The sequence below is a fragment of the Apostichopus japonicus genome, chromosome 9 (assembly GCF_037975245.1).
Source record: "Apostichopus japonicus isolate 1M-3 chromosome 9, ASM3797524v1, whole genome shotgun sequence".
Lineage (NCBI taxonomy): Eukaryota > Metazoa > Echinodermata > Holothuroidea > Aspidochirotida > Stichopodidae > Apostichopus > Apostichopus japonicus.
Window position 1 is genome coordinate 16,281,482 of NC_092569.1, and position 59,584 is coordinate 16,341,065.

At 33.9% G+C, this 59,584-nt stretch overlaps 4 protein-coding genes across 4 annotated transcripts in view; all 4 read right to left on the reverse strand.

Annotated features, from left to right (window-relative positions):
* Positions 1-588: 588 nt before the first annotated feature.
* Positions 589-8,797, reverse strand: LOC139973902 (fibrinogen-like protein A). Its single transcript, XM_071980788.1, has 5 exons — positions 8,710-8,797; positions 4,908-4,953; positions 3,370-3,542; positions 2,529-2,799; positions 589-1,015 (listed from the first exon to the last, which is right to left on the reverse strand). Exons 1-5 carry the CDS (start codon positions 8,776-8,778, stop codon positions 765-767), a joined length of 810 nt encoding a protein of 269 aa, XP_071836889.1. The 5' UTR covers positions 8,779-8,797; the 3' UTR covers positions 589-764.
* A 6,942-nt stretch (positions 8,798-15,739) lies between these two features.
* Positions 15,740-31,091, reverse strand: LOC139973904 (uncharacterized). Its single transcript, XM_071980789.1, has 9 exons — positions 31,080-31,091; positions 30,936-30,981; positions 29,882-30,054; positions 28,965-29,235; positions 27,680-27,853; positions 19,403-19,564; positions 17,953-18,125; positions 17,112-17,382; positions 15,740-15,783 (listed from the first exon to the last, which is right to left on the reverse strand). Exons 1-9 carry the CDS (start codon positions 31,089-31,091, stop codon positions 15,740-15,742), a joined length of 1,326 nt encoding a protein of 441 aa, XP_071836890.1.
* An 8,138-nt stretch (positions 31,092-39,229) lies between these two features.
* LOC139973905 (fibrinogen-like protein A) lies at positions 39,230-42,450 on the reverse strand. The gene is made up of 4 exons (XM_071980790.1): positions 42,420-42,450; positions 41,720-41,892; positions 40,893-41,163; positions 39,230-39,643 (listed from the first exon to the last, which is right to left on the reverse strand). The coding sequence occupies exons 1-4, from the start codon at positions 42,448-42,450 to the stop codon at positions 39,384-39,386; spliced, it is 735 nt and encodes a 244-aa protein (XP_071836891.1). The 3' UTR covers positions 39,230-39,383.
* Positions 42,451-52,997: 10,547 nt separating this feature from the next.
* The window catches only part of LOC139972991 (fibrinogen-like protein A), an 8,270-nt gene continuing 1,683 nt past the window's right edge, over positions 52,998-59,584 (reverse strand). The window contains exons 2-5 of the mRNA XM_071979334.1: positions 57,503-57,548; positions 56,016-56,188; positions 54,883-55,153; positions 52,998-53,529 (exon numbers count right to left, since the gene is read on the reverse strand). Of these exons, the coding sequence (XP_071835435.1) occupies positions 53,270-53,529; positions 54,883-55,153; positions 56,016-56,188; positions 57,503-57,548 (750 nt within the window). The 3' untranslated portion in view covers positions 52,998-53,269. The remainder of the gene's footprint in view (positions 53,530-54,882; positions 55,154-56,015; positions 56,189-57,502; positions 57,549-59,584) is intronic.

Below are 59,584 nucleotides of genomic sequence, written 5' to 3' on the forward strand. Positions count from 1 at the left end.
TACTTACACTTTGGTAAGTTGTATGGTAATTTAACAGTTACATTCACTATAACCTTTAAGGGTGTGAAGACTCGCGCAAAAAGAAACGTCTAATGCCGGTAATCTGACCTAGGTTCGAATGAGGTGTAACAGAAGTGTTAGACACCACCATCGATCCCCCAAAACACACACACAGCTTGCTACCATGGGTAATTAGAGACTAGTCTACAGTCAGTACATACAGCTGCGGTCAATACCCACAGCACAGTGTACAAACTATACAGCGATGGACATCTCAGGTCCAGCTAAAGATAACAAGGTATCATGTTTCATTACTGTACTGTCTGCATTTTGTAGCGACACGAACAAAACGTCACTTGCAAGCAACGGGGAGTTAACTTTTTCAGATGGCCGCACGCGGTTTGGGGCGAGTCTTCAATGCCTTTAAAGATATCATGAATGTTTATCAGAGTAACTATTTTCTACAGGGGGGGGGGGGAGGGGGCAAACTGCTTTCAATTAAAGGTGCTAACATTATTATCTTCGTCATCAGCTTACTGCTGTTTAAATATTCAACACACACAGGACAAAGGATTTACACTCAGGGTGGATAATTACCTGACATTTATTCAAAACATATTATCAAGAAGCAGTTATCGGTTTTGACAGAGAGATATATTTAAAGTTGTTCGTCAAGTTAAATTTTCGTTCATTGTATTCGAAAGTTGTAAGTTCATTTTTCTAGAAGCACTCATTGATTGATGTTGCTGTCTGCGGCTGATGTATCACACTGGACGTATCTTCATTTCTGCGTATTTTATGTTGTAATTACTTCCTGGAAGACTATACCAGTGGATGCTTTTGTAATTAGTACTTCCGGATGAGTAAAGTCCGTTGAGATTGACATTATAGTTATAAGTCTTGTACCACCACGCTCCATGATAATTCTGGGCCAGGTTATAACTACTATGTAGGTCGTTGTCACTGTCGAATGTAGTAAATGACATGTTCCTGTAGTAAGCCATTCTATCATTCACTGTGAAAATGAAAACACGAGATGGAGATAAAATGCATGATCATATTTAAAATAGTTTTCAGTTATTTCCACACGGCATAAATTAAGAGACGGTTCATAGTATAATTTATGTAGAATTATTGATGAATGAAACACTGTCAAATTAAACAAACAGTTTTTTTTTTAAATTTGTATTAATTCCCAAATAAATGTTGTATACACCGCTTGAAGGAATTGTTAGTGCCTTTAGATGAAACCCAAATTAATATTGATTTGCTTTATTATACTTTTGTGCTTTTTTCCCAACATTATAAGAACACAATGATATATTTTCATTGCAAACTGACAATTTCTTTACGATTATACTGGAACCCTTTCCAACGTCAATTAATACAAACAATAAAAACGGGACAAAATGGCTAAATTTAAACCAGTTTGTTGTCAGTATCCAATTTTCACATCACACGTTATGGATTCATTTTTACTTTATGATACACATTATGTCTATGTCAAGTATTATATCGTTGCTACGACAATGGTACCGGTATGTGGGAACCGTATATAAAATTAAATTAACCAATTATGAAGAACATTATTTTTTCATCAATGGTTTTATTTACCAAATTATTGTATTATTGTTTGAGAAGTCTTTAAAGATTTTTACTCTGTTATTATTCTATTTTCGTTACGATTCCATTGGAACGGATATGAGGTCTTTTTAATTATTAGAGAGGGTAAAAACAATTATGGGATGATGGGCAGATGACAAGGAAGTTGGAATAGGTTTGTTGTTATCAATTACAATGCCTTATGTCACTGTAGGTATAAGTGTTTCAACCTGAGTTCATTTAAGGTATATCTTTCAACCTGAGTTCATTTAAGGTGCGCATTGATCATGGATTCCAACCACAATTTCACCTGACCAGCTCTCTTCCGATTTGATAACAAACAGTGTTCTAATTGAATAAAAATAGTCAGTAATTGTCTATGACCGCCGGCTGTCTACGCTTTAGCTCCCAATTTATCGTTTATCACATGTAAGTATACTTTATTAAATCTCACATTCGAACATAATAAATAAACCAAATATAATTCATATTTATGGATATATTAAAACAGTATGTTCAGACTGACAGCGTTGACGTGTTGGATTCTTCCGGTGTTTTTTTTTATAACAACAGAAGTATAGTATAACGACCATTGCCCGGGAGGTTTGCAGTGTATCGTTGCAGATTTATGCAATGTTATTATAGACATGTAAATGAGTTCATCATCATAGATATCGTTTTTGAGATGATCATTTCTAAAAGTCTGCGCATATGCTACATATTTGATGAATGATTACAATCACTAATGAACTGACAAATTTAAATACACGGGTTATTTTGACGACAAATGTTACAAAGGGAGGTAACGTATCAAGGTAGTAAAGCATAATTTGGTAGAGGCGTTCATAATTTCCTTGCTAATATTTAGTCCTTTGTAAGGTATTGATGGTGACAAGCAAACTCCACGAGGTTTTATATTTACGTACCTGTAGTGCTGGAGCTATCGTAGTCTCCGAGGCCAACTAAACGATACTTAGTCTCTTCATCGCTGATCCTAAACAGGTCGTACTTCGCAAAATAGGGATCTCCGTTCACGTTGTTTAAATCAATGCGAAGCATGTAATCCTTTTGGTTAGTTAAGAGCGATATTTTATCGTTGCCAAGCCAAAATTCCTTATTTAGGAAACCAAAGCCATCTCGGTACTCATCCCAGTCTCTGTAAAATTCTACGGAACCATCGACCCGGCGTTGGAAGACCTGGTTTAGTTTTAAAACAAAAACATGTCATATTTGGGTTGAAAATAAAGAACAATGTGAACGATTTACGTTTGAGGGGTATGATGTATTAGCCTTAGTGTAGTTAGTGTTTAATGGTGCGTCTAACGTTGAACAGATACGGTAACCCTTGCACCATTTAGATTCTTCTTTTCAAATGGAATACATTGGTATCATATCATTTTTGCCCATATTGCGAACAGTAATATGGCTATAGAAACATTTTGAGGCACCAAAAAACTTTACACTATAAGAGAAAACAATCATACTTAGGATTATTAAGGTTACTCGTGAAGTTATTTTAAGCGTTATTAGAAACAATATCTAATACAGTAAATTTGACACTAAGTAACGTTTTCCTGAGAATTAAATCAAATTGAAAGGTATGAATAAAGAATGCAGCCCTTGTCGAACGAATAAGCACCTGTAACACAGAAAATCTGTATAATGGAATCGCTTTTTACTGACCCAATGAAGTATAAAATATCAAAACACTGCAGCAGGCACGCTAAGGAGATATGAATTAAGGCTAATATTATTTTATGTTCTTACCGTCCAGCCTCCTCCGTCAATTGAGTTATTACAGTAAACTTGAAAAGGTTCATTGGCTCCATCTGGCTTAATCAGATAAATTCCAGATTCAGAGGAACTCCCTTCACATTGGTCGTAAACTTCTTTACAATCTCGAGGATATTCTGGCACTTGGTAGAAAAAGTAGGAAGAGTCTGTAGAAATGAAAGAAAAACTTTTAAGTGAACTACCGAACTCGATGTCCCGTTTACCTAACTCTCGATTAAGGTGAAAATCACCGTTTGAAAAACAAATGTTTGTCAAATATTATAAATAAATCTTACATACATTTTTTTGCTTGAAAGAACACCATTGAAGTACACATTGTAAAATCGCAAAAAGAAACAACAAATAAACAGAATAATAATTAATGAAGTAACAGAATAACAAGCAAGTCCTGATAAGTTCTGGTAACTATTTTGTTAATTATAAAGGACAAATGTTGGCCCCCTTTTCACCGCCGCGACAAACATTAAAACAATTTCATTAATATTTTGTACTTTTCAGCCAGTGTTAAAAGCGTGCTGCTTTTCGATTTTTCGATATTTTTTATAATTTTTATTTGACCAAATTACAAAATCCAGAGTACGCCTTTCTGTGAAGTAAGAATTATGAATAATGGTGGTAGGTCTTAGTTTATATAAAATACCGCATCAAGAAACGAGAGTATAAATGCATATTAACCATATTATGTGAAGACTACAAAAGCAGAAATCACCATTTTTGTCAATTCAGATCATTAATATGACTGATTAATTACGTTCCCGTATTACTGTTTTTGATGATAGCAATTTTTTTTACAAACGGAATTGAATATTAATTGAGATAAATACAATAAATGTATTTATTCACCAATGGGTATCTCCATAATAACAGTTTCCTAAAGGCATGAAATCCAAATTAATAATGTAAATTAAGTTTCATTCAAACAGAAATTTTAAATGAAGTAAACTAAATTAAAAAATCAATTCTAGTAGCTATGTTTGTTTAAGATTAATCGACAAATGTTGGCCTTCTTTAGACCACCGCGAAAAACGTTAAAAGGCTCTCAGTTTTGCTTACTATAAGTTGTTTTCAGACAGCTTTAAAAGCTGGTTAGTTTTCGTTTTACAGTAGTGTTTGTAACCAAATTAAACAATCCACAATACGTCTTTATGTAAAGAAAGTATTTAATAAATATTAACAACTCCATGATGATATAAGGTAGTAGGTATTGGTACATATTTAATAACCACATCACGAATCGGAAGTATAACCGCATATTAAACTAATGTATGTAAAACAAAGATGAAATCACAATAATTATCTATCAAAATCAATGATATAAATAACTTATTTAGCTAGATGAATCCTTTATATCGATGGGTACCTCTAAATTAAAAAAAAAAAAAAAATGAAAATTACATTCATACTTGCAATGTCCATTTTAGAACGTGTAGATTTTTTCTTTGTTAAAGATTCATGTAAAAGTTCATTGAAATAGTAAACACAAAATGAATAAGAATGACACATTTTCTTACCTCCAGTGCTTCTTTTGTTCCTGCCAGAATTTTCCCGTCCAACATTCTAAAATGGAGATATGAAAATTGAAACATCAAAGTCAACAAATTCACTAAAAGGACATTCCGATAGGCAGGAGGGACTCGTTTGTAAAGGGTACTTACCGCCGAATTCAATTAAGTTCCAAAGCATTTTTAAGTTGCTGTTAATCTTTGGTTAAAGTTTAATGTAGTGAAATCAAGGATCATTAACTATGTCACCATTGGGTCATCTTAATCATTTCACTGATAGAGAAGCAGTTACTTTGACCTATCGTGTGACAAGGTTTCGGTAATATTCGTATAAAATATCTTTCTCTTTTACTCAGATATTTAGCTTCTTTGTAGGAAACATTACGGGAAATCAAGAGACACTATTCCAACACTCTATCCCAACACAGTTTAACTATTCAGTTCATAACGTATATAGAACTTTCGTTAAGCCGTGACATATTTTAATGAACACAAAATGTGTTTCTATTTGATAGTGTATTGTCGTTCTGTTTACTTCTTGGCATACATGTTTGAAGAAACTTTTCAAATTATTTTTGAACCTATTAAGATGACAGAATGACTGAAGAAACAAGTTACACACTCATTGCTATTGTTGTCCTGTTTCCCGCCCTTATATTGAATAACCTAGATAAAACAATAATATGTGGCGATGAATTTTCGCGACATGAAGTGAGAAAGTAATATGATTCGTTCTGGACGTTCACAATTTTCATAAATATATCTCATATTAATGGTCATGTTGTGTTTGTGTAGTAAAGGGAAATACGACTATAGTAGTGCTTACTTGAATTTATTATCGTTTAATTAGAAATTAAGGATTGATGAAAATATTGCGAATTGACTTTCATGTACATACAAATGCGTCTCGAATTATCCTGGTTAAATAAGTCGCTTTCGTATCTCTGAGCCATTTCTTCATTTTGTCATGTCACCTTGTTCTTTTATTATTATTTTTTTCAGAATAAGCTGAATGAATAGCCCAGCTTCAGCTTGAAACATAATTTACATTGATAAGAAAGTTTAGAGATTTATCTAAAATAGTACTAAGTACGGAAGGTACTCTCACCGTTTCTTCCCTTCAAGGTTATGTTTGCTTAGTAAGTTCTACCAGTTTGGCCTTATGACACATATGATGTATTTGTTAGTTATGATCTAGAATACTTTTAAAAAATTCCTTCATAAACTTACACAACAGATTTAATTTGCTACAATTAAAGCTATATGGAATGCATCGTATTAAGCAATGTTGTGTTTAAGAACTTGGAAAACTTCAACGCACTGATATTGACAACATTTTATCATCAACTGTAATATTCGCTTTCTGTGTTGTTCAAAAATTGAAATGGATTCCTTATTGCCTTCTCCATTTTTTTCAAATGTTTCCAAAGATAAATCCTTTTTGAATGTTTTATATAAAAAATTATTCGTTAACATAAACTAGCAGCGTTTCTCCATTAGAATCACTAATACAAATCCTAATCTAATCTAATAAATCTGGAAAGACATATTTATTTGAGAGATATTTTACAGGCCTTTATTAATACATACGATTCAACAATGTTATTAAGCCTATAAACCCTAATATGCTATTTTAACCAGTCTCAGTCATAACGACTTGTTCAGTTTTCCTTTGTAGTAATACGGCGTACTTTTGACGTTTATATTCAACACTACAACACAGTTTAAGGCAATGATTGATTCTTGTCATTTGTTTAAACTGTTATTAAAATATTTGGATATTCCATCGCTATGTCGTCGATGTCAAGCCAAGGAAAACATGTTCTAAGAACACGGAAGAGAACAATTTATTTTTTATTTTTAATAAAAAAAATTGAGTCTCTCGGTAGAATATATAACTTTCAGTAGTGCGTGTCCCGATTAGATACTTAAAAGTTTGGTAAATGTTGTTCTTTGGTTAACTTACAGAGTTAAACAAGCCGAAGCAACGTTATTCTCTCCTTGGTATATTGGGTTGTGTTTATGGTAAGTTTAATTAATGAAATATATAACGAAAGTAATATAAAGTTATTGTTTAATATATATGTCCTCTTACTTGGTAGATTCACATCGAATATTATCTATTCAATATTTACATCAAGTGTTTGTGATTTATGAGTATAACTTATGATTCTAAGGCATCATTCCACAAGATTTAATATGAATATAGAGACGTTTTAAGTTTGATCGATTGCTCTGAGTTTCTGAGATTCGGCAGCAAAGTGTCAAGAGCGTTAACATTTGTTAAAAGTAATAATTTATTGGTTTCCTAAGTAATTCACAGTAAGTAATAGACTGACATTTGAGTATCAAGTTTTTAACTATTTTGATTTCTTCATTGATTCCTTAATGAAGTTACTTGCTATTTGGAAAGGTATCAGTGAAAACACATTTGTCAAATTTATATATTTCTTGGCGCAAAAAAGAGAATGCCTATCCAAGAATATCATCAATTACAGGTTAAGGACTGATTACTGGTAAAAGCGACATTTATCATAACATGTAAATAATTTTCGCTACCAAATTACATCCAACAGAATATATAATACATATTCAATGAATGGGAAATACATATTTATTTGAGAGAAATTTTAGAGGCCATAATGATTAAACACGATACAACGGTGACATGAAACATAGACTGAAATATGATATTTTACTCAGTCCCCTAAAAAAGATTGTTTGATATTCATTTGCACTGATATGCGGGACTTTGGCCAGACATATCCGAAGTTCCTGTTGTAAACTTGATGAAATAAAGTCGATATGTATTCTTTTCAACTTTTCAACTGCTATGAAAAGAAATCCTATCAAGAATTCCTTGGTGAGATGTCAAGGAAAGAACGCGCTCAAAACACAGGAGAAAACAAACTACAATGTCGATTGATATAAACAATGAGTCTTGCGGTAGAATAAATACATTTCTATAATAGTGGGTATCGTGAGTAGATATTCACAATTGCCAAAATCGTTGCTTTGTTTATTTTTTACATAATTAAACAAGTCAAGACAACTTTATTCTTTTTTGTCTACTTTTAATCTGCTTTAGTCTTAAATGTAATAAACGGAATATAAATTTGACATTTGAAATTATTGGATCTCATTTTCTTGATATATAAAAGATAATCGCTTGAATCATTCCCGTAACTTAAGTTTTTATGATTTATGAGTATTTTTATTTTATTTAAGACATCATTTAACCGTTTAATCTTACTAACCTAATCCATTAATAAGAAAATATTAAGTTTTATCAATGGTTCAAATAGTTCCTACTATTGTTTCAATGCATTAAGTTATTGGTATTGCACTGTATCATGTATCTAGCAAGTTACCTTCCGTCATGTATTTTTTAAATATATATTTCAATTGCTAAAAATGGATATTGGAACTATGTTTGTACTATAGGATTGATGTACTAAGTTGGAAGCCAGTTAACGATGGATCAAGGAAAAACGTGATCGTTTCGACGAAATATGGGCAAGTCATTGTCAATTTTAAATTGCTTATTGTATTCGTTAACAAAAGGAATTATTATCGTTGTTTCGAGAAAATAACTGATATTTAGACCCCCTTTCAAACCTATCCATATTAATGATATGGTGTAATTAAACTTATTATATTTTATTGTGCACACCGACAATAATGTCAAACAGCATGGTAAAGAGAAACTGAAAATCATATGTAGTTTAAAAATGATTGAGTTAGAAAATAATTTATCACAATTAAATATTCAACTTCAACTTGAATTTGTTAAAAGATAAAGGAAACTTACGGTTTCTGCCTGAAAAGCTGGAAGTTGAGAGAAGAGTCCCAAAACACAAAATGTTAGGATGAACTGCATCTTGACGATTTTTTCTGGTCTTGACGATCACAAATCTCAAGAAGGAATGAAGTAAACTTTCTGGCAGTGTACCAGTTCAACCACTTTATGTGCATACCCTACGTTCTATGACGTGGTTGTTGACACGTGTCACCGAAGAGCTGATTAACCATTTACATTTATACTAATTGTTACAACCCGGATGATCACGTAAATAAAAACATAAGCTAACAGTTTTTCTATTGTCCCTTAAAGAGTAACATTTATGATAATTACTATTAGTCCATTTTTATAGCTTTAATTGTATAGACGTAATGCGATGTCACTTTAATGGTCATATTAGTTATATTGCATTCATATACAATCTTAAACCAATTCAGAATATCTCTTTCGATAACACAAATTTTATCGCATATATATTACATTTTGCTTTTTAACCTTTCGCCTATAAGTAAGTTTGAATCCTAACGTACTACTTTCAATTAACCGAGTTTCGTCTCCTGCAGCTTACCATCAACACTTTAATGATGTTAAGGAAACTCCTGTAAAGCCCATTAAGCAGTGCCAAAATTGAACTATATATCTACAACCAAGCCTTAGGATACCATTCAACAGTATCAAACCTCAATATCTATTTATTTTTTTAAAATAAAATCCAACCAACGCTCTCTACAAGTTGCCATGTGTTTGTGATATTACCCAGGATGCAACGTTTGCATGACGTCACACATGCACCTCGGCAGAGTTAGACTTGCCGCTATGCAGATTCTCTCGTAGTACCGCTGCACACAAAACAACGCTGGCGTACGGTATATGCTGAAACTGCTAAACTATCAATAATTTTCAAATTATTACAACGGTTGAACTGGACTTTATTATCCAGAAATTTAAAGAAAAATAACTTAAGTTACCTTGTAGCCATCTTGCGTTCGATTTTGAGTAATGTATACAGACGAGATGTAGCCTAGGCCTAAATAGTGTATCGTCCAAATATCCACAATCGTAGTTCAGGTAACAAGTATAGTTACTATATAACTTAGTCATAGTAACACTACTCAACATACTGTACTCGATCATCACTTCGTCGATGAAAAGTATCGTTTATTCGAGCAATTCAACATGACTGAGGCCCACATTATCCCAGATGACCATTGCGTAGAACTGACTCCATCACCCTGACATAAGGTGCCACAAAGTATTAGTAATTTCAGAAGAAAGTGATCGAGCCATAGTTTAAAATTCGGAAGCAAACAATCTGCGTCTGTGTTAACAGTCATCTTGCAAAATACCAATTTATTTATAAACGACATTAAGCGTACGTATGTATCTATCCTTCAAAATTGGTTAAATATTCTACATTTACTTGAAGTATGAAGATGTTTAGTTATTACACCACTGGCAAGTTACTACCAATTTCAGCTTTCAATGTATCGATAACCGTCATAGTTGCTGGCAAGTTTTATTAAAATGCTTAGAATCTTTTTTTCTTTCATCAGTAATCTCATTTACCCCTTGATTATCCTAGGAGTTTGCCAAGTCTATCTACATTTCAAATCAGTAAAGAAGCTCTCCTTTAAGCTTGTAATATACTTTTTTTCATCTATAAGAAACTCATCCGTACCAAGTTTCTTTTCGCCAGCCTGATGGCAAAAAAATGAAATTTATATGCTCCCTTGTTCACTCTTTCCCACGTCTACTAGCTCCCTTGTCCATAATTGTCTTTTTGGATTATTGTATATACATGTTATATATGTATACTACGTATGTTAAGTGGTATGAAAAAAGCGGGCGCACTTTCTAATTCAAAATATAGGAAACCAAATTATTCAAGAACGACACATTTATCGTCGGTGTGTTAAACTTTGTTTTATTACTTTTATCACGGACATGCTGAGTAACCATCTTAATATGAACTATAACATTATACTGTTAATAGAATCACCCACTTCGAACATTGTCTTTTGCTTATTGTTTTGGTATGAGAAAGAGCCCTTTCAATCAACTAGGTTTATAAATTAAAATGTCTCTACATGCAGACCATTATTTCAGTTGCTTAGATGCAACCCAAAACACAATAGAAAAACTAACCGTTACAATTTTAAGGGATCCCATATATAACTAGTTTACAGTGTATCTTGTTTTTGTTTTGTTTTTGTGTGTCCGACAAGTCATGTTGTATATCATTTACGGATACGTTGCTTTTTATATGAGGTTTTAAAGAATTTATGTTAGTTTAGTAATTATAACTATATAAAAAGATGCTGTAATAGTTACAATTTACCATTAAAAGGCGCATTCCAAACAATCTACTATTTTAAGGCGAATATTTTGAAATCCGGACTAGCTATGGAATCATCGTGAGCACTCTTTTCTCCTGGTGTATAAGGCATTGCGAATTAGATTCTGCCTAAAGCGAACCTTTTACGATAATAATGAGATTTACACGAAGTATTGTTTTTGCCTCGATTCTGATTGTTTTATCGGTTAAAACTGGTAAAGATGAGTACCCGTTACTTAGTTAAAACGGATGTGTGTTATGATTTCTTAACATCTGTTACATTTATGACTAGTTGCTACTGCAGTACACTTACAAACAGAAAATACTAAACACTCTCATCCTATGCATAATGATTAACTGGATAACCAGACTACTTTAAAGGTTTCGCCAATAATTTCGTCTACATTTATTGGAAGACACTTAACTGCAAAACGCTTAAAATCTGCATGTTGAACCATCTTTACAACGTCAGTTAGTAAGTTTTACACAGTAGCATCTGCTGACAAGTCTAACATGTGTTACGGTGTTATAATATACTTCAGTTTATACTGAGTAATGGTTGCCTCTTATGAACAGTACAAAATAATCAAGGGTCCGTTGCCAAATTAAGACTACACTAGATCATCTGACTGTTTTGACCAAATGAAAGTTATAAGTTAATATTAGAGATTCCACTCTTATAAGTTGGTAATTTAGCCGCCAATCCATTTTTTTAAAGTGTACATTAATCACATGAAATGATCTACCGTAATGTCTACTGTAAAATTCGTCCACTGTGGGAAAACCTCTGCATAAGCTACAGTGTAGCACCACATGTGAAAGTTCCATTACCTTTATCTTCTCCAATTCTATCGTAACTATGTAAATCCAGACTTTTACAAATCTTTACGACCTTTTGTTATTGGTTATTAGTAACCCCATGGTTGTACTGAAAAGAGCATATCTTATAGATCAAGATCGGATTTTGAGTTCAAATCATTGTATAAAGTATCGGAATCAGTTCCATGCATTTTAAACTCTTCAGAGTCAAATAGGTTACTTAGCGTGTTCGTTATTGCATAATAATCTCCCGCGAGATAGATCAAGGCACCATTGTACATATATATGAATGGAACGCAATCGTTGGCGATGGCATCAATGGAATATGTTAATAAGTTCACACGGTGACAGAACAATGTCTTACTTTAAAAGATATTTCGTGTATACGTTGAAAATTGGCAAGTAAAGGAAAAAATGTTGGACTGCGTTATCGAGTCGATTGAGTTTTAATGATAATTCGATGTCATATACAGGACTACATGAGAAAGTAAAAAATATTCCTGGCATGTACGGAAATGTATTGTTTGTGAGTAATTGTGCACTTCATTGTAATTAGATCTAACGTTCTATCGCTGACTCAAAACAAATAACTCACATTCTTGCATGGTTAAAGCACGGACCCCACACTTTTCTTATTGTACTGGGTCGTGGTGGCTGGGGCGAAGGGGTTGGGGGATGGGGCCAATAAGTGAAGTCGTGCAGGGCTGCGGTAAGGTAAAATATTATTGTTCTTGAACGGTAGATAGGGGTGGAGGAGTGGAAGATTGCTTCGAGGCAAAACCTGTAAACTGGAGTCATTGTGGATAACGGGTTTTTCTGTGGCTTATATATTGGGCATTATCCTCGATTATTGTCGATCTCATTTTAGTAATGAAAACAATATAATTTGCATAAAAAACGCTCGATGAAAGCCACAATGGTTTCACAATGAAAAAAAAAATCAAGATAGACGAGTCTGGAAATGTTTGTATTCATCTTCCTTTAATATTCATCATTCAATGTTACAAAAATCATAAGGAGCTGTTGTTAAGTTAATAGTCGGATATTTCACAAGTCTAGAGTAGATGACGATAACACAATGTTTGGTGATCATTCTAGTTGCTGTGAACGTTCGATGTATTAAACTGGACGTATCTTCATTTCAACGTATTTAATGTTGTTACTACTCCCTGGAAGATTATACCAATAGATGCTCTTGCAATAAGTACTGCCGGCTGTGTACAGTCCGTTCAGGTTAGAATTATGATAAGAACAACAACAACAATTATCGTGCCACCACGCTCCGTGGCAATACTGGGCCAAGTTGTAAGTAGAATCACGATCATTGTCGCGATTGAACGTCGTAAATGTCTGGTTCCTGTGATTCGCCATGCTAGCATATGCTGCGAAAGGAAAGCACAAATACGAGATGAAGTAGACAGGAATCTTCATTTTATTATTTGTTTACACGTTTGACTTAAATACTGGATGCATTATTAGGACTTTTTTGGATATATTTGTTGGAGATAATGAACAAGCTATATAATATAATATGTAAAAATCCTTCTAAAATGTTATCTTGATAGTTACATTGTTGTGCTTGTGGCCTTGTGGTAATCAGATGTGATATCATAGCTGTCATTGAAATGTGTGATTTTTAATTCCCAATTGGGATCAATTTGTATTGACTTTGCATTCCTCCAAGGTAAGGTAGAAACTATTGGGTGGAAATGCAATGGTTTTTGATATGTTTTTTTTATTTAGTGTACAGTAAAACTATGACATCACTCACAATTGTTTCCATCAAATTCATTTATTAAACCAAGTTCCTTGCAATTTCAGCTATTAATATATGGATATTTTTTACAATTACTGGGAAATTAATGACAAAGCCTACAAACATGTGCTTCAGTTGTCATAGGTAGTTTCATATATATATATATATATATATACCAAAATGGCACCGTCTTTTGCCAACATCTTCATGGGAAACCTCGAGAAAGAATTTTTATCTCGACAAAACTTGAAACCACACACGTGGTTACGTTACATTGACGATATCTTTATGATATGGACCCATGGTGAGGCTAATCTAAAACTCTTCATTGATGACATAAACTCGTTTCATCACACTATCAAATTCACTGCTGATTTTTCTGGACATGGCGTTCACTTTCTGGATACCACCGTGACCCTACAAAATGGTTCACTCAAAACAGACTTGTTCAATAAACCCACGAACAAGCACAACTACCTCTTACCAAGCAGTTGCCATCCACGTCACTGTACCAGAAATATTCCGTACAGTCAAGCGTTGCGCATTCGATGCATTTGCTCCTCTGAAGTCGATTTTGATTCACGCACTAAAGAACTGTCACAACACCTCCTAAACAGACAGTATTTTCGGGGTACTATTGAAAATGCCATCAAAAAGGCTAAAAGCAAACCCCGTACCGAAACATTGACGTACAAAACTCGTCAAACCAGTTCCAAAAGGGTACCATTGGTTACTGAATTCCACCCTGGTCTCCCACCACTGGCTAATATCATTCAGAAGAATTTTCACCTTCTTCAAGGCACCGAACGCCTGAAATCAGTATTCCCAGAATTACCTGTCATCGCTTTTAAAAGACCCAGCAACCTACGGGATATCTTAGTTCGGGCATCCTTTCGGGATGACACCCCATTAGGGGAAAGCAAAACAGAAACTACAGGATCATCGCCCTGTACACAAAATTGCAAAACGTGCTTACTTGTCGATTCGACCGGGGCCTTTCAGAGCAACCAAACCAAACGCACGTTCCAAATTCGGCACAAAATTAACTGCCTATCCAAAAATGTCATTTACCTCATCTACTGCAATATTTGTAACTTACAATACATTGGAGAGTCAAAAAACACTCTTAGAATGAGAATGACACAACATAGATCGGCGATCAAAACAAAAAAGATCTACCAACCTGTTGCAAATCACTTCAATCTCCAAAATCATTCAATTGAGAATTTGCGTGTTATTGCCATTGACCAGAACGATTCTTGGACAGATAAATCTAGGAAAGCGAAAGAAAATTTCTGGGAACTAAACCTAAAGACCACGGCACCATTCGGTTTAAACATCAGAAACGATTTGCCGTCCCAGATAAACCAAAACAATTCCTTTACAATTACGACGGAATCGGATTAAAATAATCCGACGCGGATTAAAATAATCCGAATTTCTAATACTTCTGCTCTATTCAGCAGAAATCAGTAAGTCGCTTTGCCTTTACAACCATGCCGACATCTTCTCTATAAAACAGTTTCAATTCCTGCTACTCCTTGTCACTTTCGGTGATCATGCACTGAAGAAGAGCTAGTTTTGCTCGAAAGCTCTGCAAAAACCAAACATTGGCTGTTTTACTTCCAATCACTTACCTAATTCAATTATTGTATCTCACTCGAGATCCAGCCTTTCTCTAAATGCAGCATAGTTGTTTAACAGTTTTTCCGTTATTCCTATATATATATATATATATATATATATATATATATATATATATATATATATATATATATATATATATATATATATATATATATATATTGTAACCGAACTTGCATAGTACTTAAGCTTTGAGGGCTATTCTTTAAGCTGTATAAACTGTTTACGTAATGTTATGTCGGGAAATCCCCGTTAAGTTGTTTACTATGACGTAAGTAATCGTGCACCTGGCCTCTCGGTCTCCGGAAGTCTGGTGACTGCAACACTAAGGCGGTGCTCTTTGAAGTAGTAACTTTCTCACGCGCGTAAACTTAAGCCATTGTTCAGGCTAGTATAAAAGGAGCTGTTGGTACGTGCAGCGAGGGACTCTTTGCCAAAATCTCGCAAGACGTCTACGTACGGTACGTTATCATAATCATTTACTATTATCCAAGTTGGTAGGTTTCTAATACCACAGCACCGTGTTTAACTGTTCATAGATATTGCAAGCGTTTAGAATATTATTGGATACATTTGTGAGTTGTATAAATTGTTAGCAAACTGCGATATTTAACTGAGGGAGATTACGCCCAATTATTTAGGAGTAACGTTATTGACCGATTGTTATCATTTTACGTTATTCAGTAGCGCTGTGAACTACGTGACAATGTGTGTACTTTAGTAGAGATCAGTATTCTGCCGTGATTGTATATTTTTCAGTTAGTCCGTAAGTAGGAACATAAGTGAATAGCCTAGGTCAGATATCAGAAAGATACGTTACTGCCATTTAGTCAATCGATTGGTTCTTAGTATATTTGCATCTGTTAACGGTATTGCAGACACCGTTTAGTTAACCCTATAGCTTTTAATCTGTTTACATATTTGGACGTTGCGTTTAGCACCGCGTTTTACGTTGCGTTCCGCGCTGCGTTGGGCGCCGCGTTGTACGTTGCGTTATACGCTGCGTGTGGCGCCGCGTTGGACGCTGCGTTGGGCGCTGCGTTTAGTGCCGTGTTCTACGCTGCGTTTAGACGCCGCGTTTAGGAATTGCGTTAACCATTACGTTATGCGTAATGCAAGGATAAGCACTAAGTAAGAACCTTTAATGAACCAAAGTGTAAGAACACGGAGGTCTGAATAAACGGTACCACTGTGCCACGGGCACTTTAACATCTTCTCCATTGTGATTATTTTGTCGAGACTCTCTTCCGCCAACCCCATCATTAAAGACTGCCCCACCAGACAGGGAAGTGACGTTACAATATATATTCTGTTTCTGGTCAATTCCCTTTTCTTTGTTTGTTTTGTTTTGTGTTGTTTTTTGTACTTTCCTAAAGGGTTTTATTGCTGTGACCATATGAGAGCAGGGTAGGAAATAGGAGATTTCATACTTTGGAATAACATTTCATTTCAATATATCTCTACTTCCTGGTTGACACTCAGATCACACGGGAAATGAATTTGACGAAGAATATTCTAGGTTAATAATCATATTTTAGAGCGACTTTTCAAGTAACTATATATATTTTCATCTGTCTATGCAGAGTTTACTACCTTTATTGTTGGAACACATTCAGTCATAATAGTAGTAATAATACATGTGGGTTGCACGTTGCCAAATGTCACATATGGCACATCTTTCAGAAATGCTAATTGTTTATTACCTTTAAATTTTGTATTGATATATTTATCGTATTAATAGAAACACTGCGTTAGTCATATATAAATACTGCTGTTCTTAACTTCCAAGTGAGAGTTATACCTCAGAACAGCAGGGAAACGCAAAGAGCAACCACATGACATAACATATATACGTACCTGTAGTGCTGGAGCTATCGTATTCTCCAAGGCCAACTAAACGATACTTAGTCTCTTCGTCGCTGATCCTAAACAGGTCGTACCTCGCAAAATAGGGATCTCCATTCACGTTGTTTAAATCAATGCGAAGCATGTAATCCTTTTGGTTAGTTAAGAGTGATATTTTATCGTTGCCAAGCCAAAATTCATTATTGAGGAAACCAAAGCCATCTCGGTAATCATACCAGTCTCTGTAAAACTCCACGGAACCATCGACCCGGCGTTGGAAGACCTGGTTTAGTTTCAAAACAAAAACATGTCATATTTGGTTTGAACATAACGAACCATTTGTACGATGTACGGGTTAGATGTATCAGTGTGGTTAGTGTATAATGGTTCGCCTTACGTTGAAAGATACGGTAGCATGTGCACCATTTAGATTCTGCTTTTTCTAATGGAATACATTTGGTATCATATAATTTTGCCCATATTGCGAACAGTAATATGGCTATAAAAATATTTTGAGTTACCGAAGAGAAAACAATCATACTTTAGGAAGATTAATGGTTACTCGGGAAGTCATTATAAGCGTTAATAAAAATACATCATAAATAATGCATAAATATATAAATACATAGCGGTAAATTTGACTCTAAGTATAACGTTTTCCTGAGACTTAAATCAAACTGAAAGATATGAATAAATAATATATGCCTTGTCGAACGAACCAGCAACTGTTACATACATAATCTGTATAAAGGAATCGCTTTTTACTAAACCAATAAAATATAAAATATCAAGATACTTCAGGAAGCACGCTAAAATATAAATTAATTAAGGGTAATATTATGTATGTTCTTACCGTCCAACCTCCTCCGTCAATTGAGTTATTACAGTAAACTTGAAAAGGTTCATTGGCTCCATCTGGCTTAATCAGATAAATTCCAGATTCAGAGGAACTCCCTTCACATTGGTCGTAAACTTCTTTACAATCTCGAGGATATTCTGGCTCTTGGTAGAAAAAGTAGGAAGAGTCTGAAGGAATGAAAAAGAAAAACTTGTAAGAAATGAATGCGATCAAATTTAAAGAGAACTACCAAACTCGACGTCCCGTTTACCGGTCTATCGATAAAATTGAAAATTACGGTTTGCAAAAACAAACAAAAACTGTTTTTCAAAATAATGAACATAAACCTTCCATACTGATTCTTGCTTGGAAGAACAACTTTGAAGTAAACATTGTAAATTCGTAAAAGAACAACAATGACACAGTGAATTCTTAAATAAAGTAACAGAATCTCCCACTCCCACCGCAAGAAAAATATCCTGATAAGTACTGGTAACATTGTCTATTTAATTCAAAACGACAAATGTTTTCCTCCTTTTCATCGTCGCGAAAAACATTAAAAGGCTTCCATTTTTTTTACCTTTTTCGCTAGTGTTAAAACATGTTGCTTTTCAATTTTTCGATATTTTTGCTTTTTTTTTCACCAAATTACAAAAAACCAGAGTATACCTTTCTGTGAAGAAATAATTATGACTTAAGGTAGTAGGTTTTGGTTCATATATAATTACTCATATTAACCAAAAGTATGTGAAGACCGCAAAAGCAGAAATAAACATAATTGTCAGTCAATATCATTAATATGACTGATCGATTAAGTTTCTGTAATACTGTTTTTGATGATATTATTTTTAAAACGGTACTGAATATTAAGTGAGATAAACAATATATATGTATTTATTCCCCGATGGGTAACTCTATAATGATAGTTTCCTAAAGGCATGAAACCCAAATTAAAAATTAAAATTAAATAAAATTCATACCGAAATTGTAAATGAAGTAAAATAATTTAAAAAAATGCCGATCAATTCTAGCAGTTATGTTTGTTTAAGACTAATCGACAAATGTTGGCGTTCTTTAGACCACCGCGAGAAACGTTAAAAGGCTCTCAGTTTTTTTACTATAAATTGTTTACAGTCAGCGATAAAAGCGGGTTTAGTTTCGTTTAACAGTATTTTTTTTTCCAACCAAATTAAATAATCCACAGTACGTCTTTATGTTAAAAAAATACTTATAATATATATTAACCATTCGATGATGATATAAGGTAGTAGGTACTAGTACATAGTTAATTACCACATCACGAAACAGAAGTATAACAGCATATTAAAAAATGGATGTAAAAAAAATCAGAAATCACAATAATTGTCCTTCAAAATCAATGATATCAATGATTAATTAAGTTAGGTGAATCCTATATATCGATGGGTACCTCTAAATTGAAAAAAAAAAACAACATGAAAATTACATTCATAATTGCAATGGGCGTCTTTGGAACTAGTAGTTACCTTTTGTAAAAGGTTCATGTAAAAAGTCGTTGAAATAGTAAAAACAAAATGAAGAAGAATGATAAATGTTTCTAACCTCCAGTGCTTCTTTTGTTCCTCCCAGAACTTTCCCGTCCAACATTCTATAATGGAGATATAAAAATTAAAATACAAAAATCAACAAAGTCACTTAAAGGACATTCTGATGGGGGGGGGGGGTGGGGTCGTTTGTAAAGGGTACTTACCGCCGAAATCGATTCAGTTCAAATGCACTTTTAAGTTGCTGCTAATTTTTGGTTAAGGTCCAATTTAGTGAAATCAGGGATCATTAGGCTAACTATATCATCATTTAGGTCATCCTTTCACTGTTAGAGAAGCATTTACTTTGACCCCACTTGTGTGACAAGGTTTCTGTATTATTCATATTACGATCACTCTGTTTTACACATATATTAGCTTCTTTGTAGGAAACATTACGGGAAATCAAGAGACACTATTCCAACACTCTATTCCAACTCAGTATAACTATTCAGTTTATAACGTATATAGAACTTTCGTTAAGCCGTGACATATTTTAATGAAAACAAAATGTGCTTCTATTCGACACTGTGTTGTCGTTGTGCTTACTTCTTGGCATGGTTGTTTGAAGACAAACTTTTCAAAACTATTTTTGAAACTATTTTGATGACAGAATGACTGAATAAACAAGTAACACACTCAACGCTTATGTTGTCCTGTTTCCCACCCTTAAACTGAATAACCTAGGTAAAACAATATAGTAGAAGTTCGAATTTTCGCGACATGAAGTGAGAAAGTAATATGACTCCTTCCCGTAGGAGAAAATATCAACATTGAATTCAATGAGCGTTTTGAATTAATCTATAAAATACAAGGAATTTGAAGGCTTGAAACCGAGACAAACACACTGTTTTCTGGACGTTTTCAATTTTCATAAATATCTTTCATATTAATGGTCAGGTTTGCGTTTTTGTAATAAAAGGGAAATACGACTATAGCAGTGCTTACTTGAATTACTTATTGTTTAGTAAAATGTTTAGGATTTATGAAAATATTACGAATTGAGTTTAATGTACATGCAAATGCGTTTTGAATTATCCTAGTTAAATGAGTCTTTTTCGTATCTCTGAGCCATTTCTGCATTTTGTCATTTGATCTTTTTTTTTTTATATATTAGCACTAATCGAGAAGGCAATGGGTGGTTCTTGTCATTTGTTTAAATTGTTTTTAAAATATTTTGATATTCCATGGCTATGTCGTCGATGTCATACCAAGGAAAACATGCTCTAAGAACACGGTAGAGAACAGTTGATTTTTTCTTTTTATGTAAAAAAATGAGTATCTTGGTAGAATAAATATGTTTCAGTGGTGTGTGTCCCGATCAGATATTTACAATAGTGTTAAATTTTGTTGTTTGGTTTATTTAAAGAGTTAAACGAGCCGAAGCAACTATATTCTCTCCTTGGTATGTTGGTCTGTGTTGATGGTAAGGTTAATTAATGAAATATATGACGAAAGTAATATTAAGATATTGTATTTTATATATGTACTGGTACTTGGTAAATTCACATCGAATATAATCGATTCAGTATTTACAACAATTGTTTGTGATTTATGAGTATGATTTATGATTTTAAGGCATCATTTCACAAGATCTAATTTGAATATAAGAGACGTTTTAAGTCTGATTGATTGCTCTGAGTTTCTGTACAGTACCCTACGTCTTATAGTTCACCTTTGTTTAGATGAAATGTCAAATATGAATGTTTAAACTATATTTTTATGAATTTAAGGCATCATTCCACAAGATCTAATTTGAATAAAAAGACGCTTTAAGTTTGATTGATTGCTCTGAGTTTCTGTACAGTACACTACATCTTATAATTCACCTTCGTTTAGATTAAATGTCAAATATGAATGTTTAAACTATGTTTGTGCAATATTATTGAAAGACTAGACTCGGCAGCAAAATGTCAAGAGCGTTAACATTTGTTAAAATTGATAATTGCTTTCCTAAGTTATTCACAGCAAGTTGTAGACTGAAATTAAGTATAAGGTTTTTATCTAATTTTGAGTTACTTCATAGATTCCTTAACTAGGTTACTTGTTATTTTGAAAGGTATAATTGAAAACAAATTTGTCAAATGTTTATATTTCTTGGCTCAAAGAAGGAGAATGCCTACCCTAGAATATCAGCAATTAAAATTAAAAACTGATTACTGGTAAAAGCAACATTTATCACATCATGTATGTAATATTCGATACCAAATATCGTCCAACAGAATATCTAATACATATCCAATTAATGGGAAATAAAAATATTTATTTGAGAGAGATTTTAAAGGCCATTATCTTTAAACAAGATAAACACGATACGGTTTTAGAGGCTTTGCAAGAAATTCTATCAAGATTTCCTTGATGAGATGTCAAGGAAGGAACGCGATCAAAACACAGGAGAAAACAAACTATGATGTCGATTGATATAAACAATGAGTCTTGCGGTAGAATAAATACCTTTCTATAATAGTGGGTATACTAAGTAGCTATTCACAAATGCCAAAATCGTTGCTTTGCTTACACAATTAAACAAGTTAAAACAACTTTAATCCTTTTTCTACTTTTGATCTGCTTTAGTCTTGAATGTAATAAACGAAATATAAGTTTGGTCTTTTGAAAGTATTGGATCTTATTTTCTTGATATATAGAAGATAATCGTTTGAATATTTCCAGCAACTTAATTTTTTATCATTTATGAGTATTTTTTTATGTAAAGACGACATTTAACCATTTAATCTAAATTACCTAATCCGTTAATAAGAAAATTTTAAGTTTTATCGATTGCTTCAAATAGTTCCTATTATTTTTTTCAAGGCATTAAGTTATTGGTATTGCACTGTACCATGTATCTAGCAAGTCACCTTCCGTCATGTAGTTTTTTAAAGTATATATTTGAATTGCTAAAAATGGATAATGGAACTATGTTTGTACTATAGGATTGATGTACTAGCTTGGAAGCAAGTTAAAGTTGGCTTAAGGAAAAATTTCAATTAATCTTTGTTAAAGAATCCACGGTTATATCCTTACATATGATAAATATTTTCATGTTTTTTTGTTATCGATGGTTGTTATAGTTTATTTGCTATGTTGGACGAAATAATTAAATACCCGTTTGAAACGTGATCGTTTCCACGATATATAGGCAAGTCACTCTCAATTTTAAATTGCTTATTGTATTCGTTAACAAAAGGAAATTCTTATCGCTGTTTCAGGTACATAACTGATATTTAAACCCCTTTTCAAACCAAACTTATTTATGATATGGTGTAATATAATTGATTTTGTTTTATTGCGTACATGAGGTAGATCACAATGCGAAATCTAATTATATTTTTTTAGAATAAGTTCAAATTATCAATAATTTACAAACAGACAAATACATCAATTGAACACCGACAATTAACTCAAACAGCGTGGTAGAGAAATTGAAAAATCGTATTTAGTATAAAATTATTGAGATAGAAATGAATTTATCAATATTAAATTTTCAACTTAAACTTATTAAATAAGTAGATTAAGTACAAACTAGCTAGATTGCAAAGATAGAAAATACATCATTTGAACACCAAATATGAGCATGGTAACGAAAACTGGCACATTAATATTAAAGTTCGAAAACTGTCGATTAGAAATCACTTATCACACTTAAAATACAACTTCAACTTGAATTTGACATAAGATGAAAGAAACTTACGGTTTCTGCCTGAAAAGCTGGAAGTTGAGAGAAGAGTCCCAAAACACAAAATGTTAGGATGAACTGCATCTTGACGATTTTTTCTGGTCTTAACGATCACAAATCTCAAGAAGGAATGAAGTAAACTTTCTGGCAGCGAACCAGTTCAAACACTTTATGAGCTTACCCTGCGTACTATGACGTGGTTGTTGACACGTGTCACCGAAGAGCTGAATAACCATTTACAATATACTATTTGTTATAACCAGGATGATCACGTAAATAAAAACACAAGCTAGCAGTTTTTTCCATTGTCCCTTAAAGGATAGCTTTAATTGTATAGACGTAATGCGATGTTGCTTAAATGGTCACATCAGTTATATTGCATTCATATACAATCTCAAACCAATTCAAAATATCTCTTTCGATAACACAAATTATATCTCATATATATTACACTCAGCTTATTAACCTTTCACCTTTTAGTACCTCCGTAAATTTGAATCCTTACGTACCACTTTCAATTAACTGAATTTCGTTTGCTGTAGCTTACCATCAACAGTTAAAAGATGTTAAAGAAACTTAAGCAGTGCCAAAATTTAAATATATATCTACAATCAATAGGATCATTTAACAGTATCAAACCTCCATATCTAGGGAAACACCAGTTTTTTCTTTGATGAAATTCCCACCCTATGCTCTCTGCAAGTTACCATGTTTTTGTGAAATTACCCAGGATGCAACGTTTGCATGACGTCTCACATGCACCTCGGCAGAGTTAGACTTGCCGCTATATATGCAGATACTATTGTAGTACCGCTGCACACAAACAACGCTCGCGTACGATATATGCTGAAACTACTAAACTATCACTGATTTTCAAGTAAATACTAATAACTTAAGTCACCATGTAGCAACGTTGCGTTCAATTTTGAGTAATGTATACAGACGAGATGAAGCCTTGGCCTAAATAGTGTATCGTCCAATATCCACAATCGCAGTTCAGGTAACAAGTAGTTTCTATATTCCTAAGTCATAGTAACACTGCTCGACATACTGTGACTGCGATCATCACTTCGTTGATGAAAAATTTCGTTCATTCGAGTAATTCAACATGACTGAGTCCCACATTATCCCAGATGACTATTGCGTAGAACTGACTCCATCACCCCGACATAAGGTGCGACAAAAATAAAAGTAGTTTCAGAAAAATATGATTGAGCCGTAGTTTAGAATTCGGAAGCAAACAATGACAATCACTGTGCGTCTGTAAGTCTTAACAAGTTGTGTAAAAATTAACTATATTAATATTATTTAAGTTGGCAACGCATTTTCAGGAACTAGTCAGGTTCATGTATGACGTCGTAAACAGTTGATTTTCTGCCCCCCTCTACTCCAATATGGAGGATAAGGGCGAATAATGGGATAAGGGCGGGGATTTTTTTTTTTTTTTTTTAGCCAATGAAGTCGTAAAGGAATTACATGATAAATGTCATTATTGTTGGCGTAAAGTTGCTAGTAATGTTTGAATTTTGGCATTGCACCTTCTCCTTAACCAAAACACTTAATATAAACTGTCATTTTATGGAAGATCTGCAGAGCAATATCGTCAAAATCATATATCTATTAATTTTTAGCATTCTTTTGATTTAAATGTATCGTTGAATAATTTTTTTAACCAAAGAAGACAATGCAGATACATTTTCGCCGGTTATGTAAACGTATGACATACTTCAAGATAGCTAGTTGAGGTCGCTGTATAACTAACTTCTAGTCGATGCTAATAAACAACAACTTTCTACTGATGGCTTTGATAAGACAAAGATGTATACAATCAAACCATACGTCATGTGATTTATAAAGATACTTAATTCAACCTCAGATAAACACCTCCATTGACGGCAACAGAAATTAAAGTTCCATCTAAATTCGATGTCGACGGTATACATATTCTTTTTTATTTCTTTGTTGTGGAGGAGGATAGGAAGGGGAAAAGGGGGTGGGGGTTGACAGGAGTAATATACGAATGTATGTTGTACTCAATGATCACATTCGCTCAATCTCTTCGTATCGGCCAAAGCTCATTGTGATGATTATGTGGTTATTTATACTACTCAATTGTAACAAAAACGGGGGGGGGGGGGGGGGAGGATGGGAGGAGGAAAGGAAGGTAGAGGATTGGGAATAGACGAATGTATACTGTAATCAATGATCAAATTCGATCGAACTCTTCGAATCTTACAAAATTGTACGAAAAACACTCATAGTCATGATTATGCGGTTATTTACTACTCAATTGTACCATAAACGTTGGTCGAGTTAGAGATCGGTTCCTTGGTGTTCATAAGGGAATGCATAAGAGGCCTCTAATAAGCTTTTAGATTTGTGACAATGTTTGATATTAAAATTGCAATATCTGACTTACTGCGTTCACTTTCAAATACAGATGAAAAACAGATAATTTTTTTTATTTCTTTTAATCAGTTACTTGCGTTCATTAGGTGAGCAACAATAGAAAAATTCAAGCACCGTAATAAATATCCCAAAGTTAGAACTGCATCATGTATGTTTAGTGATCTTGAATGGTATAATGGTTGATACCGAAATGACACGCGAAGTGTGAAGGCATTCTTGCATATGCGGATATGTTATTTTATAAACTGAGGGCGCTGTCATATCTGGCCTCATTACTAAGTGACGTGATGGTAGTCCAAACCAACAGATATATTATAATGTGGTGGTGCGAAAGTTAGTTTATATTTGCCTCAGTTTCCTCAATGTTCGAATCACATGACCCGATTAAAGTATCTGTACGTGTTTATCAAATTTAAGCTTCGACCTTTCCAGTTTACTGCACTAAAAGTTCAGTGAAAATGACACCGTTCTATGAAATTCATATCAATATTAATTATATATATTGAATTATCTGACATTATAATATTGAGGTGAATAAAATTCTCCAGATTTATTAACGAGTCCGTAGATTCTACGAACTTCAATCAAAATTTACAAGCCCCGCCCAACATGTCATGCGCCAATAATTTTTGTTTCTGTTTACGACCGTTAGGCCTATAGGCTTACTTTACTTTCGTGACTATCCTGTCTTAGGTCCATTCTCTTGTTTCTTTCTCTCGGTCTTATCGATGTAGCTGGTGGAATTGTGTCATTTCCTCCCATTGCAATGAATATACAAGTGTTTTTAGACGTTTCCTCAGTTGAATTGTAAAAAGTGGATGACACGCGTATAGGACTGCGTTAAAATATTGATCGTGCCGCATGTGTAGACTATTTGTTTACATTTGTGTAACTAACATGCTGACATAGGCGGTCGCAGTGATTTTACGGTAAACCATAAGGGCAACAGAAAATACATTTCTTTCTTTTGATTGCGACAGCTTTTCTTATTAAACCCATCTGGTCGGTGTGCATTCAGAATAAGAAACATTGAATCTACTTCCGTTCGGAAGTTTGTTTTCCGAAATTCATCAGCAAACACGTATTGAGACTTGAATGCACGACAACATCTAAGAAAGCCATCAACAAAATTATATATATTAAACTATTACTGAGTTGGTTATTTATTTTTGTCTCGATGTAGCTTTTGGGTACTTCTAATATATACTTGATCGGACGATTTTGTATGTTAAGACGACCATCATACCTTACATCATAGTTTCCTAAAAGAATACGTGTCTAGTTCAATGATGCAGGACACAGCTAAATATACCTTTATGGTTCTTTTAGGCGATTGTTAAAAACATTATTCTTGGACGGTAGATGTGATGGGGGGGGGGGGGGGTAGGTGAGTGGAGGATTGCTTAGAGGCAACACCTGTAAAATGAATCTCAATATGAATAATATTTTCTTGTATCTTACATATTGGACAAAATTCCGCGGCATTCTCGATTACTGTGGAAGTCAATAGGCGGTGAACTTCAAGGTAAGGTTTACATTGTGACAAGCACAATTACAGACTGATGTTATAACCCAATATTTGAGATCACTTTTGATCGAACATATACAACGGCGTATGTACTACCTCGATACCAATAGGTTTACAAGAATTTCATGTTCAGCCCTTTGTAAATATAAAAAAGCTGACATTTTAATAAAGAAATTATATTTCTAACCAATATATTTACAACTCAGAATAATAATAAAACAAATAAAACACTCTAGAAAAAAAGAAAGCAACAGCGTCACTTGATAAATACAACATAAAGGGTTCATATTTCACATGAAAAAAAAACTCACGATGGATGAGTCTGGAAATATTTTCATCCTTTTGTAATATTCATCATTCAATGCTGAATTAAAGAGATTTGTTGTTAAGTTAATGGTCCATTATTTAAAAAGTCTAGAATATATGACGATGATACAATGTTTGGCGATCATTCTAGTTGCTGTTTAAGGTCGATGTATTACACTGGACGTATCTTCATTTCTGCGTATTTGAGGTGATAAGATCCACCTGGAAGATCATACCAGAATATGCTCTTGTAATACGTACTGCCAGCTGTGTACAGTCCGTTTAGGTTACAGTCATAATAAGAATCATAGCAATGGGTACCGTACCACCACGCTCCGTGACAATACTGAGCCAAGTGATAATTAGAGCGACGATCGTTGTCGCGGTTTAACGTCGAAAATGTCTGGTTCCTGTGATACGCCATCCTGTCGTATGCTGCGAAAGGAAAACACAAATAAGTGATGAAGTAGACAGGGATCTTTATTATATTATTTATTTACACTTTTGAATTGTTTTATACTTATTAAATAGTACATGCATTTTAGGACTGCTACATTTGATGGAGGTATACAAGCTCCACAACGTCTCCTGTAAGTATCTTTGTAAAACATAATGTTGATAGGTTCAACGGTTTGTGGCAAAATATATACTTATGGTGATCAGATGTGATGTCATAGATGCCTTTGAAAAGTCTGATGTTTTAATAAAATGTAATTCCAATGTTGGGAACTTTTGATTCCCTCAAGGTTAGTTCTGAACAATAAGATAAAAATCTAGCAACTATTTGTTGTCTAGTGTACAGTACAAACAGGACATCACACCTGTTGCACCAAGTTAATTTATTATACCAAGTTACTGCAAATTTCAGCTTTCATCATATCGGCAAGTTTTATTAAAATGCTTAGAAACGTTTTTCTTTCATCAGTAATCTCATTTACCCTATGATTATCCTAGGAGTTTGACAAGTCTATATATTTCTATCTTTATTTTAAATTAGTAAAGAAGGTTTCCTTTAAGCTTGTAATATATATATTTTTTCATCTAGTGTATATTCCTTGCTTTCGTAAAGGGTTTAAGTAGTCTGAGTAAAGGACAATGTTGTGGGATGATTGTAGGACGGTAGGAAATTCGAGGCAGTGATGAGATGGAATAATTTAAAATAAATATTCGCTGTGAAATATGGGAAACAATATTTATTATGAAGTTCATTTCTAGAGCAGATCTCTATTTCTACTTCCCGGTCAGCAAATCAGGTTTTGTATTTTTTTCTTTATTGGAAAACTATAATATATAGCCTATAGGCAAAACAGTTGTGAAAATTATCATAATATTTTTGTCGATTAATTTCATTGAAGTGATCAAGGTAATGTGCATAATTAGGTACTATATGAATCGTTACTCACGTTTTGGTGAGCGGAAGTCTATTGAGACCGTATTCCCTTAATAACCGTTCTTGGTTAGGATTTATGTCAAATTACCTTTTCAAATGGTGGCTAATATAACAACATATAATTATACAAGAGCAACTACATGCAAGATTTCGTACCTGTAGTGCTGGAGCTATCGTATTCTCCAAGGCCAACTAAACGATTCTTAGTCTCTTCATCGCTGATCCTAAACAGGTCGTACCTCGCAAAGTAGCGATCTCCATTCGCGTTATTTAAATCAATGCGAAGCATGTAATCCTTTTGGTTAGTTAAGAGCGATATTTTATCGTTGCCAAGCCAAAATTCCCTATTTAGGAAACCAAAGCCATCTCGGTACTCATCCCAGTCTCTGTAAAATTCTACGGAACCATCGACTCGGTGTTGGAAGACCTGGTTTAGTTTCAAAACAAAAACATGTCATATTTGGTTTAACATGATGAACCTTTCTGTTATGTACGTTTGATGGGTATGATGTATCAGTGCAGTTAATGTTTAATGGTTCGTCTTACCTTGAACATATACGGTAACCTGTGCACCAATTAGATTCCTCTTTACTAAAAGAGTACGTTGGTATCATTTAATTTATTATCGTGTAGTGCATTGCACTATGGCTATACTAACATTTAAAAATAAAGAAACCCTTGCAATGAGAGTCAACAATAATAGTGGGGTACATTAATGTTTTTTAAGCGTTAATAGTGAACACATATCTAATACGGTATTTCAAACATGTTGAAAACATATTTCCTCCTGGAAAGGTTTATGTGGGTTAAGTTGTCTACAGTAACACGGTTAGAATTGTTATATTCTAATTCCTTTCGGAGGTGCTATATGTGCACTAGAACAGAGAACGAAGTTTACACGTTTTCTTGAGAATTAAATCAAGCTGAAGGACATGAATAAAGAATGCATTCCTTGTCGAATGAAACAGCACGATAGCAAGATAGCTTTTAAAACAAATTTGTTTTTCAACATACTGCACTCTAAATATTGAAAATATAAATTAATTAAAGGCGATATTTTGTTGTGTTCTTACCGTCCAACCTCCTCCGTCAATTGAGTTATTACAGTAAACATGAAAAGGTTCATTGGCTCCATCTGGCTTAATTAGATAAACTCCAGATTCAGAGGAACTCCCTTCACATTGGTCGTTAACTTCTTTACAATCTCGAGGATATTCTGGCTCTTGGTAGAAAAAGTAGGAGGAGTCTGAAGAATTGAAAAGAAATGACTAAGATCAATTTAAATTGAATCGCCAAAGCATCAAACCAAACCAAAATAAAGTGAAAATTTCGGTCCACATAAATCTGTTTGCAAAACGTTTAACACAAATCGACAAATTGGAGAAACCTATACATTTAACCCTCAAGAAGAAGGCTATATATAGTAATATCCTAAATGAAGTAAACGAATAAAAATAATCCCGATCAGTTCTGGTAGCTATGTCTGTGTAAGTTTAAACGATAAATGTTAACCTCCTTTAGAACGCCGCGAGAATTACTAGAAGCGTTTAATATTTTTTATTTACCTTAAGTTGTTTTCAGCCTGTATTATAATCGAGTTGCTTTCGTTTTCATGTTTTTTCTTTAACCAAAGAACAAAATCCAGACACACCATTATGTGAAGAAAAAGTTTAAGCACATTACCCAGTCGATGATGATACAAGGAAGTAGACTTTGTTGCATAGTAAATTAACACATCTAAAAAGATATGTATCAATATATATTAACCAATTGTATGTGAAGATCATCAAAAGCTAAATAAACTAAATATATACATATATATATATATATATATATATAGTTGTTAATCTTTATCACTGAAATGGCTGCTTGATTAAGTTTATGTAATTCCGGTTTTGGTGACACACATGCTTTTCTATAAAACCATTAGTAGTGAATTTTAAATTGGATAAATCCAATAAATGCATTTACTCATGGAAAAGTAAATCTACCATGATGGTTTTCAAAAAGCTTGAAATCCAAAATGAAAATTCAATTTTATACTTGTCATTTCTTTTCCCCCAATAATGTTAATATTCTTGCTAACTAGGAGAGGAAAACGAAAAACCTATGACAAATATCTCTTACCCCCATTGCTTCTTTTGTTTCTGCCAGAATGTTCTCCTCCAACTTTCTAAAATAGAGATATAAAAATTGACATATGAAAGTCAACAAATTCAATAAGATGACATTCCGAAAGGTTTAAAGGTCTCGCTTCTACATACTACTTACCGTCGAAATCATGTCACGCTGAGAAAATAGTTTTAAAACATTTATAAGTTGCTGTTTATCTTCGGTTAAAGTCGGATATGTTGAAACCAGATATCGTTTTCTATGTCACTGTTATGTGACCTTAATTATTTCTATGATAGTGAGGCATTCAATTTGATCCCAGAGCTGGTGAAAAAAAGGTTTCTGTATTATTCATAATAAGATTTTATATTTCATTATTAAATGAAGTCAATTTTTGCATCTCTCTGTTTTAGAATGTGTAAAAGTAAGTTGGCCTGACGTTTCGATCCTAGCAGGATCTTCTTCAGAGGCTAAACCAAATCCCCAGTACAGCCATCATCGGTACTTTCGACGTCACTTCTCTGTACACTAACATCCCTCATGCTGAAGGTATCGCAGCCACGTGTGCAGCCCTGTCTAAGAAGGTCCACCCTTGTCCACCCATCTCTGACATCAAAGCCCTCATGCAACAGGTTCTCACCAAAAACAACTTCACGTTCATGGACAAGCATTACCTTCAAAGACACGGGACAGCCATGGGAACCAGGATGGCTCCTTCCTATGCATGCCTGTTTATGTCTAGCCTTGAAGAACGCATGCTCAGTACGGCTCCCTGCCGTCCCCTTATCTGGTGGCGCTACATTGATGACATCTTCTTCATTTGGACCAGTGATGAGGATAGCCTGCTCACCTTCATCAATCACATCAATTCTTTCCACAGCACCATCAAATTCACCTCTGATTACTCTCACCAACAGGTTAACTTTCTCGATGTGACTGTTCGCAAGGAACACGGTTCTCTCTCTACAGACTTATACACCAAGCCCACAGACACACACCAGTATCTCCATTCTTCAAGCTGCCATCCCCGTCACTGCAAGTCTGGAATTGCCTACAGTCAAGCACTTCGTCTTCGTCGCATTTGCTCTAACAATTCCTCTTTCATTCGCCATACAGATGCTTTGGAAAAACACCTTATTGCCAGGGGCCATAGTGCCAGAAGGGTGCGTGAAGCCATTCAGAGAGTCCGCTCCCTTTCCAGATCATCTACTTTGGCAGTGAAGGACAAAAAGGGACGAGATTGCGACAACAAGCTGCCCCTCGTTGTTACTTTCCACCCTAATCTTCCTCCCCTTCAGAAAATCACCTCTAACAACCACAACATTCTCCTCACTTCAGATAGACTCCAACGAGCCGTCCCTGAAAAACCCATCATCGCCTACAGACGACCACGCAACCTACGAGACCTTCTTGTACGTGCTGCTGTTCCACCTCTAACTTCTAACCCCACACCCATTCAGCATGGTACCTTCAAATGTGATCGTACTTCGAGATGCATCGTCTGCAGCCACCACATTGTTGAATCCAATTCCATCACCAGCCACAGCATGCAACTCACACACAAGACTAAGGGTCACATCACTTGCACTACCACCAATGTCATCTATCTGATCTCTTGTAGAGTTTGCGGCATCCAGTATGTTGGCGAAACCAAAACCACCCTCAAGAAGCGATTCTATGGTCACAGATCCACAGTCAACACCATGAAGACTGAGACCCCAGTTGGAGAACATTTTAACCTTCCCAACCATACCATTAACGACATGTCCCTACAGGGGATTGAATCCTTAGGTAGCCGTCCTGACCTAGTACGTATCAGCAGAGAGAGGCTCTGGATGCAACGCCTTCGTACCATTCAACCTCATGGGCTGAACATTCAGGAAGGACATGACTAACTTTCCTCTGTTCCCTACTCCTTCTCCCCTTTCTCCCTCCCCCCTTTCACTCTTCCTCTCACAGCTCTCTTCCCCTCCATTTTTCTTCACACCTTTCTGTCTTTGTCCCTCTCCAGTTTATTCCTTACCCTGTGCCTTTAATCCTCTCTTTGTCCCTCCACAGTTTATCTCCTTCCTCTCCTCTTCTCCTGTTGCTTTCTACTTATAATCCCCTTTCATCCATCTCATTGTGTTCACCGTGCTCATTAACCTGTCTGTATTCTGTGCGTGTTTTTGTCCCCTCTGTTACTGTAACTTGTCATTTAGCCTCTGAAGAAGATCCTGCTAGGATCGAAACGTCAGGCCAACTTACTTTTACACATTCTATTACACAGGCTCTCTAGTGGATAAGCAGTTTGCTAACAGTTTTATTTCATTTTGTCTCTCTGTTTTACTTAGATATCAGCTCCTTTGTAGGAAACAATACGGGAAATCAAGGAACCCTTTAACAACACTCTATTCCAACACTGTTGAACTATACATTCTATCATGTGTGTTAAGAACTTACTTTAAGTCGTGAGCTATTGTAATGAAAACAAAATGTGGTTCTGGTTCGATGATGTGGTCGATGTGTATTTACTTCTTGGCATGGTTGTGGTTGTTGGACGACAAACATTTTTCATAAATTTTAGCTATTCAGATAACAGAATAACTGAATAAACTAGCTCCATATTCAATGCCTAACTTGCCATGCTTCCCGCCATTTACAGGAAAACATGACACGCAATATAGGATTTTACTCATAAAAACTTATTATATTATATAGCTTATATAAAACACGTCTGAGTTTTCGCGACATTGAAGTAAGGAAGTAAGCAAATATGTTTCTTTCCCGTAGGAGAAAATAATAATATGGAACCATCAGCATTTTGAGATTAAATGAAATTTGTAGCTCGAAACTGAGAAAAGTACACATATTTTTTTCTGGACGCTGAGAAGTCTCAAGAAAAATAAAATAAAAAAATACGGATATGTTTTTGGTTAGTAAAACGGATAGACTGTAATGGTGCTTTGTTGAATGAACTACAGTTTAATAACATATTTTTGGATTTATGAAAATATTACGAGTTGACTTTCAAACATGAAAAGGAGTTTTGAATGATCCTAGTACCTTTTTTGCAAATTTTTGGAAGCACAAGTTCAATGAATTGCCCACCTTAAACTTGAAATATATTTTACACTTGTCAGAACGCTTAGCGATTTATCGTAATATTCCTAACATAAAATTAATAGAGTAGGTATTCTCGCCTCTTTCCGTGCAGGGTTCTGGTTACTTAGCAACATTTTTTTATTATCACGTATCATATCTGCTTTCTGCGTTGGTAAATCAAGTGTAATGGCCCCTTCACTGTCTTCTTGACTTCTTAGTTTTAATTAAAGGAATAATCATTAGACATTTGAAATTATAGGATAATATTTCCTTGATGTAAAGAAAATAGTCGTTTGAATATTTCCAGCAGCTTAAGTTTTTTTTTATGATTTTTGAGTATTTATGATGTAAGTCATCTTTGCACCATTTTATCTAACTTACCTAATCCGTCAAATGAGGAAAATTGTTATCCTCACCTAGTTCCTTTTTTGTTGTTTCAAGGCACTAAGTTATTATTGTACGTTAAGTAGTATATAGCAAGTCACCTTCCTTCATATCTACTCTTTTTTTTTTAAATATTTGAATTGCAGAAAAGTGAATTTCGAGATTTGATTGTGCTGTAGCATTAAAGTACTGGCTTGGAACCTTACTACATTGGCTAAAAGGCATAATTTCAATTGATACTTTGTTAAGGAATCCAAAGTTAGTTCCTGACATATGATAATTATTTTAATTTATTTCCGTTGTCGATTGAGGTTTATTTGCTAAATTGAAGGTATAATTGCACCCGTTTGAGAGTCAAATCGTTGTGAATCTTAAATTGTTTATTAAAGTCATAAAGATCGAAATTCTTATCGTCGTTTACCCTTTTCCAAATCAATCTCTATTTTATGATATTAAGTGAAATTTCAGATTTTGCTATTGCGTAAAGGAGAGAGTTCAATATGAGCACTCTAGAATATAATGTTATTACATAGGTAGATCGAGTACAAAAGAACAAGATTGCAAAGATAGAAAATACATCATTTAAACACAAGATATGAGCATTGTAAAGAAAACTGGCACATTAATATTAAAAGTTCGAAAACTATTGAATTAGAAATCTCTTATCACACTTTAAAATACAAGTACAACTTGAAGTTGATAAAAGATAAACAAAACTTACGTTTTCTGCATGAAAAGTTGGAAGTTGAGAGAAAAGTCCCAAAATACAAAATGTTAGGATGAACTGCATCTTGACGATTTTTTTCTGGTCTTAACGATCACAAATCTCAAGAAGGAATCAAGTAAACTTTCTGGCAGCGAACCAGTTCAACCACTTTCTAAGCATATCATGAAAAGCTTGACGTGGTTGTTAAAACGTATCACCGAAGAGTTGACTAACCATTTTACTATAAACTAAATTACAATGCGAATCAAACTGTAAAAAAGACTATGGGATCTGATAAGCATCTCCACAAGCACGTGAAGAAAATAAAAATACTGAAAGTAACTTTTTTGCCAAAACAGAATTCGCACATGCGATGGTACTTTTCAAGTTTCAGCGTACGTTTATATTATATAATTTACCTAACTTAACACTAAATAGTAATAAAAACGCCCCGTGTCTCATAGCGCAATGCCGTCTGATATGTCTGATCATGGATTATAGGATTATTTTACATGTTATATATGTATACTACGTATGTCAGGTGCGCATGAAAGAAGCAGGCGCACTTTCGAATTCAAAATATAGGAAAACAAATTATTCAAGAACGACACATTTATCGTCAGTGTGTTAAACCTTTGTTTATTACTTTTATCACGAACATGCTGAGGCACCAACTTAATCTGAACTGTAACATTATACCGTTAATAGAGTCACCCACTTCGAACATTGTTTCTTTGCTTTTTCTTTGGTATATGAAAGAGGGCTCTCAAACATCTAGGTTTATAAATTAAAATGTCTCTACTACTTAGTCTAGCATGCAGACCATTATGTCAGTTGCTCAGATGCAACATTAAACACAATAGAAAAACTAACTGTTACAATTTTAAGGGCTCCCATATATAGCTGGTTTACGGTGTATCTGGTTTTTTTGTATTTTGTGTGTGTCCAACAAATCATGTTGTATATCATTTACGGATACGCTGCTGTTTATATGAGGTAATAAAGAACATATGTTGGTTAAGTACTTATAATTTATAAAATGATGCTGTAACAGTTACAATTTTCTATCAAAAGGCGCATTCCAAACAATCTACTATTCCTTTAAAGGCGAATATTTTGAAAACCGGCTAACTATGGAAACACCGGGAACACTCTTTTCTCCTGGTGAATAAGGTATTACGAATTAGATTCTGCCTAAAGCGATCCTTTAACGATAGTGAGATTGACTTGAAGTATATTTTTTCTCGATTCTGCTTGCTTTATCAGTTAAAACTGGTAAAGGTGAGTACCTGTTAATCAGTTAAAACTGAATTGTGTTATAATTTATTAACATGTCTTACATTTATGACTAGTTGCTAATGAGGACTTACAAACAGAAAATACTAAACACACAATCCTATGCATAAATATTAACTGGATAACCAGACTACTTTAAAGGTTTTGCTAATAATTTCCTCCACATTTTAACAGTAAGTGGATGACACTTAAGTGCAAATCGCTCAAAATCTGCATGTTGAACCATCTTTAAAACGTCAGTTAGTAAGTTTTGCACAGTAGCATCTGCTGACAAGTCTAACATGTGTTACGGTGTTATAATATACTTCAGTTTATACTGAGTAATAGTTGCCTCTAATCAACAGTACAAACTGATCAAGAGTCCGTTGCCAAACTAAGACTACACTAGATCATCTGACTGTTTTGACCAAATAAAAGTTATTAGTTAATAATAAGAGATTCCACTCAATGTTGGAAATTTAGCTGCCAAGACATTGTTTTTAAAGCTTACATTAATCACATGAAATGGTCTGCCGTAATGTCTACCGTAAAATTCGTCCACTGTGAGAATAGCTCATTTTTCTTTATGTGAAAGAGCATAATTAAAAATAGGGAGGATTGAAGGTGATATAAACCATTTTAGAAATTCTTGGTTAAGTGTTGATGATACTCCGAGCGAGCAGACGGAAGGGTTGGTCTCAGTTTGCTACAGTTGCTCCTCTTCTAGCTCATAATCTAAACGGTCATGATATGAAAATTTGCAAGTGCCATGGCAGACAAAGATGTCAGCTATCATGTGGTGGGTAGGATATGCCAGTTGAAATCTTCTATCTATCCTCTAGCAGGTCTTGAAAGTTCATTGGAGGGCGCTCTTCACAAACAGTACAAAACCTCAAGGCGATGCAAATGTAATTAAGAAAACGAAAGACTCTTCGATACTCATTTGAATCTCTGTAGATGAGCATTCAGTGCTTAAAATTGTGCAATTACTGTTTTTTGTATCAATGAGGTAAACATTACATTTTTATTAGCTTTTTGTGATGTTTAATTAGCAATTTCAAGAGTCGGTGCTCGGTGAAGGATCTTACACGTTGTTTTAAGGACAAGAAAGCAGATTTAAATAAGTATTCATCCTCTTTAGTGATATAAGTTGATTAATGAGATGTTTGCAACTCATGGTACATATTTTGAGTTCAGCATAGTCATAAAAGCATTATGCTTTCTTATTTAACTTTATATGTTGTTTCAATTCAAACATAACAACATCCTCTTGTGTTTTTGTCTGTGATCATGGTACCAATATTATGTATCGGGACGAATTGAATACTTTAGAATAGAATATGTTAATAAGTTCACACGGTGATAGAACAATATCTTACTTTAAAAGATATTTTGGTGTATACGTTGTGGATTACGTTGAAAATTGGCGAGTACAGGAAAGAATGTTGGACTGCCTTATCGAGTCGATTGAGTTTTAATGATAAATCGATGTCATCTATAGGACTACATGAGAAAGTAAGAAAATATTCCTGGCATGTACGGAACTGTATTGCTTGTGAGTAATTGTGCACTATAACGTTAATTAGATCTATCGTAACATTCTATCGCTGACTCCAAAACAAGTAACTCGAATTTGTGCATGGCTACAGGACGGGCCCCACACTTTTTTTCATTGTACTGAGTCGTGGTGGCTGGGGTGAAGGGGGGGGTGAGACCAATAAGTGAAATTGCGCAGGGCTGCGGTCCGGTGAGAAATTTGGTAAAAAGAACGGTGCTTAGATTTAAAATGTTGCTTTCGAAACTTTTGAAACAACTGCCAATGTTGTACTGCAGATACATGTTAAACATATATGCACAATAGTAATTTGTGTAATATTCTCTCTGCCAAAGGCGGGGGATGAGGGCGGGGGGGGGGGGATCAAATAAACCACTAACATTGCCAACATCAGAAGAATTGTACTCCAATCGTCATGGGAGGCTTTGGTTTTTGTAAATTTCTTTAACTTGGTGAAATGCGATTATTTGCAATACTAGCCATCATAACTACAATGCGAACATGTCACTTTTAAAAGCTCGAAATCTTGATGGATTCATTTGCAAGCGTCCTTTGGTAGTCGAAAGCAACAACCTGGCTTGGGATTGGAAACCCAGTTCAAAACTCATATCGATTCTTCAGCCTCCTCGCAAAAGTTACGGAGTCACTCTTTTGCTGTTGTAAGACTCAGTTATAGAAAGAAACTCATGTCTACTGCAAATATTATTGTTAACTCACATAATTTCCTCATTCACGTACCCGATTGCACTACAGCCTTGTAAATGTTTCAACAATACTTTTCCGAGGACGTGCTGTGTTTATACGCTTTTCTTCGAAAGTAGGTGGAAATTGGTTTAATTTTGCCTAAGTTAGTTTCCCCAAAGTTTCAATCATATGTATCGATTAATGCATTTTGACGCTCCTATTAAATATTAACCCTGTCGGATGATTGTGGTCGTTAAGGCGATCATCATGCCTTAGCTGATTATGGTTTACTGCAAGATTACGTGTCGTGATCTATGATGCCTATTATTTCTAATTATGCCTTTATTGTGCATGCATTCGAGTTTTAATATTATTTTTCTTGAACATTAGATTTGAGAGGTTGAGGAGTGAAATATTGCTTCGAGGCAAAACCTGTAAAATGGAGTCATTGTGGATAAAGGTTTTTGGTTTTGTAGCTTCTATATTATGCGTTATTCTCGATTACTGTCGATCTCATTTTGGTAAAGAAAACAATTCAATTTAAATAAAAAAACGCACGACAAAGCCACAATGGTTTCATAATGAAAAAAAAAACTTTAAGATGGACGAGTCTGGAAATAATTGTATTCATCTTCCTTTAATATTCATCATTCAATGTTATCAAAATTAAAAGGATTTGTTGTTACGTTAATAGTCGGATATTTCACAAGTCTAGCGTATATGACGATGATACAATGTTTAGTGATCATTCTAGTTGCTGTGAACGGTCGATGTATTACACTGGACGTATCTTCATTTCAGCGTATTTTATGTTGCTACTACTCCCTGGAAGATTATACCAGAAGATACTCTTGTAATAAGTACTGCCGGATGTGTACAATCCGTTCAGGCTAGAACAATAATAACAATAACAATAACTACCGTACCACCACGCTCCGTGACAATACTGGGCCAAGTTATAACTAGAGTGACGATCATTGTCGCGATTGAACGTCGTAAATGTCTGGTTCCTGTGATACGCCATCCTGTCGTATGCTGCGAAAGGAAAACAAAAATACGAGATGAAGTAGATTATAATTTGTTTACACGTTTGACTTAAAAACTGGATGCATTATTATGACTTTTTTTGGATACAATTGTTAGAGATAATGAACAAGCTATACAATATAATATGAAAGAATTCTTCTAAAACGATATGTTGATAGTAACATTGTTGTTCTCCAAAAAGTACCTGTGGTAATCAGATGTGATATCACAGCTGTCATTAATGTCTGATTTTCAGTAAATCCCCATTCTTTGATCAACTTGTATTGACTTTGCATACCCCCAAGGTAAGTTATATACGATAGGGTGAAAAATCAAGCAAAACTTGTTGGTATGTTTTGTTTAGTGTACAGTAAAACTATGACATCACACTTGTTTCCATCAAATTCATTTACTATAACAAGTCCCTAACAATTTCAGCTATTAATATATTGATAACTGTTGATGTAATTACTGTTAAATTTAATGACAAAGCTTTCAACCATATGTTTCTGTTGTCATCGGTAGTTTCATTTATATATATATATATATATATATATATATATATATATATACATATACATAAATATATATATATATATATTGTACATATATATATGTACACGTTTTTCTTATTTTGTTTTGTTTTGTGTTTTTTTTTAAACTTTCTTAAAGGGCCTTATTGCTATGACTATATGAGAGCAGGGTACGAAATAGGAGAGGGTCAGTGATGGGATGAAATTTATTTAAAACAAGACTCGCTGTCAAGTTTACTTTTTGTGAGTTCATTTCTGGGGCCCATCGTGTCATATTTTGGAATAATATTCCACTTCCCTATATCTCTACTTCTACTGGTTGACACTCAGATTGTACAAAAAAGAAAAGAAAGAAAATCACACGGGAAATGAATTTGACGAAGAATATTCTAGTTTTATAATCATATCTTAGATCGATTTTTCAAGTAACTATAAATCTTGTCATCTGCCTATGCAGAGTTAACTACCTTTTTGTTGGAACACATTCAGGAATAATAGTAGTAATACTGCATGTGGGTTGCACGTTGCCAAATGTCACAATTTTACCAATATGCCAAGTGTTTATTACTTGTAATTGCGTATTGATCTATATGTATCGTATTTATAGAAACACTGCATTAACCATATATTATATACTGCTGATGTTTAACTTCTAAATGAGGGTTATGCCTCAGAACAGCAGGGAAATACAAAGAGCAAACACATGACATATTAGATATACGTACCCGTAGTGCTGGAGCTATCGTATTCTCCAAGGCCAACTAAACGATACTTAGTCTTTTCATCGCTGATCCTAAACAGGTCGTACTTCGCAAAATAGGGATCTCCATTCACGTTGTTTAAATCAATTCGAAGCATGTAATCCTTTTGGTTAGTTAAGAGTGATATTTTATCGTTGCCAAGCCAAAATTCCTTATTGAGGAAACCAAAGCCATCTCGGTAATCATCCCAGTCTCTGTAAAATTCTACGGAACCGTCGACCCGGCGTTGGAAGACCTGGTTTAGTTTCAAAACAAAAACATGTCATATTTGGTTTGAAAATAATGAACAATTTGTACGATGTACCTTTGATGGGTATGTTGTATCATGGGTTAGTGTTTTATGTTTCGTCTTACGTCGAACAGATACGGTAGCCTGTGCACTAGTTAGATTCTTCTTATTTAATGGAATACATTGGTATCATATCATTTTTGCCCATATTGCGAACAGTAATATGGCTATAGCAACATTTTGAGGTACCGAAAAATTCTCTCGCTGAAAGAGAAAACAATCATACTTAGGAATATTAATGTTTACTCGGGAAGTTATGTTAAGCGTTAGTAGAAATACATATCTACTATGGTGAATTTGACAATAAGTAACCTTTTTAAATCAAATTGAAAAGAAAATAATAAAGAATGCATGTCTTGTCGAACGAATCATCGACTGTAACACACATAATCTTTGTAAAGAATTTTTTTTTTACTGAACCAATGAAATATAAAATATCAACATACTACATAAGCACGCTGAATAGAAATTAATTAAGGGTAATATGATGTTATGTTCTTACCGTCCAACCTCCTCCGTCAATTGAGTTATTACAGTAAACTTGAAAAGGTTCATTGGCTCCATCTGGCTTAATTAGATAAACTCCAGATTCAGAGGGACTCCCTTCACATTGGTCGTAAACTTCTTGACAATCTCGAGGATATTCTGGCTCTTGGTAGAAAAAGTAGGAAGAGTCTGTAGAAATGAAAGAAAAACTTTTTAAGTGAACTACCGAACTCGATGTCCCGTTTACCTGACTCTCGATTAAGGTGAAAATTACGGTTTGCAGAAGAAAATGTTTGTCAAAATAGTAAACATAAATTTTCTATACATTTCTCTGCTTGAAAGAACACCATGGAAGTACACATTGTAAAATGGTAAAAAGAAACAACAAATATACAGAATAATCTTAAATGAAGTAACAGAATCATACAAAAATCCTGATCAGTTCTGGTAACTATTTCTGTTTAATTTAAAACGACAAATGTTGGCTTCCTTTTCACCGCCGCGACAAACCTTAAAAAAAATCATAATTGTTAGTACTTTTCAGCCAAAGATTAAAGCGTGTTGCTTTTCGATTATTGGATTTTTGTTTTATTTAACAATATTACAAAATCCAAAGTACGCATTTCTGTGAAGAAAGAATTAACGGTGGCAGGTCTTAGTTTTTATATAATTACCACATCAAGAAACTTAAGTATTAATGCATATTAACCACAAACATGTGGAGACTACTAAAGCAGAAATCACCATTATTGTCAATTAAGATCATTAATAAGACTGATTAATTACGTTTCTGTAATACTGATGATACTGATGATGATATTTTTTACAACCGGAATTGAATATTAAGTGAGATGAATACTATATATATGTTTATATTTACCGATGGTAGTCTCTATAATAATAAGTTACTAAAGGCATCAAGCGCAAATTGAAAATGTAAATTAACTTAAATTCGTATCGAAATTTTAAATGCAGTTAACTCATTTTAAAAATACCGATCGATTCTAGTAGCTTTGCTAGTTTAAGATTAATCGACAAATGTTGGTCTTCGTCGCGAGAAACGTCAAAAGGCTCTCAGTTTTTAATTATAAGTTGTTTCCAGCCAGCTTTAAAAGCAGGTTAAGTTTTGTTTTACAGTATTTTTGTGTAACCAAATTAAATAATCCACAATACATCTTTATGTGAAGAAAGTATTTAAAACATATTAACCAGTCGATGATGATATAATGTAGTAGGTATTGGTGCATATTTATTTACCACATCACGAAACGGAAGTATTACAACATATAAAACAAATTTATGTAAAAAAAAGAAACAGAAATCACAATAATTGTGTATCAAAAACAATGATTTAAATGACGAATTACGTCAGATGAATCATATATATCGATGGGTACCTCTCAATTGAAAAAATGAAAAAAATAAAAGAAAATTACATTCATACTTGTAATGTCCTTCTTTAGAATATGTATTTTGTTTTGTAAAAGATTCATGTTAAAGTTCCTTGACGAAAGACATTAATAAGAATGATAAATGTTTCTTACCTCCAGTGCTTCTTTTGTTCCTCCCAGAATTTTCCCGTTCAACATTCTAAAATGGAGATATAAAAATTGAAATATATATTCAACAAAGTCACTAAAAGGACATTCCGATAGCGGGAGGGACTCGTTTGTAAAGGGTACTTACCGCCGAGATCAATTCAGTTCCAAAGCATTTTAAGTTGTTGCTAATCTTTGGTTAAAGTCCAATGAAGTGAAAACAGAGATCATCAACTATATCACCATTAGGTCATCTTAATCATTTCACTAATATAGAGGCATTTACTTTGACCTCACTCGTATGACACGGTTTCTGTAATATTCGTATTAAGATCTTTCTCTTTTACTCAGATATTAGCTTCTTTGTAGGAAACATTTCGGGAAATCAAGAGACACTATTCCAACTCAGTAAAATTATTCAGTTTATAACGTACATAGAACTTTCGTTAAGCCGTGACATATTTTAATGAAAACAAAACGTGTTTCTATTCGATACTGTGTTGTTGTTGTGTTTACTTCTTGGCATGGATGTTTGAAGACAAACTTATTTTAAATTATTTTTGAAACTGTTAAGATGACAGAATGACTGAAGAAACAAGTTACACACTCAACGCTATTGTTGTCCTGTTTCCCGCCCTTTTACTGAATAACCTAGATAAAACAATCATATGTGGCGCTTGAATGTTCGAAACATGAAGTGAGAAAGTAATTTGATTCGTTTTGGACGTCCACGATTTCATAAATATATCTCATATTAATGGTCATGTTGTGTTTGTGTAGTATAAGGGAAATACGACTATAGCAGTGTTAACTTGAATTTATATCGTTTAATATAAAATTAAGGATTGATGAAAATATTACGAATTGAGTTTCACTTTTTAATTATCCTAGTTAAAAAGAGTCGCTTTCGTATCTCTGAGCCATTTCGTGTTGTCATCTTGTTTATTTTTACCATTTTTTTCAGTATAGGCTGAATGAATTGCCCAGCTTCAACTTGCAACATAATTTAGAATTTTTAGAAAGTTAAGTGATTTATGTTAAATAGAACAAAGTACGGTGGGTGCTCTCGCCGTTTCTTCCTTCGAGGTTCTTTTTGCTTAGTAAATTGTACCATTTTGACCTTTTGGCACATATTATGTTTGTGTTAATAATAATATATAAGACTTATTAAAACTCCCTCAAAAACTTATAGCACCGATACAAATTATTACAATACTAAATGCAATATGGAATGCATCATATTAATCAATGTTGTGTTTGAGAAATTGGAAAACTTCAACGCACTGATCTAGACATCATTTTATCATCAAGTGTGATATTCGCTTTCTATATTGTTCAAAAATTGTAATGGATTCCCCACTGCCTTCTACATTTTTTCAAATGATTCCAAAGATAAATCCTTTTTGACTAGTTTATATAAATATAATTCCTTTACATAAACTAGCAGCGTACCTCCATTAGAATCTCTAATACAAATCCTAATCTAATCTAATATATCTGGAAATACATATTTATTTGAGAGATATTTTACAGGCCTTTATTACTACATACGATGCAACAATGTTATTTAGCCTTTACCCTAATATGCTATTTTAAACAGTCTCATTCATAACAAATTGTTCAGTTTTCCTTTTGAAGTAATACGGCGTACCTTTGACGTTTATATTCAAAACTACATAGATTTAGGCAATGAGTGATTCTTCTCATTTGTTTAAACTGTTCCTTCATGTATTTTTTAAATATATATTTGAATTGCCAAAAATGGATGTTCGAACTATGTTTGTACTATAGTATTGTAGTACTTGCTTGGAAGCAAGTTAACGATAGCTAAAATGAAAATTCCAAGTTATTCTTTGTTAAGGAATCCACAGTTATATCCTTACCTATGAAAATCAATTTTTTATTTTATCGATAATTTTATAGTTTTATTTGCTATGTTGGACGATATAATTAAATACCCTTTTGAAACGTGTTCGTTTTCCACGATAAATCGGCAAGTCATTGTCAGTTTTAAATTGCTTATTGTATTCGTAAGAGTAAAAGGAATTCTTATCGTTGTTTTACGAAAATAACTGATATTTGAAACCCTTTTCAAACCCATCCTTATTTATGATATCATTAAAAACAGACAAATACATCAATGGAACACCCACAATAAACTCAAACAGCATGGGAAAGATAAACTGAAAATCATAATTAGTTTAGAAATTATTCAGTTAGAAAATCATTTATCACAATTAAATATTCAACTTCAACTTGAATTTGATAAAAGATAAAAGAAACTTACGTTTTCTGCCTGAAAAGTTGGAAGTTGAGAGAAGAGTCCAAAAACACAAAATGTTAGGATGAACTTCATCGTGACGATTTTCTCTGGTCTTAACGATCACAAATCTCAAGAAGGAATGAAGTAAACTTTCTGGCAGTGAACCAGTTAAACCACTTTCTGAGCTTACCCTGCGTACTATGACGTGGTTGTTGACACGTGTCACCGAAGAGCTGATTAACCATTTACATTTATACTATTTGTTATAACCTGCATGATCACGTAAATGAAAGCATAAGCTAACAGGTTTTCTATGGTCCCTTAAAGAGTAAAAATGATGACAATTACTATTAGTCCATTTTGATAGCGTAAATTGTATAGACGAAATGCGATGTTGCTTTAATGGTCACATTAGTTATATTATATTCATATACAATCTCAACCAACTCAAAATATTTCTTTCGATAACACAAATTGTATCGCATTATATATATTACACTCAGCTTATTAACCTTTCACCTATAAGTACTTCCGTAAGTTTGAATCCTAACGTACTACTTTCAATTAACTGAATTTCGTCTCATGTTGCTTACTATGAACAGTTAAAAGATGTTAAGGAGACTGCTGTAAAGCCCCTTAAGTGCCAACAATCCAAATATATATCTACAATCAAGCCTTAGGATACCGTTAACAGTATCAAACCTCCATATCTAGGGAAACACGAGTTTTCTTTTTTTTTTAAATCCCACCCAAGCTCTCTGCAAGTTGCCATGTTTTTATGAAATTACCCAGGATGCAACGTATGCATGCCGTCACACATGCACCTCGGCGGAGTTAGACTTGCCGCTATGCAGATTCTCTCGTAGAACCGCGTCACACAAAACAACGCTCGCGTACGGTATATGCTGAAACTACTAAACTATCACTAATTTTACAATTATTACAACAGCCGAGTTGAACTGGACTTTATTATCCAGAAATCTAAAGAAAAATAACTTAAGTCACCATGTAGCCATCTTGCGTGCGATTTTGAGTAATGTGTACAGGCGACATGTAGCCTATGCCTAAATAGTGTATCGTCCAATGTCCACAATCGTAGTTCGAGTAACAAGTATAGTTACTATATAACTTAGTCATAGTAACACTACTCGACATACTGTGACTGCGATCATCACTTGGTCGATGAAAAGTATCGTTCATTCGAGCAATTCAACATGACTGAGGCCCACATTACCCCAGATGACTATTGCGTAGAATTTACTCCATCACCCTGACATAAGGTGCGACAAAAATAGTAATTTCAGAAGACAGTGGTTGAGACGTTGTTTAGAATTTGGAAGCAAACAATAACAATCACTGTGCGTCTGTGTTGACAGTCATCTTGGAAAATACCAATTTACGAAGATATATTTATAAACGACATTTAGCGTACGTATGCATCTATCATTCAAAGTTGGTTAAATATTTTACATTTACTTGAAGTTTGAAGGTGTTTAACATTGTTTTAATAAATATTCTAAAGTCTAACAAGTTGTGTTAAAAACTATGTAAACATTATTTACAAGTTGTGTAAAAATGAACTATGTAAATATGTTTTAAGTTGGCAACGCATTTTCAGGAACTACTCAGGTTCATGTATGACGTCGTAAACAGCTGACTGTCTGCCTCCCTCTCCTCCAATATGGAGGATAAGGGCGGATTAGGGGAAAAGGGCGGGGAGTTTGTTTTTATTATTCAATGTAAAGTCGTAAAGGAATACCATGATAAATGTCATTATTGTTGGCGTAAATATGTAAACTAAAAGTATGTGAAGAGTTAATCAGGCAGTATTGCTCCCCATTAATGTTAGTTTATACAAGTGTAAGGATTTATGTTTTTTATAGTGTCTTTGTGAAGTTACCCTTACTACCAACATGTTAAAAAGGCTGGAAGGGTGTTCTTTTAATGAATTGAATTAATTACGTAGGACTTCATCAATCCTAGCATACATTGTACAGTATGTTTACAGTAAACCTCTGAACATCGATGAGAATGTGGCAGCAGTGATCGAATGGTTTCATAGATTTATTTCAGTTGGTCTTACTAAAAAGTTGCCTTGAATTTAAATGCCGACACTGACTTTCTTTTCATCTTTTTATTTGTGTAATCGTGATATCGACTTGTGTCTGCTGTTCTCATCAATGACTGCTGAGAATGATGAAAACTTTTTATCAATTGTTGCCTGTCACAAAGTCATACATACACGTGGTCCAAGCATTCAGTGGTTGTAGAATTTGTAGTCATGCGTAGAAAGAGAAGCAATGTGATATCCAGAGTAGATTACGTCAACAGGAAAGATAAATAAAATTCATGCCCTGTAAAATGATATGCTATTCAACAAGAATTAAACAGATAAACTGATCAAGCCCATGTAGGAGTTAGAAGTTTTAAGTTTATATTCGGTCGTCCTCTGTTTGAGAAAAACCAGTTTAGTGTATTTCAAATTAACCTTTACAGTTTAACAGTACTGAAATATTCCAATAAAATTAGCAGTATGTGTTGTGGAAGTCTATGTATGTATTCAGTAAAATTCTAAAAATTGATGACAATATTTCAGCCGCAGAGGAAAATGTTTTCTCTTCTCTTTATAGAGACAGATTTTACTAAATAATAAAAATAAATACATATTGGATATACTTCATCCTTTGTTTGTGTGTACTGTATGTCTATGTATACATACATACAGTACGATATGAAGAAAGGAAAGGCATATATTTCGTGGTGGAGGGAGAAGGGGGAATGGGGGGAATAACGAATGTTATCTGTAGTCAATGATCACTTTTGCTTCATCTCTTCGAATCGGCCAAAATTGTGCGATTTTTAAATTTTTTTTATATATTTATAATGGAATGCATAACGGACCTGTAATAAGCTATTCGAGTCGTCAAAATGTTTGATATTAAAAACGCAGTAGCTGGCTAATCCTATTAACTTTCAAATACAGTTGAGAAAGTGGGAAATTTGCAATACATTCATATTGGAGTTTTTTGACGTGTTAAATAGCACTATGGAAAAGTTTCTAGGAGATGATTTTCTTTAATTATTTTAATCAGTTACTTGCGTATATTAGGTGAGCAGCAATGGACAATAAAAGAACCGTAGTGTATATTCCAAGGCTAGAACTGCATTTACATGTATGTCCATTGACTCTTTAATGGTCTAATGATTGATACAGACATGACACGCAAAGTGTGAAGGCATTCTGGTGTATGAGGACATGTAATTTTATGGACCGAGGGCGCTGTCATATCTAGCCTAACGTATGTAATATGAATCTTGTATGGAAATGCGCTTGGTGATTGTCTAGTTAAGGTTCCACTTGTGTGCAGTTTTGCCTAGGAAAAACAAAGTGCTTCATGAAACACAATTGCTTAAAACAGTTAGTCTAACTGGAATGTTCGAAAATATGTTTCAAAAGATCTCTTAGTCCATAGTTACTCCAGAAATAGTTTATCATATAAATTATCAACTCAGAGTACTGTTATGATCTGCAGTCAGTCAATGCAAGTCAGTGCAAGTTTCGAGGAACTAGATAGGGTCGAGTAATAGCGCCCTTTGTTATTCTGGGCGTGGCTGGAGAGCTCCATTGAATCTCAATTGCTAATTACAGTCGATACTATGAAGCTCTGACAAATTAAGGGCGCTCTTCTCAAACAGTGATATTCTTACGGCGATACGAATTGCATTTGACTGTTATTATTATTATATTGGTAATTGTAATGTTTCAAAGTAATGAACATTAACAACAGCGATGGAAACATGGTTTGAAATTAATATTAAATGTAATACACAAATTTAATAATATGACAGTAAATCAATTGGCAAATGACGGAAAGTAGTCGTGTTGCGGCGCATATAAAGCAACGAATGGTTATAATCCGTTGGTAAGATGAATTACTTTAAATTAGTTTTGTTTTAAGCTAAGAACTAAGCTACCATGATTTTAGAGCTAAACTAAAACGGAATTTAAAACTTGCAAATTTCTCTATTGTTTTGTCTGATGTGATGACTATTAAACAATCTTATAAACATAAAGGTCGAGTGACAATATGACATTGTCTAGTTAGAGTGTTATGGTAAGATGCAGGTAACCCCCTCCTCCTTACTTATTGCTATTGTGATCGACAGTGGGAATGCAACGCCCCGTCTGCGCATTTGCTACACCTACGGATGAACTCAAAAGCAATTTGCGGGATCGCTCTGGTTTATCAATTAAATGAGAAAACAAGAGTTTCAGATAATCAAATGATGAAACTTCTAGTCACATATCTCTTTGTAAACCTTGAAGTATCTTTTACAAATATGGCATATTCACGAAATCCCTCCCCTCCAAGTTTACGAGATGTATTGAATTGCCATCTGGGAACCCTACGCTAAATAATAAATTAAAAGATTCCCCCAGTGACTTGGGTAGTGACTTGCATGGGGCAGTGGTGAATCAAGGATTCCACAAAGGTATGGGTGCTGCCCTGGTGTCATTAATTAAAGCCGTCTCCTATTCAGGGATTTTGTTGTTTTTTTAACAATCAAAGAATGAACAATTCAGACACCAAAGCGTTCAAACTGATACATATTAAGACAATGAATTAAATAAATACAAGTAGCGCTAAATGCCAGTTTTTGATAACAAAAATTTCGTATGATATTGAAAAAAAAGATGAGTGTACATCCGTATAGAAGTAACTCAATTTTTCTTCAACTGAATGAGGAAAGTACCCCGAATGATCCATTTACCCCGACTGACCATCTATGGTAGAGATGGGGAGGGGGGTGGGCGCATGGTCTCTGTGAGCGATTATTATAAATTACGCTCCTACCTCAAATGGAAGAAGTGTGTTATATGTTTTCCGTAGCTAAATTAACGCTCACCAAACGTCAATGTAAGTCCAGCATGTTTCGAGGTTTTAACACGTGATGTTTCTGCTCTTCTTGTGACTTGAAACTCCAAAATAGCTGGGTCTACTTCAAATAATTTTCCATTTGTCTTGCACACATACTAATTGTTAAACTACTACTTCAATATATAACATTATACACTTGTACTGGTAACTAGCACGTTAGCCGCGACGAAGCCGAAAGTTTGTTCATTAAATCCTCTGAATCGACACAATTTCCTCAACTATGTTCGATTCGTTATTGTAGTCTAAAATGCAATAATCCAGAAACAAGCAAAGATAAACAAGATTTATTATCTAATATTTAATGATATCTTCATTTCGATGTAGTTTTTGCCAAATGTATTAATCCTCTGGCGGATGGTTATCTATTGCTATTTATAATAATACTTTATATGGTAAAGGGTTTGCTATAGACTAACTAACAAGTACTGTGTTAACAGTTAAAGTTCTCATGTTCACAGGTGTTTTAAATTATCTATCTATCTATCTATCTATATATATATATATATATATATATATATATATATATATATATATATATATATATATATATATATATGTATTTATGGAGAGCGGGGGTGGTAAGGGATGTAATACATACTTCGAATTCGTTTTTTTAAAGAAATTTATAGACTGGCTGCTTTTCATTAAGTGTATCACGTTATGACTTTCGTTTTTGTATGTGGATCAAGGAATGTATCTTAACTGATGAAATATCCTCAATTATGTTCGAATCGTTAATGTACTCTAAAATGCAATCACCCAGAAACAAGCAAACATTAACATCATCATATATAGCCTATAGAATGATTTCTTGAATACGATGCAATTTTAGGCAAATTTATTGATACTTGTGCGGATTGTTATTTACTATTATTTGTAGTAACACTTTGGTAAGTTGTATGATAACATAACAGTTATATTGACAATAACCTTAAAGAGATCATACATATGTTCACATGTTTATCAAAGTGATCATATATTTCTACGAATAGGGGATGTGGGGGGAGGGGACAAGCTACTTTCAATTAAAGGTGCTAACATTATTACCTTCGTCACCAGCTTACTGCTTGGCGCACGGAGTAAAGAAATTGTCTCACTGGCAAATTCCGCTTTTGTATAAGTATATTTATTTAATCTGTATTCGAGGAAAATAAAGAGAAATAATCAAGAAAATCATTTAAGAAGAGCGCCATTATTTTGCAAACTTGCCAAGCCGTAAATGTATCATCGAGCTTGTACTAGGAAGTTGTCCAACCCCCTGATTATACACTAAGCCTAGCTACACACAATCCAGCCAACTCTACATCCAGAAAAAAAAAATGACTGACCTTTACAGGGCTCGCCAAACCAAAGCATATTGACAAAAAAACAATACACAAACACACACGCACGAATCCCGGCCGGAACGCGAATATTTTTTCCCAATCTGAACTGACACTGAAATTATTTCCTCGATTCTAATTGGGTCTCAGCGAGCACGTGATATACTTTAGGATTCAACATGGATCCCTCCATACTCTGTCGATATCAGTATGATCAACACGAACAAATTCAACATATTCATATTAACAACTTTCCAGAACTTTTGGTAGGTCTATATGAACGAAAGTTTAAAGTGTTCTTAACACGATGAAGCAACTATTTCCAACTACTGCGCCCATTATAGGCAGTCCTCGATCGTTTGTTTACTCGATTGACTCCGCTCTACACAACAAATGTAATGTAGCCTATTGTACTGTGTATAGTGTACAACACAATAAAACGCAGTGCATTTCAGTGAATTTGTATACATGTAGCCGATGTACATATGAACGAGCTGTGTACATTCGGAGTTAGTTTTATAACCATAGGTTAAAAATGTATTCAGTCAATGAATCATATTAGGCCGAATATGCAGTGGCCATGAAGACGGCGAGCGACTGTGCCAGCCAGTGAGTGTACACAAAAAGGCATTTGACGATATGTCTGTGTCTTTTGACTTGTTTACTAGTTATATAGCCTTATAACCTACACGTACGGAAACCTATTGGCTCGCTGAGAGCCAATCAGAATCGAGGAAAAAAATGTCAGTGTCAGTTCAGTTTGGGAAAAAAAACTATTCGCGGCCGGAACAGTCAAAGTAAACACTTGCCCAACCCCATAAATACGGCCGGGTAGACAAAGTTGTCGAGTATACTCAAATGAATCAGTACATAGCCTATACACTGCTTACTGTTAGGCCCGTAAAACATAAATCCTAAAGACATGGTAGAACTTATAAGAAATTATACGTGAACATTAAATAAGAATACCTACTTCTTTGGCCGGAATCAACCTGCATTTCTCAAAAACTTGATCACTTTGGTATTCAATGTCAATACATGCAAAATAACAACACACTGGTTAGCAGTGAATACGATCGAACAGGTAAGCTATAACTACCTCTCGTTTCCAAGAAGTCCCGACAGAGCGCTCCCTTGGGAAGCCGATCGATACAACGAAACACTGCTGTTTAAATATTCAACACACATACAGGACAAAGGATTAACTCTCAGGGTAGATATATTACTTGAAATTTATTCTTTTTCAGTCATTCGCAAATATTATCAAAAAGCGGTTATCGGTTTTGAGGAAGAGGTATATTTAAAGTTATTCGTAAAGTGAAATTATTCGTTCATTGTGTTCGAAAGTTGTAAGTTCATTTCTCTAGAAGCACTCGTTTGCTGGTGCCTTGTTTGAGATATAATTGTTAAAATTTAGATGTAAACTTTATTTCTCACGGGACTCTGTGACCCCTGATGGAACTTCATGTTTTTTGATTGGAGTTTTTGTCTGCCGCTGATGTATTACACTGGGCGTATCTTCATTTCTGCGTATTTGATGTGGTAATAACTTCCTGGAAGATTATACCAGTGGATGCTTTTGTAATTAGTACTTCCCGCTGAGTAAAGTCCGTTTAAATTGGCATAACAGTAATAATAATAATAAGACTTGTACCACCACGCTCCATGACAATACTGGGCCAGGTTATAACTACTATGAGGGTCGTTGTCACTGTCGAATGACGTAAAGGACATGTTCCTGCTGTATGCCATTCTATCATACGCTGTGAAAAGGAAACACGAGATGCAGATAAAACGCATTATCATATTTAAAACAGTTTTCAGTTATTTCCACACGGCATAAATTAAGAGAAGGTTCATAGTAGAATTTATGTAGAATTAATGATAAATGAAACACTGTCATATTAAACAAACATTTTCTTTACATTTGTATCAATTTCCAAATATATGTTGTTTACACCGCTTGAAGGAATTATTAGTGCCTTCATATGAAAACTTAATTAATATCCAACTTTCACATCACACATTGTGGATTCATTTTTACTTCATGATACGTGCATGCACATTATGTCTTTTTCAAGTAAGGTACTATTGCTACGACAATGGTACCGGTATGTTGGAATCGTAAAAAAAAAATCAATTATGAAGAACATTATTTTTTCATAAATGGTTTTATTTACCAAATTATTGGATCATTGTGTAAGAAGTCTATAGAGATTCCTACTTTTATTTCTACTATTATTCTCTTTTCGTTATGTTTCCAGTTGAACGGAGGTGAGGTCTTTTTGGTAATTAGAGAAGATGGCAAAATATTATAAATCATGGGGAGATGAAAGGAAAGTTGGAATAGGGTTTTTGTTATCAATAACAAGTCCGTTTGTCACTGGAGGTATACGTGTTTCAACCTGAGTTAATTTAAGGTATATCTTTCAACCTGAGTTCATTTTCGGAGCGCATTAATCATGGATTCCAACCACAATTTACCTGACCAGCTTTCTTCCATTCGACCACAAACAGTGTACTTATTGAAAAAAAAGAGAGTCGGTAATTGTCTATGACCGTCGGCTTTCTATACTTGAGCTCCCAATGTAATCGTTTATCACACATGAGTATACTTTTTTATATTTCAAATTCGAACACAATAACAAAACCTAAATTATTTAATATTTATGGATATTTTAAAGACAGTATGCTCAGTTTGACAACCTTGACGTGATGGATTCGTCTAGTGTTTTGATAACAACAGAAGTAGAGTATAACGGCCATTGCCTGGGAGTCTTGTAATGTATCGTTTTATGAAGATTTATGTAATGTTATAGTAAAACATGTAAATAAGATAATAATTATAAATATTGTTCTTGAGCTGATCATTTCTAAAATGTTTTCGTATATGCTACATATTTGATGAAATGTTACAGTCGGCTAATGAACTGACGAACTAAATACACGGTTTAATTTGACAACAAACGTTAGAAAGGGAGGTAACGGATCAATGTAGTTATGCATAATTTGTTTGAGGCGTTGATAAACTCCTTGCTAATCTTCAGTACTTTGAAATATCTTAGATAAGGTATAGGTGATGACAAGCAAAATCCACGAGGTTTATATGTACCCACCTGTTGTGCTGGAGCTATCGTATGCTCCAAGGCCAACTAAACGATATTTAGTCTCTTCATCGCTGATCCTAAACAGGTCGTACTTCGCAAAATAGGGATCTCCATTCACGTTGTTTAAATCAATGCGAAGCATGTAATCCTTTTGGTTAGTTAAGAGTGATATTTTATCGTTGCCAAGCCAAAATTCCCTTTTAAGGAAACCAAAGCCATCTCGGTAATCATCCCAGTCTCTGTAAAATTCTACTGAACCGTCGACCCGGCGTTGTAAGACCTGGTTTAGTTTCAAAATAAAAAAAAAACATGCCATATTTGGTTTAAACATAATGAACCATTTGTTCGATGTACGTTTGATGGGTATAATGTATCAGTCTGGTTAGTGCTTTTAATGTTTCGTCTAACGTTGGACAGATACGGTAGCCTGTGCATCAGTTGGATTCTACTTATTCTAATGAAATACATTGGTATCATATAACTTTTGCCTATATTGCGAACAGTAATATGGCTAAAGAAACATTTTGAGGTACCGAAAAACTGTCTCGCTATAAGAGAAAACAATCATACTAAGGAATATTAATGGTTACTCGGGAGGTTATGTTAAGCGTTATTAGAAATACATATCTAAGATGGTAAATTTGACACTAAGTAACCTTTTTAAATCAAACTGAAAATAAAATAATGAAGATTGCATGCCTTGTCGAACGAATCATCATCTGTAACACATATAAACTTTGTAAAGAAATCTGTTTTACTGAACCAAAAGAATATACACTATCAACATCAGGCGCGTAGCCAAGGGGGGGGGGGGCGAAGGGGGCAGCCGCCCCCCTTGAGCTTAATTTTTTTTTTTTTATGTTTTTATGATATCGCTAGTATTTTCAAAAGAGAAAATGCTAAGATGCAACTTACAAGGCCTGGGAAGTGCCTTTTCCAGCGATCTGGGAGGCATTCTAAGCCAAAATTTTCTTGTACGCTTCGCGCCAACCATGGTGGCGCTACGCTTAGATAGTTTTCAATGCCGAATCTACAGTTTCGCCCCTCCCTTGGCAAATTCCTGGCTACGCGCCTGATCAACATACTGCAGCAAGCACGCTACATAGAAATCAATTAAGGGTAATATGATATTATGTTCTTACCGTCCAACCTCCTCCGTCAATTGAGTTATTGCAGTAAACTTGGAAAGGTTCATTGGCTCCATCTGGCTTAATTAGATAAACTCCAGATTCAGAGGAACTCCCTTCACATTGGTCGTAAACTTCTTTACAATCTCGAGGATATTCTGGCTCTTGGTAAAAAAAGTAGGAAGACTCTGTAGAAATGAAAGAAACTTTTTAAGTGAACTACCAAACTCGATGTGTCGTTTACCTAACCCTCGATTAATGTGAAAATTACTGTTTGCAGAGAAAAATTTTGTCAAAGTTTTAAACGTAAATCTTCCATATACATTTTTCTGCTCGAAAATATAACCATGGAAGTACACATTGTAAAATCGTAAAAAGAAACAACAAATAAACAGAATAATAATTAATGAACTAAAAGAATAACAAGCAAGTTTTGATCAGTTTTGGTAACTATGTCGATTTAATTTAGAACGATAAATTTTTCCTCCTTTCACCGCGACAAACCTTAAAAAAAAAACATTATTTTGTGTACTTTTCAGTCAGTGATAAAAGTGTGTTGCTTTTCGATTTTTCGATATTTTTTAATTTAACCAAACTACAAAATCCCGAGTACGCCATTTAGTGAAGAAGAAATCATGTCTAACGGTAGTAGGTCTTAGTTTATATATAATTACCAAATCAAGAAACATAAGTATAAATGTAAAAGACCACAAAAGCAGAAGTCAAAATTATTGTTAATTAAGATCATTAATATGACTGATTAATTCCGTTTCTGTAATACTGTTTTTGATGAGAGAATTTTTTTCTTCAGTGACATGAATACTATATATGTATTTATTCCCCGATGGGTAAATCTATCATAATAGTTTCTTAAAGGCATGAAGCCCAAATTAAAAATGAAAATTAAGTTATATTCAATCCGAAATTATAAATGAAGTAAACTAATTTTAAAAATCCCGATAAATTCTAGTAGCTATATTTGTTTAAGATTAATCGACAAATGTTGGTCTCCTTTAGACCACCGCGAAAAACATTAAAAGGCTCTCAGTTTTTACATAAATTGATTCCAGCTAGCTTTTAAAGCGGTTAAGTTTTTGTTTTACAGTATTTTTTGTAACCAAATTAAATAATCCACAGTATATCTTTATTTGAGGAAAGCTTAAATAAATATTAATATACCGATGGTGTTATAAGGTAGTAGGTATTGTGCATATTTAATTACTACATCACGAAACGGAAGTATAACATCATATTAAACAAATGTATGTAAAAAAAACAGAAATCACAATAATTGTCTATCAAAATCAATGATATTAATGACTCATTAAGTTAAATGAATCATATATATCGATGGGAACCTCTTAAGTGAAAAAAACAAATAACATGCATACTTGTAATGTCCTTTTTTAGAACGTGAATTTTTTTTTGTGTGTATAAGATTCATGTAAAAGTTTCTTTGAAATAGTTAATAAAAAATCAAGAGAATGATACATATTTCTTACCTCCAGTGCTTCTTTTGTTCCTCCCAGAATTTTCCCGTTCAACATTCTAACATGGAGATATGAAAATTGAATATAACTTCAACAAAATCACTAAAAGGACATTCCGATAGGCATGAGGGACTCGATTGTAAAGGGTACTTACCGCCGAAATCAATTTAGTTCCAAGGCTATTTTAATTTGCTGCAAATCTTTAGTTAAGGTCCAACGAAGTGAAATCAGGTATCATGAACTATGTCACCATTAGGTCATTTTAATCATTTCACTGATAGAGAGGCATTTACTTTGACCTCACTCCTGTGACAATGTTTCTGTATTATTCATATTAAGATCTTTCTGTTTTACTCAGATATTAGCTCTTTTGTAGGAAACATAACAACACAGTATAGGTATTCAGTTTATAACATTTATGAAATTTTCGTTAAGCCGTGACATATTTTAATAAAAACAAGATATGTTTCTTTTTAATACTGTGTTGTCGTTGTGTTTACTTTTTGGCAACCATGATTGTTCGTAAAATAAGTTTTGACATTATTTAGATGATAGAATATATGAATAAACAAATTACACACTCAACGCCATTCGTACCCTGTTTCCCGCTTGTATTCTGTATAACCTAGATAAAACAATAATATGTGGCGCTTAAATTTTCGCGACAGGAATTGAGAAAGTAATATGACTCGTTCTAGACGATCACAATTTTCATAAATACATCTCATATTAATGTTCATGTTTGTGTATTAAAGGGAAATACGACTAAAGCAGTGCTTACTTGAATTAATTATCGTTTAGTAAGATATTTAGGATAGATGAAAATATTACGAAATGACTTTCATGTACGTACAAATTAATTATCCTAGTTAAATTAGTCGTTATCGCAATTCTCAATTCTTCAATATTCGGTTTGCTAAGTAAGTTGCGCCATTCTGCTCCTATGGCACGTATGATTTTTCTGTCAATAATAATATATAATACTTATTAAAACTCCCTCATAAAATTATACCACCGATACAATTGATTACAATTAAAGCTTTATGGAATGCATCATATTAATCAATGTTGTGTTTGAGAAATTGATAAACTTCAACGCACTGATCTAGACAACATTTTATCATCAAGTGCGATATTCGCTTTCTATATTGTTCAAAAATTGTAATGGATTCTTGACCGCCTTCTCCAATTTTTTCAATGTTTCCAAAGATAGGCCTTTATTACTTCATACGATGCAACAACGTTATTGAGCCTACTAAAACCAAATATTCTAGTTAAATCAGTCTCAGTCATAACCAAATTGCTCAGTGTTCCTTTGTAGTAATACGGCGCTCTTTTAAAGTTTATATTCAAGACTACATCAGATTAAAGCAATGAGGGATTCTTGTTATTTGTTTAAACTGTTATTAAAATATTTTGATATTCCATCGCTATGTCGTCGATGTCATGCCAAAGAAAACATGCGCTAAAAACACGCGAGAGTACAGTTTATTCCTAATTTTTATGTTAAAAATGAGTGTCTCGGTAAAATAAATACCTTTCAGTAGTGTGTGTCCCGATAAGATATTTAAAATTTTTAAAATTTTGTTGTTTGGTTTATTTACAGAGTTAAACAAGCCAAAGCAACTTTATTCTCTCCTTGGTATGTTGGTCTGTGTTAATGGTAAGTTTATTAAATGAAATATATGACGAAATTATTATAAAAATATTGTTCAATATATATGTACTGGTACTTAGTAGAATCATATCGAATATAATCGATTCAGTATTTACAACAATTGTTTGTGATTTATGAGAATGATTTATGATTTTAAGGCATCATTCCACAATATATAATGTAAATATAAAGACGTTTTAAGTTTGATTGGTTGCTCTGAGTTTCTGTACAGTACCCTACGTCTCATAATTCACCTACGTTTAGATTAAATGTCAAATATGAATGTTCATACTTTGTTTGTGCTATAATATTGAAAGACTAGATTCTGCAGCAAAGTGTCAAGAGCGTTAACATTTGTTAAAATTAATAACTTATTGCTTTCTTAAGTAATTCACAGTAAGTTGTAGACATATATTTTAGCATCAGGTTTTTATCTA

Coding starts and splice junctions, on each gene's coding strand:
- LOC139973902 (XM_071980788.1), bottom strand. CDS start 8,778: ATGCAGTTCATCCTAACATTTTGTGTTTTGGGACTCTTCTCTCAACTT. Junction 4,954..8,709: donor CAGCTTTTCAGGCAGAAACC/GTAAGTTTCCTT, acceptor TCTCCATTTTAG/AATGTTGGACGGGAAAATTC. Junction 3,543..4,907: donor GAACAAAAGAAGCACTGGAG/GTAAGAAAATGT, acceptor TCATTTCTACAG/ACTCTTCCTACTTTTTCTAC.
- LOC139973904 (XM_071980789.1), bottom strand. Junction 17,383..17,952: donor TTGACGGAGGAGGTTGGACG/GTAAGAACATAC, acceptor AAACTAAACCAG/GTCTTCCAACGCCGGGTCGA. Junction 15,784..17,111: donor CGATAGCTCCAGCACTACAG/GTACGTATATAT, acceptor ATCTATGAACAG/TTAAACACGGTGCTGTGGTA.
- LOC139973905 (XM_071980790.1), bottom strand. CDS start 42,450: ATGGTGATTTCTGCTTTAGTAGTCTCCACAT. Junction 41,164..41,719: donor TTGACGGAGGAGGTTGGACG/GTAAGAACATAA, acceptor AAACTAAACCAG/GTCTTCCAACGCCGGGTCGA. Junction 39,644..40,892: donor CGATAGCTCCAGCACTACGG/GTACGTATATCT, acceptor TTCCTTTCGCAG/CATACGACAGGATGGCGTAT.